The 72,089-nt window shown below is 37.6% G+C and overlaps 4 protein-coding genes across 8 annotated transcripts; 2 read left to right on the top strand and 2 right to left on the bottom strand.

Annotated features, from left to right (window-relative positions):
* Positions 1-17,989: 17,989 nt before the first annotated feature.
* On the top strand, positions 17,990-23,065 carry LOC104111001 (uncharacterized). 5 transcript variants are annotated; one of them, XM_018775885.3, is made up of 12 exons: positions 17,990-18,162; positions 19,145-19,292; positions 19,391-19,448; positions 19,809-19,930; positions 20,169-20,355; positions 20,442-20,620; positions 20,696-20,756; positions 20,875-20,944; positions 21,023-21,113; positions 21,211-21,564; positions 21,636-21,827; positions 22,401-23,065. In XM_018775885.3, exons 2-12 carry the CDS (start codon positions 19,197-19,199, stop codon positions 22,821-22,823), a joined length of 1,833 nt encoding a protein of 610 aa, XP_018631401.1. In that variant the 5' UTR covers positions 17,990-18,162; positions 19,145-19,196; the 3' UTR covers positions 22,824-23,065. The 5 variants fall into 5 exon arrangements, with proteins under 5 accessions (XP_018631401.1, XP_018631404.1, XP_018631403.1 ...); XM_018775888.3 differs by lacking the exon at positions 22,401-23,065 and adding an exon at positions 21,983-22,133 and having other exon boundaries at positions 21,636-21,869; XM_018775887.3 differs by lacking the exon at positions 17,990-18,162 and adding an exon at positions 18,529-18,546.
* A 316-nt stretch (positions 23,066-23,381) lies between these two features.
* Positions 23,382-28,892, bottom strand: LOC104111002 (AP-2 complex subunit sigma). The gene is made up of 6 exons (XM_009620593.4): positions 28,677-28,892; positions 28,394-28,492; positions 28,233-28,283; positions 24,958-25,131; positions 24,045-24,104; positions 23,382-23,700 (listed from the first exon to the last, which is right to left on the bottom strand). The coding sequence occupies exons 1-6, from the start codon at positions 28,677-28,679 to the stop codon at positions 23,659-23,661; spliced, it is 429 nt and encodes a 142-aa protein (XP_009618888.1). The 5' UTR covers positions 28,680-28,892; the 3' UTR covers positions 23,382-23,658.
* Positions 28,893-34,495: 5,603 nt separating this feature from the next.
* Positions 34,496-39,239, bottom strand: LOC104117042 (hexokinase-2, chloroplastic). The gene is made up of 9 exons (XM_009628019.4): positions 38,801-39,239; positions 38,070-38,220; positions 37,799-37,981; positions 36,891-36,965; positions 36,634-36,789; positions 36,418-36,513; positions 36,181-36,314; positions 35,772-35,853; positions 34,496-35,235 (listed from the first exon to the last, which is right to left on the bottom strand). Exons 1-9 carry the CDS (start codon positions 39,082-39,084, stop codon positions 34,897-34,899), a joined length of 1,500 nt encoding a protein of 499 aa, XP_009626314.1. The 5' UTR covers positions 39,085-39,239; the 3' UTR covers positions 34,496-34,896.
* A 2,103-nt stretch (positions 39,240-41,342) lies between these two features.
* Positions 41,343-42,822, top strand: LOC104117041 (WEB family protein At1g75720). Its single transcript, XM_070200259.1, has 2 exons — positions 41,343-41,572; positions 42,225-42,822. The coding sequence occupies exons 1-2, from the start codon at positions 41,417-41,419 to the stop codon at positions 42,690-42,692; spliced, it is 624 nt and encodes a 207-aa protein (XP_070056360.1). The 5' UTR covers positions 41,343-41,416; the 3' UTR covers positions 42,693-42,822.
* Positions 42,823-72,089: the final 29,267 nt, after the last annotated feature.

Raw genomic sequence — 72,089 nt, 5'->3', positions numbered from 1 at the left:
CTATTTATTTTTATTTTTCTGGTCGCGTAACTGTTTACTTTGTATAGTAACTACAGTCGCTATTAAAAGTCAACTAGTTGTGTCATTGTTCATTGACAACCTATTTAAAATCTATTTTTTGAAGTCTTTTGTCGTGTACTTCTTTACTTTTTTTTGTAGCAACTTTAATCGCCGTTAATGTGTATTTTCATTGGTGACTCTCAGAAGTTATCACAAAAATATTTAGTTTCACTAAAACCCTAAGGTTGCCACTAGAAACATAAAGGCGACTTTCTGAGTTCTTGTTGCGACTTTTTGGTTTACACTTACCGTTACTGTTTATTCAGTGAATATAATCATATGAGACAAGGGAGAATAGACAAATGAAATATAAGGAATTTTACAACTTTTTATATGAACTCCAAGCTATATATGCCCACCTAATAATGCAGATATTGCTTACATAGCTTTATTAACTTTAAGTGCCTCAAAATTGCATGAATAAATACTGAATTTTCGATCATTGATTCCTTTTTTTTTATCTTTGGGTTCAATACTTCAATTGTGCATTTGAATATGAATGATAAACACCATATATTGGACCACCAACGAGCTGGCAGCTTATTCAATAATATTTTAAATAGTAATAATTTTATTCGAGAAGAAGATTTATGCACGTTTCAACAAAACTTTCGCTTAATATCTCTTGTAACATTAACACTCCAAGCTTATGTGGTTATGGATCCAAAGTTGTCCATTCAATTTATTATTTTACCACAATTTTAATTCTTTCTTTTTAATTCGATTATTTTATTTTCTAAAGCTACAGGGTCGATAACTTTTTTGGTTTTATCGAACTAAGTTATCCAAATTAAGGTCTTAGTTCATCAATAATATTATTATACCATTATGCCACCATTTAGATTATTGCCAACACGACATTAGAAAGGAACAAGAAAATGTGGTCTTTTGCTCTTAATTTTACAGCTATTGCTTTCTATGATGTATGTGGAATTCTAAAATGTAGCTCTATAGCATTTGGGCCAAAGTTATAGAATCATTATGACATAGCCTTGAAGCGCTCAACGGAATTACCTTTTTAACTTTATATAATCATTTTAGAGCTTTGGATTGATATGTTTTTAGATTAGAAATTACATATATTCTTCAGGTTTTACTCTATTTTTCATTGGTCATCAACAACCACCTCATAGGTCGGAAAAAACTCTAGTCTTCTTCCCTACACATGCATGTTTTCTTTTTATAGTTAATCATCGAAAAAATTATATTTTAGGTTACAAGTATATTATTTTTATTATGGTAATCTCCAAACTCTAGCAAAAAGAAAGCAAGGGAAGGAGTGTGAAGAAAGATCATTTTTCACTTAAAAGAAGGAGAGAAAATACAACCATTACAAGCTCATTTATTTTATTATATATTTTATTTTAAATATGCATATTTCATACATCAAGACTTTGGTGACAACAACAACGTTGAGATGTGTCACATCCTCCATTTGAAAAACCTTGGCCTTTGCATTCAAAGTTGCAGTCCTCCGCTGTGAAGTCAGCTGTGCATGCCTTAAAGCAAAATGGCCTACCTGAATCATTTATATGACCTGTCACCCAAAAAAATTAGTTTAAATTTTTATAAAAGAAAAAGGGAAAATATTAACAAACAAAAGTAAAAAAAAAAAAAAAGTTTATTAAAGGATCTTATGTATTTACCAAGAGAATTTGATGCAGTTGAAAATGAGACAAGTAGGAGAAGGAAAACAACTAAGAACTTAGGGAACTCCATTTGCAGCTTATTCTGTGTTGATATATATGATTAGAGTTTAGACTTGGCACAAAATAGAGAAAAAAAATATACACTATTTATAAGGGGTAAATTTACAAAAGGAAGGGAATTTAGCCATTTTTAGATTGAGAGCAATCTTGAGAAAAAAGGTTAGTAATTTATTAGGAAAAAAACTGTTAGAATCTTTTCTATTTACAAAAGGTAGGATATTTAAGCATTTTGAGATTACTACCATCTTGAGGAAAGGTTAGTCATTTATTAGGTAAAAAGCTGCTAGAATCATTTTTGTACATGAGGAATGAGGAATGGCATTTAAGAATTTTAATTGACTAGGAAATAATTTAACCAATTTTGTAATATCCCAACCTTTTATTTTGATTTTTTGAGTGCTTAACCGTGTTTTGAACATGTCGTGAAGTTGCTATAAGCCATATACTATAGTTCGTAATGCAGTAGACTGAAACGTCGAGTTTTTTATTTATTATCTCATCTCGTGTTCCCACGTTAAATCAATTTTCACCCAAGTTGGACCCGTTTCAAATTGATTGAAGTTCAAGTTCCTTACTAAACATAATTCCAATGCAAATTCAAGTGCCATGAGTTCAGCACCTTCATTTGAACAATGTCTGAAAATAGCACGAGCTAGCCAGTTTTTGGACTGGTAATTGAAAAATAGCCAGCGTTTGTAAAGTCATTAAAAAAAGGCCACTATTTTGCTGAAACTCAAAAAGTTCCAGCATAATATGCGGGATTATAGAGTTTCTGCATATAAAATTCAGCATATTATGTTGGAACTCCAGCACACAGAAAGTTCCAGTATAATATGTTGGATTATGGAATTCATGCATATCAACTTCTCGCATATTATGTTGGAACTTCAACACATTATGAAAATTCCAACACATTATGTTGGAAGCTCATATGTAAAAAAATTCTAGCTCGAGCATATTATGCTGGAATATTTCTGGATTTTTAAGGTGTTTTTGTTCAAATTTTAACTTTACATGAAAAAGTGGCTAAATTTTGATTACTTTTGAAGCTGTGGCTATTTTTCAATTACCAGTTGTAAATCTCGCTATTTTTTATTTTTTAAAACCATTTTGAGGTGTATTCCAGGCCATCTTTTTATGGGCTCCAAATACATACGACCCAAAAGCTTGGGCTCATGATGAGATTTTCAGATATTTTACGGATAGATCTTTAATTTATAATTTTATAGATTTCTGCATAATCTAACTATTTTATATTTTGAGTAATAATGTAGTTTTATGGATCATGGAGTAGTGTATTCTTCAAATGGATAAGTTTCATTAAGTCTTAATTTTATATCAAATATAATTAGTATTGCAATGTTATGTCTAATTTCATAAATTCAAATAAGATCAGACGACAAAAGTAATCAATATGATTGGTTTGTCAAGTATACATTAGAAAAAAAATTGAAAAATACCAGTATTAGAGGTATGACAGCTAAATAATTTCAAATAAAATGAGACGACATAAATACTTAGAAAGCATGAATTTGTTTATCAAATTTAGGCTTAAGAAAAGAAGGGGCAAAACGACTAATAGAAATATTAATATTTAATAATTGAATAAATAAGCTAATAAAAGTAACTTAAAAGCATAGATGACTTTAGGAATAGGAATAAGTTTAGAAGTTATAAATTTTGTCTAAAGAAAAATTATGAGAGTTTAATGATTTGTGAGTGTTAAGGATTTCAAATCCTACAATTAAGATGCACTCTTTAACTGCAACTTCAATTTCGAATTCTCTCCGATTCCAGATCAAATTTTAACCTCGATTCAACTATAAATATCCATTTGCAAACTATTAAATAATGACCTTTTTAGGCAAATTTTTATTTAAGCAAAACAAAATGATTTATGTTATGTTATAATATATGTTTTCTATAACAACACTTCACTATAGCAGCAAAAAAATATCGAAACAAACGAGGTTGTTATAGAGAGGTTTGGCTGTATTAGAGTCTAGGTTAACGTGCATTTTGGCATCATAATCCCCATCGCCACTTTTACTTGTTAAAAACAGCTGACTTATAGCCCGTTTGCAGAGGCGAATCCACGTGGAGGGGCATGGGGCACGTGAACCCATGCTCCCCTCCCTCTAGCTATGTATCACAGTGGTATTTTTCGGATAAATTACTTAATTTGCCATGTGGGAACCCATGGTCAAAAGAATATTTGGTGTAGTGGTAGATTTGTGCACCATTGGCCCCTAGGTCTAGTGTTCGAATCCCAGTTCCCTATCTTTCATCCTGTTTTTGGGTTGTTCAATCATTGAGTTTCAAAAACTCTAAAAAATGAAATTTAAATTAATTTGAATATTTTCAATTTCAAGTTCCCTCTTTTTTCATTTACCACTCTCTTTTTGATTAGTTATTTAATTTTACTATATCGAGCTTAGTATTTGTAACTATAAATAACGATGTTATCATTTATTGATATTTGTCTATGGAATGATAAGTTTTTGTAATAACAATATTGATTGTTCTTTTCTTGTCAAGTTGTTGTCAGCTCATGGTAAAATTTTAGAAAATCAAATCAAACGGTGGTCGGGTAGTGGTGCACCCATCCTCCTGAAATCCTGGATCCGCCTCTGCCCGTTTGGCCAAGCTGGAAAAATCATATTATTTTGAGAAGTATTTTTTTTCCAAAGTACTTTTGGTGAGAAGTAGTTTGTATTTGGCTGATTAATTTAAAAAGTACTTCTAAGCAGCAATTAGTGTTTGACCAAGTTTTTAAAAAAGTGCTTTTAAATATATTTTTCTCAAAAGTGCTTCTCGGAAGAAGCTATTTTTTTCTGTTTCTCCAAAACTGCTTCTGCTTCTCCTCAAAAGCATTTTTCCCCTCCTAGAAGCTTGGCCAAACACTTCAAATAAAGATTTTTTTTTAAAAAAGCACTTTTGAACTAGGAGAAGCTTGGCCAAAGAGGCTATTAGAGTCGATTTCATGGTGCGGTCTAACAAATTATCCATACCATCCTACTTCTTTAAAAAAAATAGTATAAACTAGGGAACTCACAATCGTGATAGGGTGTGTTTCAGGTAAACCTTACTTTAATCAATAGCTCGCAAACTATAGTAAAAAAAGTAAATTAATTAAGCAAGTTCCGTGCGACGAGCTCGACAAAAACATCTAGGTGTCCGAAGGGACCTCAGGAAGAGTTATCGTTTTTATTTGGTAGTTGTTTACCTGGAAAATTCGTTCGTGGTTACAGATGAATCAAATTGATCCCAAAAGATAATGAAAAAATCAATTTGGATCCAAGATACTTAGCTTAAAATGTAGATAAAATGATAGATTTGGAGAGCCCGGGAACAGGGTTTCCGGGCACAATGATAATAAGACCAACAAGCGAGAGAGAGAAAAATGGTATCAAAATATTGTATAGGATATCTCCAATGTAATCCAGAAAAACCGTTCTCTTACAATGATCATTGAGCCTATTATTTATAGCTTAGTGGGAGTAATGGTCGGACCCACTACTAATGACAACTATTGGAGTGTGATAATAAAAGCCTAACGGTAAACATAAATGCCCAACTTTCTTTAATGAGTCGTTACTCTTTAATGTTGTGGAATATTCTTCATTAAATGCCACCGGGCGCAGCATGCTTAATGCATTTATGAGCTTGTCTTTCTCGGTGATACATGAGGTAGTTGTGTCCGGTTTTCCGTCTCCCGATTTTGATTCCATGTGTCCCCTTTTTGGTGGCCACGTACCGTAACGTATTTTACCCAATACAGACAGTCCCATTGCTTTCCGGTAACATAACTTTGTGTTGTCGGAAAGTTGGTGAGAATCATCTTTTGATGGGAATTACTATAATTCCTTTTGAAGGTTACTGATGGTTGATTAGACGCATCTCTCTGCATTTAATACTTTGAACACACATGCTCCAATGATTTAGCACGCCATTTGCCGGTTATCGAGGAAATTAGAGCTAAGTATTTTAGCTGCCCAAAATTTTACCTATACGTATCAACTCCCTTTCCCTTTGGGTTTCACCAGTTGGTTGAACTTCCAACCTACATCCCTGTTCTACATCTCTTCTCTAATTGTTTCCAAACACAAAACGTTTTCTTCCCCTCTTCCAATGGCTTCTTCATCTAAACGTTCTGGTTCTTCGAAGAGTAAGAAAAAAAATGAAGATTCTGCTCCTCCAACAATAAGTTCCATAATCCCTAAAAGGCTCAGTACTTTGAAGAATTTGGAGGAAAAATTTCCCACTAATAACCCCAGTACATAGGCGGTTAGCAGGTACCCGTCTTCCATTCGTCCTTCCAGTATCCATACTGTGAAGGAAGACTGCTGCTGCCCAAATTTGGACATCATCATTCCCGACCTATCGGAGCGAGTGACCCTTCCCAGATAGGGTTTCACATATTTTTACACATACCCTTTTACCTTGGGTACGTTTTCTTTGAGTGAGGAACTTGATTTCGTGATAGCGGAATTTTGTCTTCGCTACCAGGTATGTTTGGCAAAGGTAAGCCCCTCTGTATGGAGGACGGTTGCCTGCCTTCGGCGCTTGTGCTTTGAAACCAGAGAAGAGCTAACATTGGCTCACATAATGAATCTGTACTCCCCCAAGATCTTCCGCGGGGGGATGATAAATCTTTGCAAGCGTGGTCACCATGCTTTGATATCCAGCATGGATGATGACAATGACCGAGGGTGGATGGAATGGTTTATTGCAGTTGCCTCTGGTGACATTATTCCAATAACGGCCTCATCCTTTCTGGTTGCTTGGAACCGTTCCCGTAAGTTTCTTTCAATACGTTCTCCCCTCCTAAATATTTTTATGCCTGTATTGATTTTTCAACTTTTGTATGTTATAGCGACTCGATGGGTCCCACCGGTGGTAGAAGGCTTGGACCGGTGGGTTTAAAAGATCTTGGACATCACCACGCCCGAAATTCGCTTGTGGAAAGAACTACCCATCAAATACGGGTGGAAGGCCAAAAATCATAGTAACTATAATTTGCTTTGCTTTAGTTTTTGTATATGTGGAATTTGGCTGAATCTCCTGACTTGTTTGTAAAATTAGGTCTACCCCCGAGCTCAATCGAGATCCCCAAAAAGGATGTTTTGGCCGACCCTACTGATGCGGCGAGGCTGCTCCATGAGGTGCTTGCTCGAATGGGTGCCTCCGGGTCTACTCCTGGCATAAATATTTCTTCACGGAGTTCCCGTCAGAGAACAAGCAACCAAAAAGAAGGTGTTCCTCTGCGGCCGGGTAGAAGAATAAGAGGGCAAAGGTTTATGCCCCCGAATCATCCTAGGTGGCGACATTGGTTGGTCCTCCCTCCAGGCTAGTCATAGACACTGTAGTGATTGATGATGAAGAAGCTAGTGATAAGGGAGCTTCTCTTCATAGAAGACAACGATCCTTATCCTCTCAATAGGATGCTCAACTTGTTGATGCAGTCACATCCGTCGAGGATGATGTCTCGGCACTTTGGGGAGAGTTTGATTTGGTGTAAAATGCCAATTCCCATTCTCGGGCCCCAATCGTTGTGCCCGGTACTATGAGGCAGAGTACCAGGTCCTTGCGTCCTCGGTTGGTGAGCACCCAACAACCAGTGATGCCTTCGATGCAGTTGTTTCCCCGTTCTTCTCCTTTACCAGCTTTATCATCACCTTTTTTGCCACCAGCAGCTGCTACATATTTTCCATCTTCATCCTCACTTACCCCCAACAACATCATATCCAACGTCCTCACATGTCCGTGCTGAAGGCGTTCCTCTTCCCTAGTCTCCTGTTCATGGGAATTTGGGACAAAATTATGCTGCCCCTTCTGAAGATTCTCAGAGGAGGAGGAATGTTACCCTCTCAGTCTCTACCGGGTGCAACTTTCTTTCCCACCGGTGTATCTTGCGAATTACCTGAAGCCCTGGCTTCAGAGAAGGATTGGAAAAAGATTCAGACACTCTCGAGAGAGTGTTTGTTGAATAATGCCATGCATAATGCCGCAACAGTATGTTTCTGTCTTTCTCTGCTATTTTTCAGCTTATGAATGAGTGCATTTTAAATTTTACCTCTTCTTATCTTGCAGGCCAATTTTCTTGCTTCCAAGGGCCTACAGAGGTTAATCCGTGAGAAGGAGGAACTTTCTTCTGAACGGGATCAGCTTTTGGCGGAACGGGATCAGACTGTTCTTTGCCTCTCGAAACTGGAAACCAGGGCCACTGAGGCCATTGTTTTGGAAGCCCGCTTGCAGCAAAGTGTGCAGGAAGTAGATATCCTTAGCCAGGAAATTAGGCCGTTGAGGACTAGCTTTGATGAAGTCAAAGCTAAATGGGCTGAGGTTCAGGATGCCATTCTTGTTGCCAATGATCGAGAGGTTGCTACTGCTAAAAGGGTAACTAATTTAGAATTAGCCTTCAATTCTAAGGCCGAAGAGCTTGCTGTCGCGTGGGTGAGACATGCCCGGTTGGAGGAGAGGTATAAGAAAACTATCGAGCACAACAAGCTCTATAGTTCAACTGTCCGTGATCTCGATGTTAGTCTCCAATCTGCTAGGTCTATCCGGGACAATCTTTCTGCCGAGATCACTTAACTTAAAGAAGAACTCAGGCACCGAGAGGCTTCCCTCGTCGTTGAAAAAACTTGTGCCATATACAGCATGAGGAGAAAAACCTAGAAGCAGCCAAAGATGGTATTATTGATATTGATGCCGAAATTGCTAAGGCACGCGAGCTTGAGTTGGCTGCAAAAAATAGACTCCCAGCGCGGTCTGATGTTCCAGGATCTTCTGATTCTGGTTCCGAGATTTCAGACACTGAAGAGGAATCGGAAGGCGATGATGCCGAAGACCAAGCTGGGGAAGATGTTGAGCCATCGGTTGAAATGTCCATTGCTCCCGGGAATATGGATACTTCTCTTCCTCCTGGTTCCGATGATGCTGTAGCTTAGCTTTTTCTTTCCCTGTTTTGTATTTCCTTTGGCACATTCCTGTAAATAAAGACAGATTTTTGCTCAAATGTTTGATTGAGTCTTATTTTTGCTTGAATATCGTACATATTTTCCTGTATGCTTCTATACAACAATAACAACATACCCAATATTATCCCACACCGCGGGGTCTGGAGAGGGTAGTGTGTACGCAGACCTTACCCCTACCTTGTGAGGATAGAGAGGTTGTTTCCAATAGACCCTCAGCTCTGAAAAGTATAAGAACCATATTAATGAAAATATAGGCGAGAATGGACAGTACCAAAAAGCCATATAAAAGCAGGATAAAACAACAAGATAGTAAGGTGGTCAACAATGAAAGAAAATAACAGAAACCTACTACCAACAGAAACTGAGACTGCGTACCCATACTATTGTTATGAACACTCTAGACTACCTACTCTACTACCCTTATCCTCGACCTCCATACCTTCCTATCAAGGGTCATGTCCTCGGTCAGCTGAAGCTGCGCCATGTCTTGCCTAATCACCTCTCCCCACCTCTTCTTTGGCCTACCTCTACCTCTTTGTAGGCCCTCCAATGTCAACCTTTCACACCTCCTCACCGGGGCGTCTGTGCTCCTCTTTCTCACATGAACAAACCACTTATGCCGAGCTTCCCGCATCTTGTCCTCAATAGGGGACATACCCACCTTGTCGCGAATAACCTCATTTCTGATCATATCTAACCTGGTGTGCCCGCATATCTATCTCAACATCCTCATCTCTGATACCTTCATCTTTTGGACATGAGCGATCTTGACTGGCCAACACTCAGCCCCATACAACATCGTTGGTCTGACCACCACTTTATAGAACTTACCCTTAAGTTTTGGTAGCACCTTCTTGTCACACAAAATACCGGAAGCGAGTCTACATTTCATCCATCCCGCCCCAATACGATGTGTGAAATCTTCATCAATATCCCCACCCCCTGAATAATAGACCCAAAGTACTTAAAACTCCCTCTCCTAGAGATGACCTGCGAGTCCAGCCTCACCTCTCCTTCCCCTCCTTGAGTATCGCCACTGAACTTACACTCCAAGTATTCTGTCTTGGTCCTGCTCAACTTGAAACCTTTAGATTCCAAGGTCTGCCGTCATACTTCTAATTGCACATTTATACCGTCTCGCATCTCGTCAATCAATAAAATAGGGTATGCTCATGTATGCTTCTGTCTCCGAGAATTATCCCTTTTACATGAGGGTTTCACTAAGTATTTTCACGAGTTTGGTTTCTGCGTCTTTTTTTATATGCTGCTTCGGGTGTATTTTTTCCCGATAGCATTTTTGGTTCCGGGCATATATTCTTCCGGAGCCAACCCTTTAATGGAAGGGTATTTTTTTTATAAGAGAGGGACCTCTTATATTTACGGTGCTCTTGAAGAGGACGTCTCATGTTCAATACGGTACTAACATTTGAAGTACTTGTTTAACTTTTAAATGACAAAATTAGCTCATTGTTCAGACAAGAAATAAGATAAAAGCAAAAGGATTTCATTTCATTCCTTCTGTTTTCATAGTTTACATAAGCATTTTGCTATGTAGAAAAGAAGTTTCCATGACTTGTGACTATCTTGTGCGACTTGTTTCTACGGGACTGGTTGCGCAGTCCCCGGTCCTGATGATGCGTGACATTCAGTGTTGCTTTGCTAGATTTTAGTTCCCGGTTGACGTGGCATTTAGTGTTGCCTTGCCGGATTTTCGTTCCCAGTTGACGTGGCATTCAGTGTTGCCTTGTCGGATTTTTGTTCCCGGTTGACGTGGCATTCGGTGTTGCCTTGCCGGATTTTTATTCCCGGTTGACATGGCATTCAGTGTTTCCTTGCCGAATTTCCATTCCCGGTTGACGTGGCATTCAGTGTTGTCATGTAATCATATCATTATTTCATATCATTTTCCCTCCCTCCAGTGTTCTAATGCGAAGAATGCGAATTGGAACACTAGAAGTCTTGTATCTTCAAAGGTTCCACCGATGAATTGCTACGTAGTCCCTTGCTCGTTAACATATTTTGCTTTCCATTAGGAAATTATTCCATTGAGCGAAATAATACCTAACAATCTTCTAATGGTTTGTACTTGTGAATGGTTGGGTAACCTCTGTTTGGTAGCAAACTTATCTTCCCGGTGGGAATCTGCAATTGAATAAAATATTATCTGACCATCCCCGAGTGGAGACTTGTTTGTTTGCCTTGTCATCTAGGTCTTATTACTGTTGTTTTTGTAGTATGCTTGCGGTCGCTGCCTCGTTAAAAACCTTATCTGAAAAAACCTAATTGGGATAAAAAAAAATAGAACGAAGGGTAAAAGAGTGCAGCACATACTTTTCGTTTGACTGTTGTTTGTCAGCAGTAATATTTTTTAAGATGAGTCGCGTTCCAGTTGCTGGGCAAACTGTCTCCGTTGCGGTTTCCAACTCGTATGACCCTTTACCAGTGATAGCTGAAACCCAGTAAGGGCCTTCCCATGTAGAGGCTAATTTGCCGGCGTTGAGTTCTCGGGTGTTCTGAGTCACCTTCCTCAAGACCAAGTCTCCCACTTTGAAATAATGAAGGTTGGTTCTTTGATTGTAATACCGCTCCATTCTCTGCTTTTGGGCTGCCATTCTAATATGCGCCAAGTCCCTGCGTCCCTCGAGCAGTTCTAAGTTGATTAGCATTGCTTCGTTGTTTGACTCTTCATCTACCTGTAAATACCTTAAGGTTGGATCCCCTACTTCCACCGGTATCAAAGCTTCTGCTCCATACACTAGGGAAAAAGGGGTTTCTCCTGTGCTTGACTTGGCCGTTGTTCGGTAGTCTCATAGCACTCCCGGTAACTCTTCGGGCCATCGGCCTTTTGCTGCTTCTAGCCTTTTCTTTAGATTTTGCGCAATTGTTTTGTTTGTTGACTCCACTTGTCCATTTGCGCTTGGATGGTAAGGTGAAGAGGTAATCCTTTTTATATTCAAATCTTCAAGGAATTTTGTAACTTTTGCACCAATAAATTGTGTCCCGTTGTCGCATGCAATCTCCTTCGGTATTCCGAACCTGCAAATTATATTCTCCCACAGGAAGTCAACTACTTCGTGCTCTTCGATCCTTTGATAAGGACCTGCTTCCACCCATTTGAAAAAATAGTCAGTTAAAATTAAAAGAAACCTTACCTTTCCAGGAGCCGGTGGTAGCGAGACGACGATGTCCATCACCCATTTCATGAATGGCCATGGGGACAGAATTGAATGCAGTAGTTTCGCTGGTTGATCTACTAGTGGTGCTTGGCGTTGGCACTTATCACATTTTCGCACAAAGTCCTGGGCATCTTGTTCCATACGGGGACAATAATACCCCGTCCGGACTAATTTCAGCACCAAAGAATCTGCGCCCGAGTGGTTGCCGCATATTCCTTCATGGATTTCTCTCATTACGTAGTTGGCTTGTGATGCTCCTAAGCATCGGGCCAGCAGGCCTTGGAATGATTTTCTATACAATTGGCCTTTGTCGAAGCTGTATCGCGCGGTTTTGGTGCGCATCATTTTTTATGCTTTGGGGTCTTTGGGCAGTTTCTCGTGCTCGAGATAATCAATTATCTCGTTTCTCCAGTCCCAGACTAGATTGGCCGAATTCACCTCATAATATCCATTCGTGTCCAAGGCTGAGTTCATCAGTTGAACTACCGCCCCCGATTCTGGTCCTTGAATTTTTGTCGATGAGCCCAGATTTGCTAATGCATCTGCTTCCGCGTTTTCTTCCCTCGGGATGTGGGTTATTGACCACTCTCGGAATCGTGATAACAAGGCCTTAACCTTTACCACGTATTGTTGCATTCGCTCATCTTTGGTGTCAAAAATTTTGTAGACCTGATTTATCACCAGCTGCGAGTCACATTTGATGTTGATGGCTTCGGAGTCGAGCACCCGGACCAATTCGAGCCCTACAATCAAAGCTTTGTATTCTGCTTCATTGTTAGTTAAATTAACCGTCCTGAAGGCTTGCCTTAAGGTTTCCCCCGAAGGTGTGACTAGGACTATTTCGAGCTCGGACCCTTTCACATTTGAAGCTCCGTATGTGAATAAGGTCCAAACTCCCGATGCCGGTTCTGACACCATTATTGCCTCTTTGGCAGCCAGAGGCAATAGTCCCGGGCTGAAATCGGCCACGAAGTCAGCCGGGACTTGTGATTTAATCGTTGCCCTTGGCTTATATTCTATGTCGAACTCGCTCATTTGAACGACCCATTTGGCCAATCTACTCGAGAGCTCGGGTTTATGGATTATATTCCTGAAAGGAAAAGCAGTCACCACCTTTATCCGGTGGCATTAGAAGTAGGGCCTCAGCTTTCGGGTGGCTACCACGAGAGCTAAGGCCAACTTTTCCAGATGTGGCTAGCGTGTTTCTGCTCGAGTTAAAATTTTACTAACGTAATATGTGGGGAATTGTGTATATTTTTCCACCTGGACTAAAACTGTGCTTACCGCAACTTCTGAGACCGCCAGGTAGACCAACAATGTTTCTCCTTCTTTAGGTTTCGAGAGCAACGGAGGGCTTGACAAGTATTTCTTCAATTCTTTCAAGGCTTGTTGACACTCTGGCGTCCACTCGAAGTTGTTTTTCTTTTTGAGCAGTGCGAAGAAACGATGACACTTTTTCGATGACTGGGAAATGAACCTGCTCAAAGCCGTTAATCTGCCTGTGAGTCTCTATACTTCATTTACGTTGAATAATTGATCCGGGATGTCCTCAATGGCCTTAATTTTGTCGGGATTTACCTCAATTTCTCTTTGTGAGACCAGGAATCCTAAGAATTTACCTGATCCGACCTCGAGTAAGCTACATATTATGCTTTCTCAGTGTGTCAAACGTTTCTTGCAGATACCTCAGGTGGTTACCTGCATACAGAGACTTAACGAGCATATCGTCTATATATACCTCCATAGTTTTTCCTATTTATTTTTCGAATATCTTATTTATGAGCCGTTGGTAAGTGGCTCCGGTATTTTTTAATCCGAAGGGCATTACATTTTAACAATACGTACCAAAATTTGTTATAAACAAAGTCTTTTCCCGGTCTTCCGGGTTTATCTTGATTTGATTGTACCTGGAATAGGCATCGAGAAAACTCATTAACTCGTTCCCGGCCGTAGCGTCGATCATTTGATCGATATTTGGCAATGGGAACAAGTCCTTTGGGCATGCCTTATGAAGATCTTTATAATCTACGCACATGCAAAATTTATTATTCTTCTTAGGAACTACTAACACATTAGCTAGCCAGCCCGGATATCTTACCTCTCGGATTGAACCAATCTTAAGTAGACGGGTTACCTCTTCTCTGACGAATTTATTCCTTGCTTATGCAATAAGGCACTTCTTTTTCCTTACCGGAGGTATGCTCGGGTCCAAGCTTAAATTGTGCATGGCTATCTCTGTTGGGATTCCTGTCATATCCTCGTGCGACCATGCAAAACAATCTGCGTTAATTTTAAGAAATTTAATAAAATCTGACCTGAGCTCTGGGTGTAGTCCTGTTCCCAAATGGAATTTCCTTTCTGAGAATTTTTTAAACAGTGTAACCTGCTCTAGTTCTTCTACCTTGGATTTCATCGCGTCCGTTTCTTCTGGTACTTAGAAGTACCTTTGGACTTGATATTGCTCCGACTTCTTTATCTCCGGGGAAACTCCCTCTGGTTCGGGGGCGGAAGCCGGTTCCGATAACTGCTATGTCGCAGGTTCCTTTCCTTTGCTATGGGAGATCGATATCATGTTCATCTTTCTTGCGGCCGGTTGATCACCTCTCACCTGTTTGATCCCCTCGGGTGTGGAAAATTTCAGCAATTGGTGGTACGTCGAAGGCACAGCTTTCATCTCGTATAGACACAGCCTTCCCAAGATGATATTATAGCCCATGTCTCCATCTATTACTTCAAAGAGAGCCGTCTTTGATATGCCCTCGGCCTCCGTGAGCAGTAAAATTTCCCCTGGGGTTGTCATGCTTGCGAGGTTGAATCCAGCAAGGAGCTTTGTCACCAGGATGATGCTCCCGGTGAGTTTAGCTTGATCCAGAACTCTCCATTGTATGATATTAGCGGAACTTCCTGGATCCACTTAAATACGTTTAATTTTAAACTTTAACACATTTAAAGAGATTACCAGTGCGTCATTGTGCGGCAGTAGTAGTCCATCCATATCTTCATCCGTGAACGGGATATCATCTTCCCGGAGCCTCTTGTTATGGGTTATTGAGATTTTTGTCTTCTTTGCGGATGAGAAGGTGATCCCATTGATCTCATCCCCTCTGAAGATCATGTTGATCGTTTGGCGTGGAGGTTCCTTTCCTGATTTTGAGGTTTGCGCATCGCCCATGTCCCGGCCATAGTTGTTTTTGGCTTGGTCACTCAATAATTCTATGAGGTGACCATTCTTTAACAGCGTTGTCACTTCTTTCTGGAAGTGCCGGCAGCCCCCAGTCCGAAGCCATTAGTGTCGTGGTATTCACACCATAAATTTGAGTTCCTCTAGTCGGGATCGGACCTCATAGGTCTCGGGAATCGTGCTCTTTGATATCTCTCATAGCCGACACTAACTCCACCACGCTGACGTTGAAGTTATACTCTGATAACTTTGGATAAGAAGAATCTCGTGGTCCCGAGATTTCACTATCCTGCATCGATCTGTTGTTCCGCCCCCGATCAATCCTCCTATCAATGGTAAACTTTTCCGATGTCCGGAAGCTCCTGTCACGACCTTCTGTCTGCTCTTAGGGCGAAAACCGGCCCGTTGAGGTCTGCCTATCTGAGTCAATACCATCTTTTATTTTTTTCCCATTCTTCTCCGGTCCTTTGGTCGATGACGCAAAGACAACATGATCGTCTTCGATCCTTATTTTCGACTCGTACCGGTTGTGGACATCCGCCCAAGTCGTTGCTTGAAACTCAAGCAAGCTTTCCTTCAGCTTTCGGAAAGCATCTGAATTCCTCGGGTTTAAACCCTTAGTGAACGCTTCAGCTGCCCATTCATCCGGGACTGCCGATAATAACATCCTTTCCTTCTGGAACCGGCTAACGAATCTTCGTAATAACTCAGATTCTCCCTGCGCGATCCTGAATATGTCGGCCTTTTGGGCTTATACCTTTCTGGCACCGGCATGGGCCTTGATGAACGAATCCGCGAGCATTTCGAAGGAATCTATGGAATGCTCGGAAAATAATGAGTACCATGTCAAGGCTCCCCTCGTGAGAGTCTCACCAAATTTCTTCAATAACACGGACTCGATTTCCTGAGGAGCCAGATCATTTCCTTTTACCGTCATTTTGTAGGTGGTGATGTGCTCTTGTGGATCTGAGGTCCCGTCGTATTTTGGTACTTCAGGCATTCTGAATCGCTTTGGGATTAATTCCGGGGCCGCAATCGGTATGTACGGTAATTAGATATACTTCTTCAAACTCGGGCCTTTTAATACTGGAGGTACTCCCGAGATTTGGTCCATGCGGGCATTTACTTCATTTATGAACCGCAAGAGTTCCTTCTTGAACGGATCTTTATCGCTGTTGAGGCTAGATCTACTCCCCCCAGCCCCGTCGGAGCCAACTTCGCCTCTGGGAGTGTTGTTGTCGATTCTCTGCGTTGTTTGGTTCGTAGGAACAACGGGAGGAACTAGATCTCGCCTGTTTGCATTATTTGAAGCGCCTGATAGCGCCTATTTTAACTCCGTCATAACCTGATCCTACCGCGTGAGGTGGTCTAGAATGATTACATGTTGCTATTGCATGATCCTTACCGCGTCTGCTACGTGCCCCTGGTCAGCATCATCTAGAGTCGCCTCCAGTACTTGTCTGGGGTACCGCCCGTCATACACCGGTGTGGCATCTTCTCCCTCATTACGAGTGTCGCTGATTGAGTCCTCAAAATGGGGGTATTCCCCTTGAACCTCAGGATTGCTAGTGTTATTAATGGTATTAATTGCCATTCTTTGTGATTTTGCTAAGACAAGAACGATCAAAGCTTGTGAGTGAAAAAGGTAAGGATCAACTTAACCACACGACTGTCTAGGCCCCACGGTGGGCGCCAAACTATTTACCTGAAAAATAGTACAGTTGAATTTGTTTATGGTTTCTAGACAGATGAATCAATTTGATCCCAGAAGATAATGAATTAATCATTTTGGATCCAAGATACTTAGCTCAAAATGTAGATAAAATGATAGATTTGGAGAGCCCGGGAACAGAGTTTTCGGACACAATGATAATAAGACCAACAAGCGAGAGAGAGAAACATGGTATCAAAATGCTGTATAGGATATCTCCAATGTAATCCAGAAAAAATCGGTCACTTACAATGATCGTTGAGCCCATTATTTATAGCTCAGTGGGCATAATGGTCGGGGCCACCACTAATGACAATTATTGGAGTGTGATAATGGAAGCCTAATAGTAAACATAAATGCCCAACTTTCTTTAATGAGCTGTTACTCTTTAATGCTGTGGAATATTCATCATTAAATACCACCGGACGTAGCATGCTTAATGCGTTTATGAACTTGCCTTTCTCGGTGATACACGAGGTAGTTGTGTCCGTTTTTCCGTCTCCCGATTTTGATTCCACGTGTCCCTTTTTGGTGGCGGCATACCGTAATGTATTCAACCCAATACAGTAGCTTGTCCCCTATTTAAGACTAACATATATTCTTTAATAACTTATTTAAACAGAAGCTAAGCATAATAAGATGAAATATATCTTGCAATCAATGTTATTAAATTATTTTAACAGGTACCAAATTTAAAATAAAAAGTACCGGAAGGAGTAATTTTCAATGGCTCCTTCCTTCCACTTCTTGCAACTGGAGGGATACTCTGGTCATTCAAACTCCGAATGAAAGGCTAAATTAGTCATTTCATTTGTCTCTTTCAACTGATTTGATCTCAACTTCACGCATCATTCATGAATCCCTCCCATTTCACCCAGCGCCAGAGAATCAAATCATTACCATACGTGGACCCCACCCAAAGCACTAAAATCGTAAAATCGCCGTAGTAATTAATAACTCGCCGATCTTTCCTCTTTCCGGCTCGGCTTGTCAAAATACACGCTGGCAACTTATGTAAGAAACACTTTGGCCACGTAGATGACACGTGGGATTATCGGCCTTTTGATCCAACGGCGGGGAAAATCACGTTGCTCTAGTCCGTAGATAATGCGATGACGTAATAATTAATATATTCCTTATAAAACGCAGAAAAAGAGAAAACAGAACTCAGTGTGTGTGTGTGTGTGACTGACCGTTTTGTGAAATCTTCTGAGAATCGGGTAATCAGAAGCGAAAGCTTCGGTTTTTCCGTTTGTTAAGCAGAAATATTCTCAGCTCTAAAATCGTTACTATGAATTGCAACAGATTATAAGCTGGATTTTTCATCATTCTCTGGAAATGAGTAAGTAATTGCAATGTGTTCTGGTTTCCTTATTTTCTGCATTTTTTTAATTTTGTTATGTCGATCTGAAAGAGTGAGATTCTTATTTTCTGAGATAGTACGAAGAAAATGTACCTACAATCCAAATAAAAAAGCAGAAATGTTAATTTCAGTACAAATTGTTGATTTGTGATAGTTATGGATATTAATTTATTAAATGTATTGAGATTGGTTATAAGTACGCTTTTTCTATTTTTATTTGATGTGAGTACTTTGCGTGTGCTTTGTTTTTCTCTCTCTTTCTTTCTTTTTCTGGTGTTTGATGAGTGAGTGAGTACAACTGCGACAGAACCCGATTCGTTTTGTACATAATAAAAGGAAAGGACCCAATTCACTTTTCTTCTGGTAAAAATCTTTTTTAGTACCATTTTTCTGTTGTTTACTGTAACTTTTTACCTCTTCTTCTTCTTCAGCTCCTTCTTCTAAATTGTTAGTTACTGTAAAACCCAAAAACCTCTGATTTGTAGGTTCTGGTTATTTTAGATTTACTACAAAAAGCTCTGTAATTTGGAGGTTTTCTTCTGTTTAAATTATTGTAACAGACGCGAGGCTATTTGGTGGAAGCAAATTGGTAATGCTAAAGCTGTGAAGTGTAAATTTGATGAATATGAAAATTTTAATTTTAACGCAATTGCTTTTTAGTCTTTCAGTATTAAAAGATCAACGGTTACTAAACAACAAAAACCATCAATGTATGTATTGTCTGTTTCTGTAAATATTCTTTTATTCTTATTTCATTCATCTGTATTTTTTGGTGTTTGCAAGGTTGAGTAACGCGTGTCGTATTGCATTCCACCTTTTTCCTTCTTTTTTTTTTTTTTTTAATCTCTTCTTTTTCGTTATCTGTTAGTAGTTCTTTATCCTTCTTTTTCTCTTGAGTTTTCTTATAAGTTCTGTTTTCTCTCAATTGGCTCTGATAATATTACTGGGTTTTGCTTTGAAGGTTTAGATTGTAATGAAGAAAATGTCATAAATTGAAGAAAACAAAGGTGAAAATGAACAACACTGACATGAGTTGTTTAAGGTCCGAAGCTGATGATGAGATTCATTCTAATGGTGCTGTTAGGAAGCGGTTTAGATTTCCCAAAAAGGTGGGAAATTTTAGCTCAATTAGTATATCAATCTATAATTGGAAATATTGTAAATAATATTTAGTCTTATTTAATTGTAAAATCTTTTGAATTTGCAGTTTTTTGATGAGTGTAATGGAGTAGATCATGCTTCTGTTCCTAGGAAACTACGTTCAGGTATTTTTTTTTTTTTTTAGTGATTTCAATTTGGAAATTAATCACTTGCTTATGTTTGTTTACTGGAATAGTTCTGTGTTAATTGGAGTCAGTGCTTGGTAATTAGTACATTTGTTGCTTTCTTTTTTTAATTATAGTAATTTCCGTTTCACTTTTTCTTTCTTTTTAAGCATGAGAACTTAATAGGTATTCAATCTGCAATTGGGTGATTGCACATGCTAAGTTTCTTATTTTACTCTCGTGTAAAGTTAAAAAGTATTTCTTGTTTAAGTAACACTGTGGACTTTGAATTAATCATAAAGTTTTATATAAGGATCAAACAATTTTAACTCTGTTAAGAGAATTTATTTCTGTTTGTAGCTATCAAGAAGAGAAGTTGCCAGTCCATCACTCCGCCTTTGCCAGTTTCCAAAAAGCTGAATTACATGTTAGATGGAGTTGAAACACTAAGGAAAGATGTCAACAAGTCCAAGCTTAATTTGGTTAGAGACTCGTAAATTTTGCAGCTTTTTTCGTTTACTATAGATCTCTTTGCCTCTATGGTTCCTTCATCAAACAATTGAATAATGTGCAATTCAATGAAAAAAAAAAAAAAAAAAAACATACCCAGTGTAGTCCCACAAGTGTGGTCTAGGGAGGGCAGAGTGTACGCAGACCTTAACCCTACCTTTAATATGCAATTCAATGGAAATTTTAAATTGATAAAAATTCTTAATGCAGACTCGGTGTTTAAAGGAGCTTGAAGGGCCAATCACCAAAGATGAAGAAGAAGTGGCTGAAACCTTAAATGCTTTGGCTGGTATGATCCCAGACACTGGTACCTCGAGCTTAAGCAAAATAAATAGTCAACTGTCAGAAGTGAAATCAGCGTTAAAAGAAGCTGAGGCTTCTGTGATTGCAAATGAAGGTCTGCTTGTTTATTCTTTGTTTATGTGTTAGTATCTTCCATAATTGGTCATTTGTTAAACAAAGTACATTTCATGAATGGTGTAGTGGTAGGGGAAGAGCAGGAGATAATGACAACTAGCTCCCAATTCAATGATGAAGTTTCTAAGCAGTTTCCAGAAGTGGCTGTTTCAGCTGGAGAAGCTGCCAAATTAAAATCATCTGAGGATGCTTCCCAGTGTGATACATCCATCAGCACAGAGCAACTTGAAATTTCATTGCAACCAGTAGGTTTCTTTTGGACATTTTTATGTATGGTTAATACGTGACATAGATGTTGATCTTACATTTCTTCTATTTAGGTTGTTGCCTGTGGATTTCAAGCCAACCAACTGAACACGCTCAAGGAGAAGAGGAATAATGGTATACCCTGCAAGTTACCAATTTTCTAATGAATATTTGTACATATATCAGAGACAGTGCCATCCAAATTATCGTATTAATATCTACACATAACAGAAATGTCGTTTTTCTTTATCAGGTTCATTGTTGTGGCCAGGCTTGTCTGCAGGAGGGTCGCCTTGTTTGGACAAATTTGGTTTTTTACAACAGTAATTTCCCATTTCTTACCACACTCTTTCTTTTGCCTACAAATATTATTTGGCCTCTCATGCACTGAGTAATGATAGGTATCCAATTGCCAAATTTCCTGCGTGGTTTGGAAGCACTGGCTCTGATGCTCAAGCTCAAAATGCAGAGTCTTCTCTCCCAGCCGTGAAGGTGTTGTAGCTTTTTGATATGGTTTTCAGTTACTCTTATGTACTTTATTTACGTTCTGAACAATTATGAGGATCACTGATTTGATTTGATTCTGCAGGATTCTCAAGTTCCACTTGATTTGAAAAAATCATTTAAGAGGTGTGCTGCTCATGTTTATATAAGTCAGCTGATTAAAGTCTTACAGACTGCTGCAAGAGAAGACACCATCTCCTCGCATCCTTCTCAGTTGTCATCCCACGATGGATCAACGCAAGGGACTCTCCTAATTCAGAACTGCCTAACTGGAAAGGTGAATGATATGCATGGCATTGTTTCTACTGGCAGCATTGCCTGCTCTACTACTGAGAAGAATCAAACTGAAGTTAGAAATGCAATCCTTTTGCACCAAAGACTCCTTCAAGAGCAGCAACAAGCTTCTACAACATCTGGGGTCAATTTTTTAGTAAAGCAGGTTAGTTATATTCAGTAATGTATGATATTCTTCATTGATATGCAATAACAATCAACTTTCTGTAATGGCAGAACTTAGATTTCCTGTCATTGTCAGCTAGAAGTTACGTGATGAAAGGTGCTAACGGTGCTAATATTGCTGGTCATAACCTTGAAGCGCCCCTAACCTCACAGGACCATCCAGCCATGCATTTCTTGCTGCCCCAGAATGGTTATTCATCTACATCTTTCCGTTTCCATCCTGCAACAACATCAGCTCAGCAGGTGACTTCTAGTTTTTTTTTGTTTTATTATAAAGAGCAGGTGGCTTCTAATTAAAATTACTTTGCTGCATTTAAGCATAACTAGTTTGCCAGAGCTTCAGTTTCTTGAATTAGACCATTCTTAAGGTACTTGCACATTGTTTGGGTTGATCTCAGCTTGTGAAATGTGCTTCCACTTAACCGCTTTTGCAATCCACAAGTAAATAGAATGCTTAGGTATCTTTATGTATCAGTACTCGGACAGTACATACTTAAATCTGGACCCTTTGGTTGCCTTGATTATGTAAAACAACACAATGCCAGTGGGTGGATCTGCCACAGCCATGAACGGACTATAAACAGTAGTTTATGCAAAGACACCCGCCCAGGCAAATACATATCTATGTGTTTATATACCAATACATACAAAAGCTTATGTTAGAGAACAATATCGGTATAATTGTGTGATCAGCTGCATTTTACTGGTCAGCATCTTTTAAAAAAGGATTTGGGAATAAGTCAGTTTATGTGGTGACACTACTAATTAATACATTGCTTAGAAGATTAAGGCGATTCTTTTATGGCTAAGTTGCAGGTTCTGCTGCCTCCATATCTTGGAGGTGCATCAACTCGTCCTTCACTTGAAACTGCTATGTCCTTGCCAAGACAAACATCGCAGCAGAATGAACTACACAACGCTCATTTCACTGCTCAATACAAGTTTGCAGTCTCTACCTCACAAATGCGAGACTGGCAAAATGCAGGGCGACAAATGCCTATCTTTGGACCTTCTCAAGCTCAATTTACAGCTTCTTCCTCCTCCATGGAAGCACTTTCTTCCAAGCATGCTCCAGTTTTTCTGAATGAGCAGGAGCTTATGTCCATTTCTTTGTCACGAGCTACTTCAAGGAACAGAGGACCATATTACCTTTTCCCTTCTGGCTACGAGGGAAATGGACATGGACTCTACCCCAATAAGGTGCCTTCAATGCAGCTGCTGTGCAATGGTCATCTTTAAGATTGAGAGCCAGGGGACAATATTACCAATATCAAGATTATATTAGGCCTCCTGCAAATCATAATTGATTTATTCTTTTCTTTGCTTATGGACAAGACTAAGTGTTCATTCTGTTTAATGAATATATTAAAAGGAGGATCAACAAGAAGGGAGAATTATAGTAAATTTAGTGTTCCTTGTTGGATGCTGTGTCCTAGTATAATATCACATATTAAAGGTTGCATATTATGTTTCACTTTCAATTAATTATTGTGGAACTTCTTGGAAGAGGTTTTCTTCTTCGTTTTTCGCCCAGAAGGATTCAATGGAAAGAAAATTCATGTGTCAGAAGTAACTTGGAACAGACTATTTAACTACTCACATACGAAGGGGAATAAAAAGAAATAGGATGAAATAATTTCATGCTGCTTTAAATTTCTTTCAACAAGCTACTCGTTCTAAAAAGACTGCTCTTTGGTTCTCTGCTCCTTCATACTTTCAAGGAAAATAACTTAGTTTCTCGCATTGAAATTTATAATTCAAGGTCATTCTATTGCAGTTCGCCAGAAAAAGGGCAACTGATCATAAAAGCCAACTTCAAGATATGTATATTTAAACTTGGCGAAGTTCAGTACACAATAAAGAATGAATCAGCAACATTGCCTGTGAAGTTCTTTTGCAACAGAAAATCACCTTTGATTGTATGAATGAATAAGTTTGGAGATAAATGAGGCACAACCGTGTCATTCAGGTATTAACAAGGTACAGAGTTTCTAATGCAATGAAATACAGCCAGACAGAAGAAGGGTCCAAACTACAACGGAAAAGCGTCTATCTTGAGCAAGCACGAAAATCTTCACTCCTGCTTTTCCAATTCCCCCATTCTCTCTATAATCGCCTGCCATATAAAATAAAAGGGTTGTTCAGCGCAAAGTCATTCAGAATTTGGCAGAGTCAAAGCAGGATCAAATATGCATAAGATCTGACATTTCAGGCATAAGAGATAAACAAACTAATACAGATATATAATAACCCTGCCTCTGCTGGAAATTTCGTACCACTGTGAAATATGCTTGTGACAAATGTGAGGCCAACAAATTAACAAGTAAATTAGCATATACATATGCACATATATACATATACATACACGCACACATTTGTATGTATGAATATGGATGTACATCAAAAGAGCAAAAACAAAAAATTTGGCCAAACGAAGTGATTAGAGTAGCATTTTCTTACCCTCTTACTTGTTTCTTGGAGCTCCCCAGCAAGAATAAACTCATCTAATATCAGATATACCTGTAGAGGGAAGAAAATCGATTATAAATGATAAATTTAGTTAGTATGGTGGGCATCAACTCTACTTAAGGAGAAGTATATTTCTCCATCAACATTTGTCTAGAGATGAAAGGATATAGAGTGCCTGTTGATACCAGCTGCATGCTAATACCTAGCAAATTGGTATTTTCAGTGCACCTGACGAGGCATGATAGTATTACAAGTTTTTGCCGGCATTCATTTGTAAATTGAAATGATTAACCATCCACCCAGGAAACCTAAAATCCCACCTACTTTAATCCCCCTGTTGCCAAGTTCGAAATCATTAAGGATTGAGAAACATTACTGGCCTCAACTCCTTTGCAAGTTAAATTCAGATTATTTTTTTCAACTACTAAAAGTAGCTGGAATGATTAAGAGAAGACCAGATTACTTTTCAGACGCTTTATGATTTTCTGAAAGGAATGCTCAACTCTTAATGGTAAAATACCACAACTAGTAAGAGGGAACACTTCATGCTTTCATACAGGACATGGTGCTGATAATTGTTGCAGACGGCAATGTCAGATGAGAAAAACAAATCCACTTATTTTACTTTCCAGATGGGCCGAAGAACAGGCCTTGGAAACAATTTGTTATGGTACCCATCAGTTTTTACCTTGTAACAATCTTAACTAACAACCATGTTAAATCCTGCAGTGAACATTTGCTCACGGAATAATCAACTTCAATTCCTCTATCTTTATTCCATAGCTTTCCATCTCTGCCTAAAACCATGTTCAAACACTGAAGGCAGCCTTATGGAGTTGATAAAAGGTGATATTTTGTGTAACAAAGTAAATTAGTGGTTAAGTCTCATAGTAAAATGTCTAACCTTGTGGAAATTGAAAACCAAATCTAGTTCGCAGACATTGCTGAAAAAATGATCCAAAATCTCCACAAACAAGTGGATGGACTCCAGATAAGCCAACTCGTTGTCTGTGATATCAACACAGAGTGAGAAAAATAATCCTGCATATCTTCTGTATATTACCTTGTGGGTACGGAACTGCAAAGAGGAAAGATCACAGACCGGTGATATTTATTAGTGAATTATCAAAAAATATATAACTTTATGAAAACTAAAAAGAAGTAGAGACGGAAAAATAAATCTTGGATGCTGCATCAAGATGACAAATATGTCCACCTTTTTTAATGATGTTAGTATCCTGAAGACCAATGTCTGTCTAAAAGACACCATGACTCAGCCATTATGTAAATCTCATGAGCAACCTAATATTAAAGAAAGTTGAGCAAGTCCCTCATTCAAATAAACTCCTCTCTGGATTCACTTCGTTCATCAATTTTGTTGAGGTTTCAGCACAAAAGGTAATGATTTCCTTTTCTTTTTTTAATTGCATTCAGTTGTATTCTATCTTATACTACACACATGTTCAAGCTTCAAACTTGCTTTCTCTCCCTTCCCTTGCTTGAACTCCCCCTTAAAGTTACTGTCATAAATCACTCATTTAAGAAGAAAAAATTCTGCTTTCTTATTTCTTGCTTTGTCCTTTTTGACAGAAAGGTGATGTTTGGTTCGGAATAGTGGAGAAATTTAACATTGTTAATACAATAAAAAGTTTGGTTTTATTTTCCTTTCCACATAAAACTTAGCATTATTTTATAGACAGTCTCATTCCAATTTTCCTTGTCCGCAGAACTAATACCCGCACAAGTTATGCAAGAATCTATGTATTATTTTGTTATTGTTGTTGTGCTACTTGTACCTTTTGGCGAATGTAATTATTTTTAATCTTGTCTAATCTTATATGACTGCATATCTTTCTTAGCATCTGCATCTCCACGATACTCATCTTGTGGAGGTGTTGGACTTTAGCAATTAGCAGCCCAAGATTCACTCTCATATAACATTATTGGTCTTATAACCATTGTTTTTCTTTCAATGTCTTATAACTATTGAACTTACCTTTCACTTTGATAGGCATCTTCTGATCACATAACACCCCGATACACTTCTCCATTAAAACCATCCGATTTTGATTCTATGCGTTATATCTTCCATTCTCCTAGAATGACACGCCTAGATATCTAAAATGTTTGCATTTAGGCACCACAATCCCATCCAATCTCACATCAACTTCACTCTTCTTATGCAGACTAAACTTGCAATGCATATAGTCAGTCTTACTTCTACATATCACAAATTCTTGTCTTACTTCTACTTTATCTTAAAATTCTTGTCTTACTTCTACATATTTTAAAATTCTTACACTCTAGAGTGCTTCTCCATAGTTCAAGTTTTTGGTTGACACTCTAGTTGGCTTCGTCAATTAATGTACAGTATCGTTAGCAAATAGTATATACCATGAGATCTCATCTTGTATTGTCTTATTTAGCTCATCCATAACTAGGGAAAACAAGTACTGGCTCAATGCCAATCCCTAGTGTCAACCTATAGTTATGGGAAACTCCTTTGTATCTCCTACTACTGTTCTCACGCTAGTGACGGCTCTTTCAAACATGTCCTTTAATGGCATCTATATATTTAACATGAATTATTTTCTTCTCCAATACCCACCAAAAGACCTTTCTTGGAATATGCTTTATCCAGGTCAATAAATACCATGTGTTGATCATTCTTCCTCTCGCAATAGATTTTCATTAATCTTACTCTCTACATTACTAATCTCAACATTCGTAATGTAAGGATTGTAATGTATGTATTATTTCTTATTGGGTGTTTGGCTTGTTGCATTAAAAATTATTACTATATTGTATATTTTAAAATGTGTTTTTATTAAAAAAAATAAAGTATTGGTTACAACATTAAGGGTTTTCTTAGCCATTTAATAGTTTCCATGTAGTGTTAATCCTCAGAGTCTTATTCCACACTCTATCCTGCATAAAATAATACATGAATTCCCACATAACTTATGCGGATATCAGTTATTCAGAAAAGAAAAGGTGGAACCAATGATTTATAAAATAATGTTAAGTTTTATGTGGAAAGGAAAAGTGAAACCGACATTGTATTAACAATGTCAAATTTTATGTGGAGATTATTTTCTCCATTACTCCAACCAAATCATTTAAGGGAATTAAATAGTTGGTTACGCTTCATGAAACATCTGATGATTACTTAAGAAAATTAAAAGCAACGTATCTTCTGTTTTCTTTTGCAGGTTAAAAATGTAATGCATAAATCCAAATGCCGGATTGTTCAAGGAATTAGGTCCGAGAATAGAGCACCAATACTGAAGCCATATGTACTGCACAAAAATAGTGGATGCTAAATGGTTCTTCAATCTTCATAAATCCTCTTATCGCACAGACACACACAAGCCAAAGCGAAAAGGAGATCCTCTTCTTTCTTGACTCTTCCCTCCTCTCTCTCCCTCCCCTTCCTCCTTTTGACCCTCCCACTCTCTGCCAACATCTATACTTTTAAGGCCAAGAGATTGAACAAAGAATCAACCATGCAGGTATGGAAGAAATGGCCACAAAATGAATTTCAACTCAGCCATAACATAAGTTTCTATTGCTAGGAATTATCTGCTGTGCGATAAACTATGAATACTCCCAAATCCTTCAAACATTTCATGGAATTTCTACCTTCGACCTACTTGTAGAAGTGAACACTGAAGATTAATCTGAACTGGGCAATATTGATTCTCCATATGTTAGAACTAGTAGTTAGACACAATGGCAAATGAAATAATAGGACAAAGACAAATATGATAAGCCCTCTTAATATGACTTCATCGAAAATGTGAAGTGCCATACCATAATGTACCGATGGGGAAAACCAAAATAATCATTCACCAAGAGACATCTTTCACGCACACTATAAGGTAGTCTAAAATAAATATTTTAAGAAAATTAAAGACTAGCAAAAAGATTTCATCTTTTGCTTAGCACAATTGCAACACAGTAGCTTATTCTGGTGTTCTGTAAACGAAATGAAAACAAACTAAAATACAGTCACCTAGTAGCTTTTTCTATTCAAGCTGATCAAGTTAAACTTAATTCCACAGAAGCATGATAGGAAAAGGCTTAATAATATAGAATGCCTTAAAAGTATAAAAAATGTAGCTTTTGTATACTGATGGCTAAGAAATATCTGAAATAAAAGATTTTCGAAGTTATTACCTCAACAAAATTGGTAAATTTGGGATCTCTATTCACCACCAACCGATGAACCTACGGCCAAATTGATTAAATAAATAAAACCCATTATATGAAATTAAAAGCTTTACATTATCAAAGTTGAAATAAGAAAAACAACAGAAGCAAAAGAGAAAGAATAATACCTCGTACTCAACCTTGTGCTTCTCGGATTCCTCGAGAGGGATGTAATACTTGGCCAGACGAGTCTTTCCTTGTCTGTTTTGAAGCAAAATGAAACGGATCTACCAATTTTTGAAATGACCCAATTGAAAAGAAAGGATCAAAAATTAGTATGCCAGAAGAGAAATGAAAATAAATTTGAAAAAAGCAAATTCTTGAAATGGAAAGAGAAGCATTTCCCCAATAGATTGTAGTTTCAGTTACTGAATATTTTTCATTTAGATCAAAGGGAAGAAGAAAAGTTACCATTTTTACAGAGGATCTGTATGCAAAAGAGAGTTTTAGCGAGCTGATGAAACACTTGGAAAAGTTGCACCAGATTTCTTTGATTCTCAATTAATTCGTAGAAACTAGTAATTTGAGTCCAGGGTCAAAATAGAGGGGCAAGACCAGCATATGGCAACTTTTTCCAATGAGGGGAATTTTTTTGTTTTTTGGTAAGTAGGACTTTGGACAAAAAAACAGAAATAGAAGTGCAAAAAATAGTTGTAAATAAAGCTTTGTTAATTTTCGGCCAAAAATAAAAAGGCACGTGGTTGTAGTAATATACAAATTAAGGGTGTTAAAAAAATTTATGTATTCTCTAAGATACTAGTATATTTTTATTAGTATACTAGTATAAATGGTACAACACTATATATTGCCTAATGAAATTTTGCTTTTATTGGAAAAACTTTAAAATTGTTATAAAATAAAAGCAACTTAGTAAAACATGAACAAGATATGTTGTTATGAAATAAAAGCAATTTAGTAAAACATGAACAAGAAATGGAGATAGAAAGAAGAAAGAGATTTTCTTCTTCAATTGTGTGTATTTTTCTATCTATTACAAGGCCTTTATATAGGCATGAAAAGTGAAGAAAAATATGTCATTGAATATGTCATTAAGCATTTGAGAAGATCATGGAGGAAGAGTAGACATACACCATAATTTGATTTTTCTTATAACACTCCCCCTTGGATGTCCATAGATAATGTGCCTCGTTAAAATCTTATTAGGAAAAAAATCCTATGGAAAAAAAATCCTAGTGAAGGAAAAAGAGTACACATGTTTAGAAATACGCCTTTTGGTTGCCTCGTTAAAAACCTTGCAAGAAACACCTAGTGGGACAAAACCTTGTAAGGGAAAAAGAGTACAACGCGTATTAACTCCCACTAATGAGAGCATCAATTCACATCCTTGAGCCTTCGCATCCCAATCTTGTACACTAGTTTCTTGAAGGTTGTCGTCGGTAGAGATTTGGTGAACAAATCAACCATATTATTACTTGAACGGATCTGTTGCACATTGATATCACCATTCTTTTGAAGATCATGTGTGAAAAATAACTTTGGTGAAATGTGCTTTTGTCTTATCCCCTTTTATGAATCCTCCCTTCAACTGGGCTATGCATGCTACATTATCTTTATACAAAATTGTGGGTAGTTTGTCACACTTCAAATCATATTTGTCTCGAATAAGGTGTATTATAGACTTCAACCATATACATGCTCGACTTGCTTCATGAATAGCAATTATCTCAGCATGATTAAATGAAATAGGCACGATTGATTGTTTAGTCGATCGCCAAGATATGACAGTGCCTCCATATGTAAACACATAGCCTGTTTGAGATCGAATCATTTATGGGTCATATAAATACCCAGCATCAGCATAACCAACAAGATCAGGACTGCAATCATTGTCATAAAATAATCCCATATCGGTAGTCCTTTTTAGATACCGCAATATGTGTTTGATTCCATTCCAATGTCTCCTTGTATGAGCAGAGCTATATCTTGTTAAGACATTAACTGAAAAAGTTATGTCAGACCTTGTAATGTTAGAAAGATACATTAGTGCACCAATTGCACTAAGATATGGTACGTCGGGACCAAAAAGCTCTTCATTATTTTCATGAGGTCGGAATGGATGTGCTTTATCCATATAAAATCACTTTAAAATCATTTTAGTGTATGCTGATTGATGGACAAAAATTCAATCTTTCATATACTCAATTTGTACACCAAGACAAAAATTTGTCTTTCCAAGATCTTTCATTTTAAATTCTTTCTTTAAATAGTCTACTACTTTAGGAAGCTCTATTACTTTAGGAAGGTCCCTAGGAGTTCCAATGATATTTAAATCATCAACATAAATGGTGATTATAACAAAATTTAGATCCAGATCTTTTTATAAAGACACAAAGACAAATTGAATCATTCTTGTACCCTTCTTTTAACAGGTACTCACTCATGCGATTATACCACATGCGCCCTGATTGTTTCAATCAGTATAAGGATTTTTGAAGCTTTATTTAATAAATTCCTTGGAAACCTTCATATGCTTCAGAACAATTTAAATCCTTCAATGATTTTCATTATACGCATATCACGTTTTTCCTGTATTGCCATATTAAAACCTGAAATGGCGACATCCACCACAGGAGAACATGTCTCTATATAATCAATGCCAGGATATTTACAAATCTTCTTGTGACACAAGTCATTTTTATGTCTATTGACTTGACCTTTTTTTCGTACAAGAACACATTTATACCTCCACTGAATTTATACTTTCAGATGTTGGGACTATCCGTCCAACTTCATATTTTTCATGTGAAATCAATTTTCATTGCGTATTTTTCATTTGGCCAATCATTTATCTGTCCAAATTTCATGACAGATTTGAGCTCAAGATCCTCGTCAATATTAATAATATTGAGAGCTACATTATATTAACAATATCGTCGACTATCATTTTATATCGGTTCTACTATTACCCAATAAAGACATAACTTATTGAGATCTCTTTATCTTATTATTTCAAGGTACCTGGGCCTCTCTCATGAGATCTTATGAAGTGTTATGTCGTGGTGCTCTTTCTAGAGCACTTGCCTCTTTATTATGACCATCTTGAATATTTGCTCCTCTCCTTCTTTAAGGAGTTTTATCTTTGGAACCGATTAGTCTATTATACTTTATGTATGCCATGAACTCTATTCATTATAAACTTTATTTTATTTGGAGCATTAGCAGCTGAATATGATATTTAGTTTTGGGTCAGCAAATACGCCTGGCAATATTTTGCAAATGAATTATCACTTGAACTTCAAGTTCACTTTTTCTCATACGAGGATCTCGATTTACTCATAATAATTCATTACATGCATTACTTTTTCAACTGCTCATTTCTCTCCCCCTATTGTTGGGATCACCAACACATATCCCTAGCCTTATTTGGGGATCCATCTTTATACATTGTGGTGGAACAATTAAATCATATAGCACATTCATATTTCTAGATGAAAATTATTTGGTTCCTGACCCTGAACCGATTGTGATAGGGAGAACTTATCATAACTTGAGTAGATGCGTACAAGTGCTGTTGTATATTAAATAATACATCACATACCAAATTTTATTTTGACAATTTTGTTCTCATGGCCAATGGTTTAGATATAATTGGAGGTATACAATTTCTGCTAAACTAACTTGGATTTAAACCAGTATTATCAAGATAAATTATCATAATTTATATTCTGGAACTATGCTCTAATAATTTGAGCAATCAATCTTGCAAAAGCCAAACTACACATGTGACCATAGAATAGATGCATCTATTAAAATCATATAATAGTAAACGGTCCACATGGAAGGTGACTAGGACCATATATTTATCACCTTTTATTCGTTCCAGAAATCAAGGGATTCAATCCCAACCTTAACTGGTATATCATAAGAATAAGCAGCACAAGAGAATTCTTGAAGAATCTTATATTTCTTCAATATATGCCAATGTAATTCTCAATTAATTTTTTCGCATCATAATTGAACCGAGATGGTCAACCGGTCATGCCAACTAATATTTATTTCAGTAAACCTCTAGTTTACTTGTGGCTTGTGATTGCATCATCATGCTTATACTTGTGTAGTACAAATAGAAGAAAAGTCAGGTAACCTTTCATATTTACCCGGTATGATTATAGTAATATAAAGATATTCAATCTTCTTTTTATTTATAGTCTCAATATGCCAACCACTTTGACTAATATATTTGTAAATCAAAATATTTCTTTTGAGACTTACTACAATATTAATGTCATGAATAATTTTATTCATCCGGGTAGTAATAAATTAGTTCTTTCAGAGCTCTTAACTGCTTTTGTACTACAAGATATTTTGTCACACCATCCATATAATGAATGTCTCCTTCACAAAGAGAATCATATCATAATAATTGTCATGTTCAAAATCATCACAAGCAAAACAATTTCTTTCTTTAATTTTGCTTTTAATAACTTTCATAAGGCATGACAAAATATTTTTGGCGTATCACATGCATGCGACCAATGATATATTCATGTAACTACACAATAATATACATTATCTTTCTTTGTCTCAAACCTCCCTTAGAGGTGAGTTGTAGTATTTATCCAACTATGCACAAGTACATTATTATGCATAATCTTTATCATATATATTTTTTTATATTCACTTTCAGGAATGAGCATGCAAACTCAATGTTTATCACAAGTCATATTCTCTTCAAAGAATTTCTCCCTTTTTATAATTATCATAGTGATAACTATTATTATTTTGGCTTTTCGCACGCCCACATTCATTGGTCAACCACTTGTCTTTATTTAGACTTATCATGCACTGCTATCACATTCACTTCAAGAATAGAGCAAATCAAGTGGGACAAGCTTCATGCTTTTTCATGAAAATTATATTATTTTTTCTCTAGTTATTATTATTATTATCAATATGGTGCATTAGGACTCAAACCCAATGTCTTACCCATATAAAGGCATGCTAGGCCATAATGCGTTGGAACTTGAATCCAACGTCTTTTCATCAACATAGTGCGTTGGGACTTGAACCCATCGTCTTACCCTCAATCTTTGGCATAATAGGCCAAAATTCACTAGGACTCGCACTCGAGCTTTTAAAATATTATTACTTCATAATTATAGGCATAAGTAAATTAACTTTCAAGAAGACATATATAACTATTTCAATCTTGAAACAATTCCTCTGCAACAAAAATGCTAGTTAGGATATATGCCAGTTTTGCTTTCAATGAAATACATCATGTTATGGTAAAAATATTATTACTAAATTACCTTAATAATTATCTATCATAATATGTAAAAGGTCAGAACATATATATACGTTGGAATATTATCTTTGTCCTATAAGAGATGTAGCAAATAAAGACATACCTTTCCAGTTCTTTATTTCACTGGATACAATTGAAAAAAATATTTTTACTAAACACTGCACATAAAGTTAATGTAAAGATATGAATGGGTTTAGATGGGTGTAAAACTTATCTTTGTATTATCATCCAAGACATTTTTAATTGTACTTGATCTCATTGTCTGCTTATAATTTACATAGTCTTAACGTAGAAGATCATGAAATGAGCAATTCGTGCTGATAAAGTGTTATAAAATAAAAATAACTTAGTAAAACATGAACAAGACATGTTATGAAATAAAAACAATTTAGTAAAATATGAACAAGAAATGGAGATAGAGAAGAAAGAGATTTTCTTCTTCAATTGTGTGTATTTTTCTATCTATTACAAGGCCTTTATATAGACATGAAAAGTGAAGAAAAATATGTCACTGAATATGTCATTAAGCATATGAGAAGATCATGAAAGAAGAGTAGACATTACCGTAATTTGATTTTTCTTATAACAAGAATCATGATTTTATTTTTCAGTGTGAGTGTCATTGACTCTCTAGTTTTGCTTTGCTACCAAAAGGGGCAAAAGAAATGTCTTAAGCTTTAAAAAAAAAAAAAACTATTCACTTTAATCCTTGGAAGCTGTACTGCATTTCTCATTCTAGATTTTAGATATGCTAACGTCATAAAATTAATGAGCTTTCAAGATCTTGTTATTTATAATATTTTGATTGTATTATAAAGAATAAGAACTCAATGTCTACCAAACTGTAGTTGTACAACCAATCTAAGAAACTAAACTCAGAAAATTCTCAAATACAACAGAAATATGCTTATTTAACAATTTATAAGCAAACAAGATATTCTATATTTACTGATACATCTGCTTTTAGCACATAAATACTTCACTGCTGCATTATGGTAATACAAAAATGGCATAAAATACAACAAGCCACTTCTTAAGGATCGTTTGGTTGGGAAACAGATTATCCCATAATTAATTATCTTAGGATTAGTTATCCCACCATCTCATAGGGATAAAAATAACACTACAATCCCGGAATAACTAATCCCGGGATTAGTTATACCGCGATTTTATCCCAACCAAACGTGGGATAAACTTATCTCAAATTTAATCCCGGATGTAATTATCTCTTATCCCTCGTACCAAACGAGCCCTTAAAGAATGAGAAATCCAATGATCAATCCTTCTTAATACATTCTAAATTGCAAAAACAAAATTACAAATGCTCTACCAGCATTTTTAGACATGAAAATTACCATTTTCCTAATAATCATGTTCATACTTTGAGTTTGCAGCAGCTAATAATGCAGCTCCAATTCCAGATCCATCTTTTGAATGCTCTATCACTACATTTTTAGAAATTTCTGATCCAAGAAGTTCTGTGACAGCTTCTTGGAGGTATTCTCTGTACTGAGGATAGTGCTCATATAAACCTCCATCCATTGCTACAACTGTTCTCTTACCGAAGATTACGCCTTTTGAATCCTCTTCCATTTTCTGGAGAATCCCAACAATTCCTGCACCAGCTAGACGCCCCCCTCGATTTGCAATAGTATCGCAAATGTCTACGACTGTTTTCCTTGCACTTAGATCAGATTTTACCTGAAATCCAATAGTTAGAAGTAAATTGTGAACATCAAAAGGTTCATAAACTTTTTTCATAGTACAACGTTTGCGTACTCTGTAAGATGTGGAAAGGCGGTTTCTTAGATCAACTGAAGAAAGGAAAGTTTCTTGTAGAGAACTTCTAGCGGTAGAGAAACTAAATTTTGTATAATATTGGACTGAGACGTGCTTATGAGTGACGTGGACAATGTGAATCTGTATTAGCCGACCTCAACTTACTTGGGATTGATGTGCGTTGCTTATGTTGTTATTTAGGTGTATATCTAGATGTCAAACAAGCAGGATATTCAAGCACCAAGTCCCTTCCCCTTGCCGACAAGAAATACACAACATTGACACTTATTAACGACATGAAAAGAGAAGCTAAACCTATCCTTTTGAATGTTGCTTTTTGAATGAACCTACATCTTCAAATATAGTTTCTCCATGGATCAATTATTGGACAACAATTATCCAATCGGAAAATAAACAAATAGCAAGGTAAGTTAAAGGACTAGAGCTAAAGAATATACCCCAGCTATATCATAGAGGACAGACTCAACAGCTTCAAGATCTCTGGATGTATCCTGCTGCATTGCACATATATCCGGTGTCCTATATGATGCAGATTAGACCGAGTGAGAATAAACAGGAAATGATCAAACCAATTAATACAGGATATACAGCATAATAACAGGTATCAGTGATACTTAGCAAGTATGTATATACAATAAACTTAGCATCTCTTCACTATATGAACTTTAAAACCATCAAAATCAACAGAAAGTTTTGCAGATTCTCGATGTGTAGATATAACCGTATAATGTAGAGCGGTTTCAACTTGTTCATGGAATAACGAGAATAGTTGTCAAATTCTGACATTTACAACTAATACACACCTAACCTTTGTTCGTCAACTGCGGGTAGAACAAATGTAATTACCTCAGCACAAATGGAGTGACTAACTTTTCTGGAACATAGCCACCGCCAAATAAGCCGCCAACCTTGGCCATTTTGACCAGCACCCGTCTTACAATTTCTCCAAGGTACATACCAGAGATTGTTTTCTCAAAAATCTTCATCAAGAGATATGACAGTAGATAAGATCATGAATAAATAGTGGGATTCCAAGCATATGAGGCAAAGAGATTTTCCATGTTTTGAGTCAATAAAACTTGCCTGCTCACCAGGGTTAATGCTCTCGGCATCCATTTCTCTATCAAACTCAGTTAAAGGAAGGCCATTTGAAAATGCTCCCCATTCAGTATTCACAATCTAAAAGATAATCAATGAATCAGATATTATCTCAAACTCAAAGGTCGTTAAAACAGCAAGCTGTTCATGAAAATAACTTGACAACAGAATATTTTGGACTATACTTAGGACTATACTTACTGTTACTGGAGAGTTGGACATCCTTTGTGGCAGTTTAGGAATAGCATCCACACGTTCTACGTAGCAAGCATTGGTTCCAGTCCCAAGAATGACAGCAACCATGACATCATTGTCCCAGTATCTCGCTCCAGCAAGTGTTGCTACAGTGTCATTGACCTAACTTGACAATGGACAGAAATCATAAACAAATAGAACAGAGGACACACCAGGATATTCTCCGTCAATTCTCAGTTCGCGTAAAGTAGAGTAGAACCTACCAGGGCCGAGACTTGCATTCCCAATCCCTGCCTTTCCATGGCTTCATTTAAACAAGCAACCACATCTTTTCCTGCCTGTTCCATGTTATGCAGGAATCAAAAAGTAATTCGCAAGTGCAATGAGAATGATAAGGATAAGTGAGACTAAGTTAAACGTCAATGCTAAGGAACTCATTGCTAGTAGGTCTAATCTACAATATACTGGGAATCCAGTATTTTCCGAATTGATCTCTTTAGTCTTTTAACTTACTAATCAGTCATCACACTGTAAGAAGTACTTTGCGAAGATTGTGATATATGGAAAACCTCGAACCGAGGGTCTTTCGGAAACATCCTCTCTGCCCTCCAGGGTAGGGGTAAGGTCTGCATACACATTACCCTCCCCAGACCCCACTTGTGGGATCCCACTGGGTTGTTGTTGTTGTTTGTTTTGTGATATATGGAAAACAATGAACTCTTCAATGTATGAAACACTCTTTGACAAGAAAGCAGAGTGACTTTAAAGTCACGAATGCTCAATTTATTGAGGATGGAACTATAGAAATTTACGAAATAGATGATTCCAGTGCTTAATTCAAAGACTGCAAAAATATTGTTTGAAAGTCCTATTAGGGTGAGGGAAATTGACCATCTTTAAGGCAGCATTGGTAGAAAAGTTTTCATATTAAGCTCGCCGGATTTCCAACAGTAAGCTTAGGGGTTAACGTGCTGACATTCGTTGCCTTATTTTCATAATCGCCATCTTAAAATTCGTAACTCCTCAGTTGGTGGCGACCATTTGAAATGAATATTTACTCATGCCATACCCGGCAAGTAGACATAAAATATCTGTAACTGTAGGCCAAATTAGTATGATGTCTATAATCTGCCACTGCTTCACGCGAATGAGAGAATCAAGAAATACTAACAGTTCCAGAGACTGCAAAACCCTTTGTCCACTTGATTAGGATGCCAGATTTAACTGAAGTCTGCTTCACTGGGAAAGAAAATGTGAATCCTATTTCTCTAGTCCTTCCTTGTTGCATCTCAAACTTACCAACTTCACTTTGTGAAAATTTTCCTAGCTCAGAAGCTATGAAATCGAACAACTCCTGAAATAAACCTATGTAAATGTGAATACAAGAAGAAAGAAAATATAACACTGGTCAAGCTGCATTGTAACAAGAAAAACTAACCAACCTCAGAGGTTGCAAACATCAATTCTTGAGGTATAGAGACTTGCTCAAACTCAGTGGCGATTACGCGCTCTTCTTTACCACCTAACTGCACTCTTAACACTCGGAAATTTGTACCACCAAGGTCCAATGCATAGAACAAACCTTTCTCATTCCTTGAGAAATCATAAAATTTGGCATTATATAAACTAGCCTAACAATCAAACAAGTGAAGCAATGTAAACTAGGACAAAGCTTAATTCTTTAAATCTTTACTTTTCTAAGAATTTGCCTTCAAATTAAATTAGTGAAAATACTGGAAAATAATTATAGCAGGAAATAGATAAAACATAATACTGGCAAAGTTAAATACTATAGTTGACAACAAAAAGAAGGGTAAATTTCATTGTATGATATCTACTATACAGTCAAGTCATTAACTATTTTTGGTCACATTAAACCATTTTAGCAATGAAATTACGTGCAACCATTCTTTTGTCACCTTAAAGTAACTGAACTTTAACTTTACAGTAAAGTCACTAAACTGTACTCACACAAATATCAGTCAAGCTAATTTTAGGATAAAGTTGACAGAAGATAATTTTGTAACTATATGGATCAAATTTAGTTACTTTAATGTGAAAAAAAATAGTACAATTAGTGGTTTTAAAGTTCAGTGATCATATGCTAAATAAACTAAAGAACACAAGAGAACTTCAATAACTCAAAAACAAACAAGAAAAATTAGTATTGTACCCAGTTGGTAAAGTGTCAATATAACTAAGGATCATCTTCAGATCACTGCCACCATCGACGGCAAGTCCAGCCCGCATATCAACGGCCATGGCATCAGCCACGTGGCGCAAAACAGGAAGTGGAGTTGCACAGTCTTTCTGCAACTTAGTCAATATTGGTGCTACCGCTAAACTAACACCAGATCGGACGGCAGCGATAATGACACGTGGCTTGGAGATCTTTTTGTAAGGTGATCGTGAAATATGGAAGGATCGGCCGGCCGGCCAGCTAACGGTGACCGACATAATTAACAGTGAGATCAAAAGGAACGTGTGACGGAGAAAAAAAGAAGAGACAATAAATGGTGATGCTGAAACAGAGAGTTTATTCAGTTGTGAATCTTTAACACTATATAAATCTTCTTTTTTATGTCGTAATGATGGTAAGCGAACAGTTAGATTTGAATAAATTAATGATGAAATATATGTAAGGATTTAAACGATGAATATTACTATACTACTGTTGTACGCCGTTATTGTTGCGTTGGAAGGTATGGTTAGCTAACTACCGACTGTTCCTTACTTTCATATTCATAGTTGCTGTAATAATGTAGCAATTCACAATAAAATCTTTTTTCTTCCCCTTTCTTCGTCAACTTAGTGGAGTAATTCTTTTATTATTTCTTTCCATTTTTTGGAAAATTTCACTTTCTCGGTGTTTACACTCAAAATTGAATAACAATTAAAATTTTAAGTGATTTTATAGATACGCGGATTAACTTGATACAAAACGATAAATTAAGTTGCTATTGAGTAAATAAAGATAACATAAATTCAAACCAGATAAGTTGGATAATTTCAGCCTTGATAGAATAATTGCCCTCGAGCCGGACTCACCACAGCAAGTGTCGATAAACAAAAGAACAAGAGCTTGGAGACAGAGAAAATAATAATGTATTGCTTTTGAGTGCGTGTTACAATGTGTCGAATGAATTGTTAGACCCTTTTTACATAACAGAGGAGTCATATTTTAAGTACAACTCTATAAAAGGTAAAAAATCTTTTAATTCTCTAATTGTTGGTTCCTTATCGATACGTGCCGAGATTCCCGCCGTGACATTCGGCTGGTCACGAATATTTTCAGCCTTGTTGGTTATGCTAGATCGTCTGACAATATTCTTCGAAGTTGTTCGAGGCTAGTATCGATTCCGGGATTGCGGTCTCGATATCCTCGAAGGCAGACATCATGCCCCCGGTTCTAACCCGGTGGGACTTAGGCTCGATTTCGGTCCCTCATTGACATATCTCGAGCCAGGCTTATCTTGTCGAAGGTTAGAATGCACCACGATCTCGATTTTACCCGTATACCCTCGGTATTGAGTTATTCTCTTTTATTATTTCTTTTTATTTCTCAAATTCGATTTGAATTGTGAAGTCTGCTGGCTAAAGTATATAAAATAAACTATAAATTAAAAATTAATAATAATTTAAAATATTTTTAAAAAATATAGTTAAAAAAAATTTCTTTAACTCTCTAAATAACAATAGTGTCACATAAATTGTGAGGGAAAAATAGAGAATGTTGGATTTAATTGAATATTAAAGATACATTTTATAATTTAATCTGAAAGGGTAGGGATCAGTATTATATTTGGCTGATACAATTTTTGGAAAACAAAGAAAGTAGTTGGACGATTATCTTAATATATACATTAAGGTTAATAGATTTTCCTCATATAAATAAGGTTAAAGCTAACTTAAACAACCTTTTGTTTGGTTAATATTTAATTTCTGTTTGACTCTTACGTTTTTTTTCCGTAGGAGTAAATTTTGGGGATTGTGGTTGTGGTTGTAAAGCTACAGAACTGGCGGAGAAGACGATGTTGACGCAAGAGAATAGAGAAGTAGCTGTTCTTAGATTTTCACATTTTTTGTTTGCTTTTGGTTTGTGTCGGAGATTCAAATGTTCTTCTCATGACTTGTTTGACTTGCTGCACTGTATCTTCTCAGCATTAATTTTGGATAAATACAATTCTAATAGTAATTTGAATTATTGATATTATGTAATTAGGTGGGTTGGGCTCAAAAAAGCTAAAATGTCCTATTCCTATGTCAAATCAAAGCAAAATATTTTGCGCATACGATCTAAAGATCCTTTTGTTCAAACTAAAAATCTTATGACAAAATATTAGATCGCGATCTAAAATTCTGTAAGTTATAACAAACGTAAGGTTGGATAATATATAAGTAAAGATTAGATCCGAGTCTAACGTTATTTGAAGAATAATTTCTCAAGGACTATATTTGCACAACTTTTAAGAATATGGACAAAATCTAAATGATGGACTAAAAAAAAGGACATTTGCGTAAATCACCAAATCAAAGTAGGCCTACCAAATTGAAACCAGAGAATATAGCCCATAAAATCAGCCCAATTTGCTATAGCTTCTACTTGAATCAATTCTATATTTTACCAAAAGAAAGAGCTAGATCCAAGACAGAATAATTCTAGTGAAGTGGATTCGAAGAAACGAAGCTCCACTTCTCCATCTTCTTTGGTTCCTCTTTTATAGTTAGTCCCTCCTTCAGCAAAACATAACATAACATTACTCGTCATATAACAGTGTTGAAACTGATAATGGAAAATACGAAAGTATTAGAAGGCGGAATAACGATGTTTGGGAAGGCGGAGATCGATACGAGAGCTCCATTTAGTTCAGTAAAAGAAGCTGTCATGTTGTTTGGAGAAAGACTTCTTGCTGGAGAGCTCTACTCTGCTAACAAGCTTAAACAGGTCCATTTCCCTTCTATACTTTATGTCATAGCTAGCAAATTTTAATTACATGTTATTTCACTATAGCAGAAATTACATCTTTACTTGAAAAACATTTATATGCTAAGTGGATCGAAAGTTGCTCTAGTGGTGAGCACTCCCCATTTCCAACCAAGAGTTTGTGATTTCGAGTCACCCCAAGGAGCAAGGTGGGGAGTTCTTGGAGGGAGGGAGCCGATGGTCTATCAGAAACAGTCTTTCTACCCCAGGGTAGGGGTAATGTCTGTGTACACACTATCCTCCATGGACCTCACTAGTGAGATTATACTGTTATATTGTTGTTGTTCTGAATATTGTTGCAATGAAGTATTATCTGTTTGTTTTTAATTTCTGTTCACTGACAATACCATATAGGAGTAATATTCTAATATCATCACGTTAAGTTATCTGCAACACTAAGTATTGTTAAGCAGGGCAGCCGAACTCCCTTCGTCCGAAAATTAGATGTTGAATTCACTTATATCAGACGTTGAATTCACTTCACTTCTTCGTGTGTTTACTTTTAATTTTAATTCCCTTGATGAAAATTCTTATATGATAACGTGGAAAATAAGTGTAAATAACTTGCTATAGCATACTAACACTTTCAGTGTATATAACTCGCCCATAATAGAAGAAGGATGGATCATCAAGTGAGGACGACAGTGACTCGTATGATATTGGAACAGTAACTACAGAGCTACAAGAGACAAAGCAAAGACTAGAAAAAGCACGAGAGGAAAGATTTGTAATGGTTACTTGTCTCTCTTCTTTAGAAGAAGAACTTGAACGCACAAGAAAAGAGCTTGAGAATCTAAAATTCGAGCAACAATCCAAAGAACAAGTTATGGTATCAGAAATTGAAGACCTCAAGTTTATAGAGAATTCACAAATTATGGCAAATGAAAACGTTGAGTTTCAAAAGAAAAGATATGTGACATTTGTAAATCCTCCGACTTTAAACGGAATTGTAATTCCATTACAAAGACATCCTTCTCTCAAGAAGAAGAAGAAGAAGAAAATCCCTCTTATTCCTCTTATAGGAGGAATTTTTTCTAGGATGAAAGGGAGTAATTCTGATATTCAATCAGCACGAGTTTAAAACGAACAAACTAATATGCAAATCACGAGGAGTAAGGCAATTCAAAACTATATATAGCCGATAAATTTTCAATAATTTTGTTTAAAATCACAGTGTGAATTTTTTTTTTTTTTTTTTGGAAAATTCCCAGGGAAATCTGCGGGCACGATTCTTCGGGTACGCACTGAATAACCTTCTCACTGTGCAATATAATAACTTGTAAACCACGCAGTGTGAGTTTTATAGATGTGTTTCTTTGTGTAAATTTTTCAATAAGGTTGTATTATTACTTGAATGATATGTAGTTCCTTTCGCTTCTTGTACTAATTTGGATTTTACAAATTTGTATTACAGTCAGATTTTTCTATAACAACATCATCATATAACAACCATTTAATATAAAAGTCAAGTTTTTTCGTGAATCAATTTTTTATGTTATATTTTACCTCTCTATAATACATTTTCACGTATAACAACAACATTCAGTACACTCTTTGTAAAACTACCCCTATCTAACAACCATGTAGAATTTTTAGGATAAACAATAATAAGTCTAAAGATATTAATTTGACCAAGTATTTTAAAACTTTAATACACCAGTTATAATAAAAATATACATTAGTATATACTTCCATAATTAAATATTTTATTTAAGTCCATTAAGATATATGCTTGTATATTCTTATTCTATTACACAAAACGATCTTTCGTGCATAATATTTAAAGATCCGTATATACAATCTTTTCTATTGTACAAAGTTTTCATCTTGCATAATGTTTAAGATTTAATGATCTGCACATATCCTTTTTAGACTTTTTTCATCAATATTTAAAGAATTTAGTTTTCTAGTAGCTTAGCTTTAAAATGTGTGCGTTAGAGTTTAAATCTTTGTACATTTAGTTATGAATTTATTAATAATATAGTAATTTTTAATACATAATTAGTAAATATACATATATTTTGAGATTTTAACTTAAAATTATCTTTTTATCTTTTATATGTAACATTAAAAAGGGAAAACGTTATTTTTTTTGGATAATTTTTTTCTATAACAGCCAAACAATATTTAAACGATAAATGTTATTATATGTATATAATAGCCGTTTACTATAAAAGCAAAAAAATATCGAAACAAACGATGTTGTTATAGAGAGACTTGATTGTATCTTCAAATTAAGATTTAGAAAAGCAAATTTGTTATAATTAAACTTGAAGATATTCCACATATACAACTACGCATAAATTTACAACATCAGATCATTCGAACGCTAAAAATTCAAAAGCCAACACAAGCACCAAGCAAGGTTGCATATAGTAATACCTTTCGAAGATAAACAAAATTACACAATAACGTCGGATTTTCTACCACTGAAAATTCCCTGATCTTGTGAAGACTTATTGAAAAACTCTATACAATCAGCAATAGCTTCGTTATAATGAGAAGATGATGAATAATAGGAACTACACGAAGTCTTGGGCGGGTCGGGCCTATCACATGACCTCCGCCTTTGTCCTGAGCCCGGCCCGGAGGCCATCGTTCCCTGAGCTCCTCGATTCGGCCTCCTCCGGCCGGACGTTGGAATCGGAAAAACAAACCGCATAACAATCTTTCGGAAGCGATCAAAAAGCTTCATAGCTGAGAAATTGATCAATTTATTAGAAGACTGAAAATTTTCTGAGGATATTTCAGCACTACTACCTCTTACTTGTATAACAAAACACTCTCTTTGGAAAGAAGGCTTGTTAGTGTACATTATTGTTCTTTCTCTTTTGATATTGGAATTTTCAGAACACAAAGCCTTTGTAATTTGTTCAAGTCTGGCTATAAGAAGAGATATATGTATTCATGACAAGGAAAAAGATGATGTCTCAAATCTTTAACCATGTGACCAAATCATAAGTATGGGCTTTTGCTGTCCTTTCCAACTACATTTGTTTATTCAGATTGTTTCATTAACTTCCAAGTAATAATCATGTCTCGTACCATGATATTCACTTAGAAACTGAATTCAAAGATTTGTTTAAAATAATCATGTTATAATTTCCATGTCTCTAACTTTTTGAAGCAACTTTCAGTATATATTTGCATGTTTTAGCGTGTGTTACAACAAGTTATAGATGCATGCATCAAAAATTTAATCCAATTACGTGAAGAGAGATATCAACTGACTTATGGTCATTTATGCAATTTGTAAGTCCGATGGTTTCACTAAAACAAAAACTCATGATATGTTCCAGATTAATGTTATAATAACGAAATAGTAAATAATGTTCAAACAGAGTTTATCCGAAAAGGCATAACTACTGAGTGTTATTTTTCTTGATTAATTAACTTTTATGCACTAGGTAATTACGTACGAAAAAGCTAAGGTGATGAATTATCTACGATGTAACTTCAGAATAGAAAAGTTATGATGGCTTGCTAATCACATTTATATTTAAATGATTAAATTAGTAGTAGACAGCAAGTTCACTAAGACATGATTGACTGGCCTAGTTTCTAATTAAAAGCAAAGTAAGTTTGAAAAGTACGACATCAATGAGTATTATGAATAATAACCTGCCTTTTTCCTAAGATAATATTCTCTGGGAATCACTCCCAAATGAGTACTCCATGTGCTAGGGCCTATTTCATACGTCAGAAAATGTATATTGCTTCTTGTTCAAATTGTATAAGATAGTTAATTTGTTTAAGATTACCTTCAATTATTTGGTTTTGCATTGGATGTTGAATTATAGTATTTAAAGAGTTCATGTTAATAATTTTTATTAGGAGTAAGTCATGCAAAAGCAGGGTAGGCGTTCGGGCAGTTCGGATTGCATATGAAAATTTCGGTTTGGATTTTCGATTTTCCGATTGAAGAAATGACAATCCAAATCCAATCAAAATAAGTTCGGATTGGATCGGATTTTTAAAGTTCGGTTTCAGATTAATCGGTTTGGATATTTTGGATTTTCGATTTTGAGCTTATAAGTTGAGATATTTTTTCTTTTTATAAAAATGAATATTCAAATGAAGTACTCATGTTAAATTGCCTGAAAAGTTCCTCATTCTCACCGCGATCATTCAAATGAAGTATTCAAGTAATGAAATTACTATAAAAAAAAATATAATAGAGACATTAATACGGCCGATAAGAAGTAGAAATAGTAAAATCATGTCCAAATAGAAAGTATTCTCACAGTAATATAGTAATTAATATTGAATATATGAGATAATATCTAATGGGTAGGGTATTGAACTTATTATTATTGACATATGGATAATGAACTAAATATAAAGTATAAGAATTTCGAATTTTCGGATATCCAAAAATTCGAAGTATCAAATCCAATATCCAATCCGAAATTCAAAAATTTTAAAATTAAATCCAAAATTCAAACCATAATCCGAAAACTCAAACCAAAAATCCAAAAAAATCGGATTTCGGGTTTGCCCAAACTCTGCCCATCCCTATGCAAAAGTACAAAACATACGTCGATGTAAAGAGTATGAGAACGTCAGAAAAGTAAAAGTAGTTGGGGCTAAGTTTATTTTTTCTTTTTAGGTTTTCCATTCGGTATTTTGTGTTTGCATTTGAGTCCGACCGAAATTCGTGCCAAAAAATCTTACATTGAAATGATAAAACGCTTTATGACAAAGGCGACTTCATACCCATAGCTCAAACTCAGGTTAGTACTGAATTTCACGAAAATGTCAAATAGTCATAAGATTTAGCAAAACGATTACTAGTAAATTTGTAATATTTGTCCATGTATGAAACTCTTTATAAGAAAACAAGAATGAGAAAAGAGAAGACTAACTTTGATTGGACTGAGCATAGAGGAAAGTGGGGAATGTGGGGCAAGTCCAATGTAATAGGAATCCTAAACACAGCCCATGAACATAATTTGATTAGTCTTCTCTTGGACTAGGCTAAGACAACTTGGACTAGGCTTGGACTTGAATACATTGGTGGGCTCCGGCTCAAGATATTCAGGGTGAAATTTAAGGGAAATTTTTGTAACTACAATTTCTATTAGAGTATATTACATCATCTACAACTATTATTTGATTCACGTTTTATACAATATTTTACATAATTAATTATTATTCAGTTTAAAAAATCTCTTCTCATTATTTAACGAGAATCCCAAAATTGTAGCAAATTTAATGAGATCCTCACCATTTCCTAAATTTAAGCCTAACTGAATTGATTACAACCAATTATTTCATAAATAATCTAAAAATTCCTAAAATTTAGCCTAACCAAATTAACTACAACACAAATACAATGAATTATCTTTTAAAAGATGCCTTTTGGCTTTCATTAAAAATAAGTCAAAGATTACACCATATGTAATTGTAACGACCCGACTGGTCGTTTTGAGAGTGATAGCCCAGATCCCCTATTTACTGTTCCTCCCATATATTTCTCTGCTTATGTGACTTGTCGGGAGGCTTCGTTTTGGTTTTTGGAGTATTTTGGGACACTTAGTCCCTAAAACGGGAGCTTAAGTCTTAGAATTTTGACCGTAGTCGGAACTGTGTGAAGACGACTCCGGAATAGAACTTTGTCGGTTCCGTTAGCTACGTTGGATGATTTTGGACTTAGGAGCGTGTCCGGATTATATTTTGGAGGTCTGCAGCTCATTTAGACTTGAAATGGCGAAAGTCGAATTTTTGGAGATTTCGACCGGTAGTGAATTTTTTGATATAGGGGTCGTATTCCGATTCTGGAAGTTGGAGTAGGTCCGTAATATTGAATATGACTTATGTGCAAAATTTGAGGTCAATCGGATGTGGTTTGATAGGTTTAGGCATCGGTTGTAGAAGTTCAAAACTTTAAAGTTCATTAGGCTTGAATCGAGGTGTAATTCGTATTTTTAGCGTTGTTTGATGTAATTTAAAGGCTCGACTAAGTTTGTATGGTGTTATAGGACTTGTTGGTATGTTTGGATGAGGTACCGAGGGCCTCGGGGTGATTTCGGGTGGTTAGCGACTTGATTGGAGTTAGGAATTTACAGCTGAAGCGCTGCTGCTACTGGTGTAACTGCACCTGCGGAGTGGGAACCGCAAGTGCGAGCCCACAGAAGCGAAGGAGGAGCCACAAATGCGGCCAAGAAGGAGCTGGGCAGGAATCGCAGTTGCGAAGATTTTCCCGCACCTGCGAGTGTCGCAGATGCTGGCAGCAGGTGCGAGGGGGAGCCACATGTGCGATGCATTTCCGCACCTGCGATAGTCGCAGATGCGGTCGCATAGCCGCAGAAGCGGAGCCTGGGATTCTAAGTGAAATTCGCACGTGCGATGGTATTTTCACGGGTTCGGTATCGCAGATGCGACAGAGAGTCCGTAAGCACAAGATTTCTGGACATAACACTTAAATGAAAGTGTTCGCCATTTTTGCTCATTTTCAATATTTTGAGCTCGGGTTTGTCGATTTCTTGAGGGCATTTTTGAGGGGTTTCTTGAGGTAAGTCCCTTGTGCTTATTTTTGATTAATAATCTTGCTTCCTCAGTTATTTTTCCACCTAGTTAGTGTGTATTTATGGTGAAATTTAGGAGTTTGAGACTAGGGATTTGGAAAGATTGATTTGTGGATTTGAAGGACCATTTGGTGTCAGATTTTAGTAAATTTGATATGGTTAGACTCGTGAGTGAATGTGTATTCTGGGAGATCCCCCTGTCTTGCATATTTACTTTGGGACTACGAAACGGTATTGCGGAAGACCCTCTTGCACATTTACGTTTGGGACTACGGGACGGTATCTCGGGAGATCCCCTGTTGTATTCTTGTGTACTAAGCTGTTATCTTCTATGAATTCTTTCTTGTTAAATTTCAGTCTTTATTTTACTGCGATATTGCCTTGCCTTATTATTATTTATACGAGTAGGGTCCTGACCTGACCTCGTCACTACTCGACCGAGGTTAGGCTTGGCACTTACTGGGTACCGATTGTGGCATACCCATGCTACACTCTGTATATATTTTTGGTGTGTATATCCAGGTGCTCCTTATTAGCCGTACTATCAGTGAGCCGAGACAGCTTTGGAGACTTCAAGGTATATCTGCTGCGTCCGCAGACCTCGGAGTAACCTTCTACTCTTCCCACTTGTCCATTATCTTCTGTACCTTTCTTTTGTTACACTCTGATGTATAAAGACACTAGGTTTTCCTTCTGTAGTTTGTGATTCACGATGTTCCGGGTTTTGGGATTGCTGTGTATTTTTGAATAGTTGGTTATTGTACATGCCAAGCGGCATGGTTCCCAATTATGTTATTATTGCTACTGTTAGTTGTTAAATTTATGTTTTTATTTTCATTATTCCGCAAATGTTAAGCTTACCTAGTCGTAGAGACTAGGTGCTGTCAGGACGTCATATGGAGGGGAAATTGGGTCGTGACAAGTTGGTATCAGAACTCTAGGTTTATAGGTGTCGTGAGTCACAAACCGGTTTATTAGAGTCTCGCGGATCGGTACGGAGACATCTGTACTTATTTTTGGGAGGCTATGGAACTGTTAGAAAAATTTCACTACTTTGATTCCTTGTCGTGTGAAAATTGTTGACTTCAAAAATTCTAAACTTCTGTATTCTATTCTCTCAAAGATATTGAGGACACGTACAGGCAAATCTGATGACCAGGCACCCGCGCCCCCTGCTAGAGCCGCGAGAGGCCGAAGATGAGGTAGAGGCTGAGGACGCCCACGTGGTGTAGCCAGAGCACCCGTACGAGCTGCTACAGAGGAGCCTCCAGTAGCTCCAGCTGGAGGGCAGACACCTGAGGTACCTGTTTCTGCACCAGCCTTCTAGGAGACTCTAGCCCGGTTTCTGAGCATGTTCAGCACCTTAGCTCAGGCTGGATTGATTCCACTTGCTCCTGCCACATCTCAGGTCGGGGGAGGAGCACAGACTCTCGTCGCCAGTACTCTAGAGCAGCGAGTTCAGGTCGACCAGGTTCCAGAGATTGTACCAATACAGTCGGTAGCTCCAGCTCAGCCCGAGGTTAGGGCAGCAGCTTCATAGGTGGAGCAGCTCAGACTTGAGAGGTACAAGAAGTACCACCCACCTACCTTCAGCGGATTGGCTACGGATGATGCTCAGGGTTTTCTGGAGGAGTGTCATCGTATTCTCCGTACTATGGGCGTAGCGGAGATGAGTTGGGTTTCTTTTACCACCTTCCAGCTTAGAGGAGCAACTTATCAGTGGTGGCGTACTTATGATCTAAGTAGTCCAAATGAGGCATCTTCACTTACATGGACTCTCGGATATGTTTTTGAGAGAGTATGTCCCTCAGAGCCTCAGGGATGCATGGCGCGCGGAGTTTGAGCAGTTGTGCCAGGGTTCTATGAATGTGTCAGAGTATGCAGTCTGTTTCAGTGATTTGGCCTGACATGCACCGACCTTGGTTGCCACAGTTCGAGAGAGGGTTCGACGGTTTATTGAGGGACTCCACCCCAGCATCCAGATTAGTATGGCCAGGGAGTTGGAGATGGATATTTCTTATCAGTAGGTTGTGAGTATTGCAAGGAGATTGGAGGGCATGCTTTCCTGGGATAGAGAGGAGAGAGAGGCCAAGAGGTCTCGACAGACTAGTTATTATTCCAGTGCTCGTGCCCCAGCAGCTCGCCACAGTAGGGGTTATGTGAGTCGCCCTGTTCATTCAGCTCTTCCAGCCGCCAGTAGTGTTCCAGCCCCTTCTAGGCCCCAAGAGCCTTATTATGCGCCACCAATATCTAGTGTGCCTCCTGCACGGGGTGTTCCTAGCAGCCAGTCCAGCAGATCTGGCCTGAGCCAGCCATAACAGCCACGCCCTCCCAGAGCTTGTTTTGAGTGTGGCGATACTCGCCATATGGTGAGGGATTGCCCCAGATTTAGGAGAGGTGCACCTCCACAGACTTCTCAGGCACAACGTGCTCCACCGGGTCCTCAGGCTATGATTACAGCACCAACTACCACCCCACCTGCTCAACCAGCTCGAGGTGGAGGTCAGGGAGGTAGAGGTCGCCCTAGAGGGGGAGGCCAGGCCAGATATAATGCCCTTCCCGCTCGTGCAGAGGCAGTTGCTTCTCATTCTGTTATTTTAGGTATTGTTCCGGTCTGTCATAGAGATGCGTAGGTATTATTTGACCCAGGCTCTACATATTCCTATGTGTCCTCTTATTTTGCCCCGTATTTGGGCGTATCACGGGATTCTTTGAGTCCCCTTGTTTATGTATCTACTCCTGTGGGATATTCTCTTGTTGTGGACCGCGTGTATCGGTCGTGTTTGATTGCTCTTAGTGGTTTTGAGACTAGAGCCAATTTATTATTGCTCAGCATGGTGGACTTTGATATTATTTTGGTCATGGACTAGTTATCGCCCCATTATACTATTCTTGATTGTCATGCTAAGACCGTGATGCTGGCTATGCTAGGTTTACCACGATTATAGTGGAGGGGTACCTTAGAGTATACTCCCAGCAGAGTTATTTTATTTCTTAAAGCTCAACGAATGGTTGAGAAAGGGTCTGAAGCGTATCTAGATTATGTGAGAGATGTCAGTATTGATACCCCTACAGTTGAGTCAGTTCCAGTAGTGAGGAACTTTCCAAATGTGTTCCCAACTGATCTTCTGGGCATGCCTCCCGATAGAGATATTGATTTTGGCATTGATTTGTTGCCGGGCGCTCAGCCCATCTCTATTCCTCCATATCGTATGGGTACTCCTGAATTGAAGGAGTTGAAGGAGCAGTTGCAGGAGTTGCTTGATAAGGACTTCATTCGGCCCGGTGTATCACCTTAGGGTGCTCATGTCTTGTTTGTGAAGAAGAAGGATGGTTCTATGCGGATGTGTATTGATTACCACCAGTTGAACAAAGTCACAGTGAAGAACATGTATCCATTGATTTGTATTGATGACTTATTTGATCAGTTACAAGGTGCCAGAGTGTTTTCCAAGATTGACTTACGTTCAAGATATCATCAGTTGAAGATTCGGGAGCCAGATATCCCGAAGACTGCTTTCAGGACCAGATATGGTCACTATGAGTTTCTTGTTATGACTTTTGGACTTACTAATGCCCCATCAACTTTTATGCACTTGATGCAAAGTGTGTTTCGGCCTTATCTTGGCTCATTCATCATTGTTTTTATTGACGACATTCTGGTGTACTCCCGGAGTCGGGAGGATCATGAGCAATACTTGAGGACTGCGCTTTAGACCTTGAGAGAAAAGAAGTTATATGCAAAGTTTTCAAAGTGTGAGTTTTGGCTAGACTCAGTGGCATTCTTGGGTCATATAGTATCGAGTGAGGGGATCCAGGTGGATCCGAAGAAGATTGAAGCAGTGCAGAGTTGGTCCAGACCATCCTCAGCTACAGAGATCTGGAGTTTTCTTGGTTTGGCGGGGTATTACCGTCGTTTTGTAGAGGATTTCTCATCTATTGCAGCACCTATGACTAGGCTGACCCAGAAAGGTGCTCCGTTCAGGTGGACAGAGGAATGTGAGGAGAGCTTTCAGAAGCTCAAGACAACTTTGACTACAACCCCAGTATTGGTACTACAGGTTCGGGGTCTTATATTGTATATTGTGATGCATCGCGGATTGGTCTCAGCGCGGTGTTGATGCAGGACGGTAGGGTGATTGCCTACGCATCCAGACAGCTGAAGGGGCATAAAAAGAACTATCCTATCCACGACCTTGAGTTAGAAGCTATTGTTCATGCCTTGAAGATTTGGCGGCATTATTTGTATGGTGTTCCTTGTGAGATTTACACCGATCACCGGAGTTTGCAACATCTGTTCAAGCAGAAGGATCTTAATTTGCGTCAGAGGAGGTGGTTGGAGCTGCTTAAGGATTATGATATCACCATTTTGTACCACCCTGGGAAGGCCAAAATGGTGGCCGATGCTTTGAGTCGCCGGGCAGAGAGTTTGGGGGGCTTAACATATCTACCAGCAGCAGAGAGGCCCATGCCGTTGGATGTTCAGGCCTTAGCCAGCCAGTTTGTGAGATTGGATATTTCTGAGCCGAGTCGAGTATTGGCTTGTGTGGTCTCTCGGTCTTCTCTTTATGATCGTATCAGGGAGCCTCAGTATGATGTCCCCCATCTGCTTGTCCTTAATGACACGGTCCAACACGGTGATTCTAGGGAGGTCACTATTGGAGATGATGGTGCATTGAGGATGCAGGGCAGGCTATGTGTGCCCAATGTTGATGGTTTGCGTGAGTTGATTCTTCAGGAGTCTCACAGTTTGCGGTACTCTATTCATCCGGGTGCTGCAAAGATGTATCAGGACTTGAGACAACATTACTAGCATAGGAGTATGAAGAAGGACATAGTAAGAGTATGTGGCCCGATGTCTAAATTGCTAGCAGGTGAAATACGAGCATCATCGGTCAGGAGGGTTGCTTCAGAAATTAGAGATTCCGGAGTGAAAATGGGAGTGGATCACTATGTATTTCGTTGTTGGACTCCCACGGACTCAGCGAAGGTTTGGTGAAGTTTGGGTGATTGTGGATAGGCTGACCAAGTCGGCTCATTTCATTCCTGTAATGACTACCTATTCTTCCGAGCAGCTAGCTCGAATCTACATCCGTGAGATCGTCAGGCTTCATGGTGTACCAGTATCTATTATCTCTGACTGGGGTACGCAATTTACATCACTATTCTGGAGAGTCGTACAATAGGAGTTGGGGTACTAGAATGGAGCTGAGCACAACATTTCACCTTCATACGGATGGGCAGTCTGAGCGCATTGTTCAGATACTGGAGTATATGCCCTGTGCTTGTGTGATAGATTTTGGGGGTGCTTGGGACCAGCTTTTGCCACTTGCGGAGTTTGCTTACAATAACAGTTATCACTACAACATTCAGATGGCACCATATGAGGCTCTGTATGGTAGGCAATGTCGGTCCCCAGTGGGTTGGTTCGAATCGGGCGAGGCCAGATTATTGGGTACGAACTTGGTTCAGGATGCCTTGGAGAAGGCTAAGGTGATTCAGGATAGACTTTGCACAGCCTGGTCCAGACAGAAGAGTTATGCAGATCGGATGGTTCGCAATGTTGCATTCATGGCTGGAGAGCGGGTCTTGCTTCGGGTTTTGCCTATGAAGGGCGTTATGAGGTTCGGAAAGAGAGGCAAGCTGAGCCTAAGTTTTATTGGTCCTTTTGAGGTGTTGTGGCGAGTTGGGGAAGCTGCTTACGAGCTTGCCTTACCTCCCAGCTTAGCAGGAGTTCATCCGGTATTTCATGTCTCGATGCTCCGGAAGTATCACGGTGATTCGTCTCATGTGTTGGATTTCAGCTCAGTACAATTGGACAAGGATCTATCTTATGTTGAGGAGCTAGTGGCTATTTTAGATAGACATGTCAGAAAGTTAAGGTCAAAGAATATTGCTTCTGTGAAGGTTAAGTGGAGGGGACATCCGATCGAGGAGGCGACTTGGGAGACCGAGCAGGATATGCGCAACTGTTATCCTCATCTTTTTACCACTTCAGGTACGTCTCTATACTCGTTTGGGGACGAATGATTGTTTTAAGAGGGGGAGGATGTAACGACCTGGCCGGTCATTTTGAGAGTAATAGCCCAGATCCCCTATTTACTGTTTCCCCCATATCTTTCTCTGCTTATGTGACTTGTCGGGAGGCTTCATTTTGGTTTTTGGAGTGTTTTGGGACACTTAGTCCCTAAAATAAGAGCTTACGTCTTAGAATTTTGAACATAGTCAGAACTGTATGAAGATGACTCCAGAATGGACCTTCGTCAGTTCCGTTAGCTCCGTTGGGTGATTTTATACTTAGGGGCGTGTCCGAATTGTGTTTTGGAGGTCTGTAGCTAGTTTAGGCTTGAAATGGAGAAAGTTAATTTTTTGGAGATTTCAACCGGCAGTGAAATTTTTGATATCGGGGTCGGATTCCGATTCTGGAAGATGGAGTAGGTCCGTAATGTTGAATATGACTTATGTACAAAATTTGAGGTCAATCGAACGTGGTTTGATAGGTTTATGCATCGGTTGTGGAAGTTCGAAACTTTAAAGTTCATTAGGCTTGAATCGAGGTGTAATTCATATTTTTTGTTTGATGTGATTTAAAGGCTCGACTAAGTTCGTATGGTGTTATAGGACTTGTTGGTACATTTGGTTAAGGTCCCGAGGGCCTCGGGCTGATTTCGGGTGGTTAGCGGCGTGATTGGAGTTAGGAATTTGCGGCTGAAGTGCTGCTGCTACTGGTGTAACCACACATGCGGAGTGGGAACCACAGGTGCGAGCCCGCAGAAGCGAAGGAGGAGCCGCAGATGCGGCCAAGAAGGAGCTGGGCAGGAACCGCAGGTGCGAAGATTTTCCCGCACCTGCGAGAGTCACAGATACGGGCAGCTGGGCGCAGGTGCGAGGGGGAGCCGCATGTGCGATGCATTTCCGCACTTGCGATAGTAGCAGATGCGGTCGCATAGCCGCAGGAGTGGAGCCTGGGATTCTAAGTAGAATCCGCACCTATGATGGTATTTCCGTATGTGCGGCATCGCAGATGCGACAGAGAGTACGCAGGTGCGAGATTTCTGGACACAACACTTAAATGCAAGGGTTCGCGATTTTTGCTCATTTTCAACATTTTGAGCTCGGGTTTGGAGATTTTTTGAGAGCATTTTTGAGGGGTTTCTTGAGGTAAGTCCCTTGTGCTTATTTTTGATCAATAATCTTACTTTTTTATTTATTTTTCCACCTAGTTAGTGTGTATTTAAGGTGAAATTTGGGTGTTTGAGACTAGGGATTTGGAAAGTTTGATTTGTGGATTTTAAGGACCATTTGGTGTCAGATTTTAGTAAATTTGATATGGTTAGACTCGTGAGTGAATGGGTGTTCATATGTTTTTTTTATTTTTATCCGATTCCGAGACGTGAGCCCGAGTCGACCTTTTAGGGCGAATTTCGAAATTTTTGTTAAAGTATTGATTTCATTAATTAGATGAGTCTATTATGGTTATATTTATGATATGTAATTGCTTTTGGCTAGATTTGGGTTATTCGGAGCCGAATATTTGTGAGAAAGGCATTGTGACCGATTGGTTGAGCTTGGTTCGAGGTAAGTGGTTTGCCTAACCTTATGTGGAGGAAATTCCCTTAGGATTTGGTACTGTTTTGATTTGTGAGCGCCGTGTACATGAGATGACGAGTACGTACACGGGCTAATTGTTGTAAAAATCGGATTTCTACTAAGTAATAACCTATTTTTCCTTCTTATTTGAATCTTATCAACATGTGTAGTATCCCGTTAGACCGAAATAGCATGCCTACTTACTTTAATTATTTATCTGATCTCCGTGCAGCATATTTACTAGATTTTCCTGTTTTTCCTTCACTTGTACTTAGTCTAATTTGTAAGATTTCGTGTTGTAATTGTCGAGTTCTATTGTTTTAGCTGCATATTTACTTTGGGACTACGGAACGGTATTCCGTGAGACCCCCTGTCTTGTATATTTACTTTGGGACTACGGAACGGTATTTCGGGAGATCACCCTGTCTTGCATATTTATTTTGGGACTACGAAATGGTATTCCGAGAGATCCCCCTGAACATTTATGTTTGGGACTACGAGACGGTATCTCGGGAGATCCCCTGTTGTATTTCTGTGTACTGAGCTGTTATCTTCTATGAATTCTTTCTTGTTAAATTTCAGCCTTTATTTTACTACGATATTTTATTCTTGCCTTGCCTTATTATTAATTATACCAGTAGGGTCCTAATCTGATCTTGTCACTACTCGACCAAGGTTAGGATTGGCGCTTACTGGGTACTGATTGTGATGTACTCATGCTACACTTTGCACATGTTTTTCGTGTGCAGATCCATGTGCTCCTTATCAGCCGCACTATCAGAGAGCCGAGATAGCTTTGGAGACTTCAAAGTATATCTGCCGCGTCTGCAGACCTTAGAGTCCCCTTCTACTCTTCCCCCTTGTCCATTATCTTTTGTACCTTTCTTTTGTTAGACTCTGATATATAGAGACACTAGATTTTCCTTCTGTAGTTTGTGATTTATGATGTTCCGGGTTTTGGGATTGCTGTATATTTCTGAATAGTTGGTTATTGTACATGCCAAACGCCATGGTTCCCAATTATGTTTTTATTGCTACCGTTAGTTGTTAAATTTATGTTTTCATTTTCAATTCCGTAAATGTTAGGCTTACCTAGTCGTAGAGATTAGGTGCTGTCACGACGTCATACGGAGGGGTAATTGGGTCGTGACAGTAATCTATGTTCATCGAGTAATGATATATGTTTTTGCATTATTGCATTTAATTGATAAATATTGTATACTATATATAGTGGATATTGAAATATATTGTATAAGGTATATATTAAAATGAATTAATAAATAATAGAATATTATTTATTAAATAAAATATTTATATATATATATATATATATATATATATATATATATATATATATATAAATAAAACAATATACTTTCTACCTAAAATATGCAATATGCTTAAATAAATTATATATTATACATAATATAAATATATTATATACTATATACTATAAATATACGATATATAGACCTGTTAAATCCAATATTCTTTATATTTTATATAGATAATAGAGCTCTTAAATATATTCTGTAAATACGTATATTTGTGTATGAATAATGTATTCATATATTATATGCATATTATGGTACTTAATATATAGTCCTCGTAAATGTAATTTTCTTTATATATATGTATATTATAATAAATATATAGGAATATTGCATTAATATTCAGATTTTCTTGATATATTGTAAGCATATAAAAATAATCTACATATATTATATCAAATTCATACATAAATTTTTTGGTATTTTGGCTTTAATCCTTGACACCACATGATTCAACATTATCACTTTCAAATAAAAATATTGAACCACGGTAACAGCTTTTATCTATTTAACAATTTGATTGAATTAACTAGAAAACAAAAGGAAAAAAAAAAGATGAAGAAAAAGAACACCATGTGTGTGAAAGACAAAAGATCATTTTTTCTTCACAGATTCATCTCTGCCGTACTTTTTTCCATAAATTCTTTTATCTTCTTTTTATCAAGATGCACCTTGTTGATAATTAGAATGAGGGTGATGGTTGACATGCGATGTTGGTGCACCAGAACTATGGGATATTGACAAAAAATTAGTCATTTCGATGATGATTCTGAAATTTCTTCAATCCGGTCATTGTCTCTACCATAATTGTTCATGATTTTCTGAGCAATGTGTTTTTTATGCATTTTGACCTACACATAATATATGGGATAAAGAAAAGGGGGATAGACACTTGTGATATACTGAAATATCTTTTACTGGAGAAATTGTGGTGGGGGTGGGGAATTGATAGTGATAGATACCTTAGGTGGGAGAGAATCAAAAAGAGATATCTTTTAAGTGGGAGAGAATATCAAGTGAGAGATTTTATGATATGAAAAGTTGTACATAATTTAATAAAAAAGGTAAGATTTTAAAATAATTTGTATTAAAAGTAATTTTGTAAAAGCAGTTATAGGGAATATAAATAAATCTTTAAAGAGTTGTATTCTATGTAAATTTTACCAGTGGTAATTGAAAAATAGTCACAGTTTCAAAAGTAATCGAAATTTAGTCACTTTTCATGTAAAGGTAAATCTGAACGAAAACATTGTTCAAAATTCGAAAAATATTCCAGTATAATATACTGGAGTTCGAATTTTTTACATGTGAACTTCCAGCAAAATATACTGGTCCAGCGTAATATGCTAAAAATTTATACACAACTGCTCTAATCTCCAATATATTATGCTGAAACTTTCCGTGTACTGGAGTTTATTATGCTGGAAGTTCATATACAGGTGCACCAATTTCCAGTATATTATGCTGAAATTTTTTGTATTGTAGCAAAATAATAATTATTTTTTAATGACTTTGCAAACGCTGTTATTCAAATAATGCTTTTCAAAATTTGGCTGATTTACGTAAGTCCCTTTTTAGGCCACTGTTTAGATTGTCACTATTATAAAAGATTGTGCAAATATAACCTTTTAAAAATTACCCCTTCCATATAATATTAGACTGGGGTCTAATATTGCTCATAAAATATTAGACTGTGACATAACGTTTGTGATAACTTATTAAATTTTTGGTGTTTTCTGGTCTAAACGATCTATCAGTTTGAAGAGAAATAAAAAATTCATTTACTAAACGGTTGGAGAAAAAAGGCAAAATTTTCACACGAGATTCAACCCCTTTAACAGAATCTTTGTATCAACCAACGAATATGCCAAACTCAGCGTTCTATATATTGGCCGATTCTAATATGCTATTCAACTTACTTTTTAGATTGGCAACGCATATATGCAATATAATTACTTATTACCTACAGCTGGGTTCTTCTATGAACTAATTGTTAAATATTTTTTACATCACATAAGAACTCAAATAATTTTAAACAAAATAATAGCTCTGTGAATGCCAGCTCAGTTATCAAAAGAAGTACTACTATGACTATTTAACGATAAATAATAGACTGCCAAAATGCCCGATACCTATACAATAATGAATGCGAAACCGAGTTTTCAAAATATTAGGAGGGAGATGTGCTAAGTCACCCAAGTTTCCTGTTCAAACTACATAATTTAATACAAATATACCCACTATTTTTAAATTAAGTAGATGCTGTTATAAAACAATAAAAGAAGAAGAAGAATATTACAGAGAAAAGTAGGGAGGGAAAATTCTTATTGATTTTGGGAAGAATTACAATGGAATAGAACCCCTCTATTTATAGGGTAAAAGTGACTTAGCCACCAAGTAACAATCCTAAAATCTCTCTAAAATATAGACATTCACCATAAATAAAATACTATTTATAACAGTCCCCCTTGAATGTCTATTCAATAGATAATGTGTCTCGTTAAAACCTTAACTAAAATAAAACCCAGAGGAAAAAAATTCTAGTGAAGGAAAAAAAGTACACATATATCTAACAATACGTCTTTTGGTTGCCTCGTTAAAAACCTTGCAAGGAAAACCCAGTGGGATAAAACCTTATAAGGGAAAAAGAGTACAACGTGTATTAACTCTCCCTGATGAGAGCATCAATTCACATCCTTGAGCCTTCGCATTCCAATCTTGTGCACCATCTTCAAAATATCCTTGGTAGAGATTTGATAAACAAACCAATCATATTAACTTGAATGAACATCATTCTTGATAGATATGTAATATCTTCATATAATGTCGTGGAATAACTTTTTCAATATCTCCATAGAGGCAAAAGTTTTTGCTATCACATTATCATGCTTGTAGTTATAGCAATATACATTTATGCACAAATTGCACTTAGCATATGGTACTTCAGGACCAAGAATTATATATGCTTTAAGCGATTTAAATCCTTCAAGGATTGTCATATAAGTTAAGTCATATAGTAGACTTTAATTAGATGCATACCAAATTTTTATGTCATTCTAGACATATAAGATATATAAAGGTGATTACATACACCATTGACTTTATACTTTCAAGTGTTTGAACTGCAGGTCCAAAACTACATATCTTTCATATGAAACCAATTCTACTTGAATTGTTTCTCTTCCATTTGGCTAATATTTTTGTGTCTGTATTCTACACACTTAAGATCCTCATCTATACTTAGCGCTATCATAGATGTCGTCGACGAACATTTTATATCGGTTCTAATATTTTTCATAAAGACATAACATATAGATCTCTTCATTCATATTTTTAGGTACCTAAATCTCTCATGAGATTTTATGAAATGTTATGTCATGTGATCTTCTAGATCACTTTCCTCCTTATTATGATCATGTTGATAATTTGCTCATCTTCTTTAGCAAGAAGTTTGTTTGAAACCGATTTGTCTATACGCTTTAAATGTACTATAGACTTTGTCCTTCTAGGACTTATTCTAATAGGAGCATTTTCAGTGAGAATATAGTTACTTTCTTTGTGTGATGACCCAACATGTCATTTTATATTTTAGAACTCGAATCTGAGCTCTTAAGCTTTACAAATCTCAATTTTCCCCTGTCACGACCCAAATTAACCCTCCGTAAGGTGTCGTGATGGCACCTAGTCTTTACGACTAGGTAAGCCTAATATTACGAAAAATATAAAGAAAAATATAACATTTTAAAGATAAACAGCATATTGTGAATAGCCAAGAGTAGTATCACTCGACATATACAAAATAATTTTCCAAGACCCGAAATATTACTAAGTCACAAGCTGCTATAATCTATGTAGCTCTATACAAAAGTCTGAAGATAATAAAGAAAGTCTCTAGGCGAGGGAGTAGAAGGGAACTCCGAGGATCTGCGGATGCAAGCAGAAGTACCTTGAAGTCTCCTAGAATCAGCAGCACGCACTAACCCCGAGGCTGATAGCTCGCACCTGGATCTGCACACGAAAATATGTGCAGGAAAGGGCATGAGTACACCATAATGGTACCCAATAAGTGCCAAGCCTAACCTCGATCGAGTAGTGACGAGGTCAGGTCAAGGCCCTACCGGAGTAAATATAATAAATTAAACAGTAAAATATATAACTAAAATTTACGGTAACACAATTAAAAAAATTCTCAAAAATTTAACAGTTAAGGGAGTCCTCGACTCAGAACAAGGTAAACACAGTGGGGAATCTTCCGGGATACTGTCCCGTAGTTCCAAATGAATATGCAGTACATGGGGGATCTCCCGGAATATGTCCGTAGTCCCAAAGTAAATATGCAGTACTGGGGGATCTCCCGGAATACGTCCGTAGTCCCAAAGTAAATATGCAGTACAAGGGGATCTCCCGGAATACGTCCGTAGTCCCAAAGTAAATATGCAGTGCTGGAGGATCTCCCGAAATACGTCCGTAGTCCCAAAGTAAATATGCAGTACAGGGAGATCTCCCGGAATACGTCCGTAGTCCCAAAGTAAATATGCAACGCAAGATGAAAGGGCAGGTATGGCATCGAGTTATACAGTTTATACTGAACACATACAAGGAAAGTAGGGACTTAACTAAGCACGTCACACAAAATGTCAAATAGGCAGTTAAAGCACGTAAGCATGCTTCTCTAGTCTAAGTTTAACAATTAAACGTATTAGTGCAATTTAATAAGAAAAATCAGTTTATGATTTAGAAGGGAAAAACAAGATTTTTGCAATAATAGCCTGTGCACGTACTCATCACCTCACGTACACGGTGCCCACACATCAATTAATATCAAACATCTTAAAGGAAAGTCCCCAACACAAGGTTAGGCAAGCCACTTACCTCGATCCGCTCAAATCACCTCAATAACACGTTCTTGCCACAAGTATCCGACTCCAAAATGGCCCGAATCTATTCAAATAAATTGTATAATGTAAATATAACTACAAGTAACTAATTTAGCTAATTAATTTGAAGCTAAAGCGTGAAATTAGGAAAAATGCCCAAAAAGTCTTCCCAGGCCCACGTGTCGGAATCGGGTAAAAATTATAAATTATGGACACCCATTCACTCACGAGTTCACTCGAACAAAAATCATCTAAATCCGACGTCAAATTCCCATTCAAATCTCAGATTTTCAATTGGGGAACCTTTTCCCCCCATTTCCAAACTTCTACCCTCAATTTCCTTAATTAGATGAGGAAAACAATAATAGATAAATGTATTATGATCAAAATAGAGTTAGAATTAGTTACCCAATAGTTCTCCTTCAAAATCCCTCGAGAAATCATCTCCCACCGAGCTCTAAATCGAATTTTGTGTTATGAAATTTCAAACCCTCGAAATCCTCTTTTCTGCCCAGCGATTTCCGCACCTGCGGACCTAGGACCGCACATGCGGTCACTCACCTGTGGACAACCCATCGCAGGTGCCAAGTCCACTTACTTGGGCTGGGTCCGCACCTGTGCGCATGAGTCCGCACCTGCGGATGCGCTTCTGCGCTCAATTTTCCGCTTCTGCGGAACCTTGGGTCCTTCACACCTCCGCATCTACGACTGCCCTTCCGCAGATGCGTCTCTGCTCCTGCGGCTCACTCGTCACATCTGCGACCACTGACTCCCTGGCCTAAAATGCACCTGCGATCCCCGCCTCGCTTCTGCGAGGCCGCACCTGCGGACTCCCCACCGCAGGTGCGAAAACAATAGAACCAGCAACTCCAAAAATTCCTCTAAGTCCAAGTACATTCCGTTAAGCATCTAAAACACACCCGAGACCCCCGGGGACCTCAACCAAACATACCAACCAATCTTAAAACACCATACGAACTTAGTCGAGCCTTCAAACCACATCGAACAACACCAAAATCATGAATTAAGCACGGATTCAAGCCTAATAATTTAAAATTTTCCAAATTCTACAAACGACGTCGGACCACATCAAATCTAGTCCGAATGATCTCAAATTTTACACACCGGTCACAAATGACATTACGAACCTACAGCCACCTTCGGAATTCCATTCCGAACTCGATATCAAAATTTTCACTATCGACCGAAATCGCCGAAAAACTAACTTTCGCCAATTCAAGCCTAAATCTACTACAGACCTCCAAAATACATTCCGGACGCGCTCCTAACCCCAAAATCACTCAACAAAGCTAACAGAGTCGACAAAATTCCATTGCAGATCCGTCTTCACACAGTTCCGACTACGGTCCAAATTCTAAGGCTTAAACTCACAACTAGGGACTAAGTTTCCCAAAACTCTCTGAATTCCATAACCAATCACTCCGGCAAGTCCCAAAAGCAGAAAAAAATATGGGGAAAACAGAAATTAGGGGTTCAGGGTTCTAATTCTCAAAACGATCGGCCAGGTCGTTACATACCCTCCTCAATTTGGGTGCGCAGTCCGAGCAGATTTTCAAAAAAGCGTTTACGTTGAAAACTAATGAAAATAAGAATTTTTGCCTTAAAAGTTTATTTTTGTTGACTTCGGTCAACATATTTGGTAAACGGGCCCGGATCCATGCTTTGACGGTCCTGGTAGGTCCGTATCAAATTATGGGACCTGGGCGTATGCCCGAAATTGAATTCGGAGGTCCCTAGCTTGAGTTATGAATTTTTGATGAAAGTTAAAAGTCTGGAAATTATTTGTTTTTAAGAATTAATTGATATTTGGCATTGTTAGTATCGGGTCTGTATTTTGGTTTCGGAGCCCGGTACAGGTTCATTATAATATTTAAGACTTATTTGTGAAATTTGGTGAGAAACGGAGTTGATTTGATAAGATTCGGACGTCTAATTGAGAAGATATGAATTTTAAAGTGTTCTTGAAAATTTTATTTGATTTGGTGCTGAAGTCGTAGTTCTAGGTGTTATTTTGGCGATTTGATTGCGCGAGCAAGTTCGTATGATATTTTTAGACTTGGGTGCATGTTTGGTTTGGAGCCCCGATGTAACGACCCGACTTGTCGTTTTAAGAATTTAAGCCCCGCCTGTCGGCATAAGGCCCTGAGCAGCTTCTTATTATATGTATTGACTTGCGTGCATGGTTGAATTCAGTTACCAGATGATTTGGAGTGACTTGGGACACTTGGTCCCCAAAACGGAAACTTAAGTCTTAGGATTTTTACCGTAGTCGGAACTATGTGAAGACGACTCCGGAATGGAATTTTGATGATATCAATAGCTCCGTATGGTGATTATGGACTTAGGAGCGTGTCCGAAAAATTATTTGGAGGTCCGTAGAGGAATTTGGTTTGAAATGGCGAAAGATGAATTTTTGAAAAGTTTGACCGGGGGTTGACTTTTTGATATCGGGGCCGAAATCCGATTTTGAAAATTGGAATAGCTTTGTTATGGCAATTATAACTTGTGTGCAAAATTTGAAGTCATTCCAGATTGATTTGATGTGTTTCGGCACAAGGTATAGAATTTGAAATTTTAAAGTTCATTAGGCTTAAATTGGGGTATGATTCGTGGATTTGATGTTGTTTGATGTGATTTGAGGCCTCGAGCAGGTTCGTGTTATGTATTGGGACTGGTTGGTACGATTGGACGGGGTCTCGAGGGCCTCGGGTTTGATTCGGGGTGGTTCCGGACCAAGTTTGGGTGTTTTGATGCTGCTAGTTGCTGGTTCTGGTGTTGTTCTTTGCGTTCACGAGGAGCCTCTCACGTTCGCAAAGAAGGATTTTGCGGCTAGGACTTTGTTCTTCGTGTTCGCGAAGAGGGTATCGCGTTCGCGAAGAAGAAAATTTTGCTGTTCATCGTCTGAATTTAGAGGCTCATATCTCGCAATCTATAAGGAATTTGGAGATGATCCAAAAATAAATGTTGTAGCCCTTTGTATCTAGTTTTCAGAAAGGTAAATAATTTGTCATTTGGTATTGTGTACAAAAGGTTATGGTGTATACACTATAGGCTGTCCGGGAAGAGTTTAGAAATCTCTGTTGCACAGGGCTAATTTTGGAAGATTATATCTCGTAATCTATAAGGAATTGGGAGATGAGTAACAAATGAAAGTTATAGCCCTTGGGGTATAATTTTTATAAAGTCAACCCATTTATCATTTGGAGTTTTTTACAAAAAGTTATGACTATTATACTAAAGGATGTCTGAGAAGAGTTTGAAAATGATTTTTGAAGAATTTGTTCATCGCGAACGCGAGGGGAGTCTCGCAAACGCGAAGAACAAATCCCTGGGCAGCAGAAAAAAGTCCAAATTCATGTCATTCTTCCATTTTTGGACCAAGGAAGCTCGGGTGAGGCGATTTTTCGAGAGGTTTTCAAGGAAAACATTGGGGTAAGAATTCCTAACTTGATTTTGGTTAAATTACATGAATCTATTGTTGTTTTTATCACTAAATTAGTGAATTGGGTTGAAAAATTTAGAAAACCCTCATGGTTTAAATTTATGATTTGGAGGTTGATTTGTTATTGGAATTCGATAAAATTGGTATGGTTGAACTCGTATCGAAATGGGTATTCGGATTTCATGAAAATTATGTCGGGTTCTGAGAGGCGGGTCCCGCGTTGACTTTTGTTGACGTTTTGGAATAAAATTTTAAGTCAACGTATTATTATCCAAAATTATTTCCGATGAATTTTAATGAAGTTATACAATTAATTTGGATAGATTTGAGCTGTTTGGAGGTCAATTCAAGCAAGAAGGCTATTTTGGAATATCGGCCTAACTTCATAAAGGTAAGTGTCTTGCTTAACCTCGAGTGAGGGAATTACCCCTTAGGCATCGAGTCTTATGTGTCATTTGTAAAATGTGAAAAGCCGTGCACGCGAGGTGACGAGTACGTACTCAGCTTATATGTGTAAATTTTATTGAGTTAAAGTCCTGAGCATATTGTGTGGTAAATTGTCTGGATGGAGCGATAAGGGTGGCTATAGGAGCGATAAGGGTGGCAATATGAGCGATAAGAGTGGCTTTTAGTATTGTCTGGGCGGAGCGATAAGGGTGGCTATAAGAGTGATAAGGGTGGCAATAGGAGCGATAAGGGTGGCTATTGTCAGGGACGATATGTGATGATGTGGGGTTGTGGTGTTGATAATTTTCATGTGATGTTGTGATTTTCTTGTGTTTACTTTTATACCTTGTGCAATTTGTCTTGTTGTTGGTAAATTGATAGCAATCTGATTTATATTGAAATTGAGAGCCTGTGGCTATTGCCAGGCGTATTATAAAATGAAATGTGGGCACGAGGTGCCGTGAGTAAATAATGAGGATATTTGGCACGTGAATTGTCCATGCGGTTGTGATATAAAATGTGGGCACGAGGTGCTGTGATGAAATGATAATGATAATTGGCACGTGAATTGTCCGTGCAATTGTGATATGAAATGAGGGCACGGGGTGCCGGGGAAATATGATGATTTAATTATGGGCACGAGGTGCCGTGAAAATATGAAAAAGGGCCGAGACCTATATTTTTATGATTAGGAAATGAGGTGTCACATGGTGACTTTTTAATTGAAAGAATTATATTCAAAATATTTATTTGGAAGGATTTTTACTTAGAAAGTATTATATGAAAGAATTGTATTTGAAAGATATTTATTTGAGGAAATTATATTTGAAAAGATTTATTGAAAGAATTATATTTGAAAAATAATTATTTGAGAAAATTATATTTGAAAGAGAGTTATCTGGAAGAATTATATGTGAAAGACATTTATTTGAATGACTTGATTTAATTAGGTGTAATTGTGTTTATTAATTATTGAGTGATATTAATGGTATTCTTGTTGTCTGTTGTGCATATCACTGGTTGTTTTATCCTGCCCTTACTATTATTTGTTTCCTATTATTTTGTATATTATATTGCACAGGTTATTAGACTAGTGAGTGTCTTGACTGTACCTCGTCTCTACTCCATTGAGGTTAGTCTTGATACTTACTGGGTACCGACTGTGGTGTACTCATACTACACTTCTGCACATTTTTGTGCAGAGTCAGGTATTGGAGACATCAGACTTGAGAAGAGTTAAAGCGGGATCGTAAGGATTCAAGGTAGAGCTGCTTGGTCGTCGCAGTCCCTTGGAGTCTTTTCATTTTATTGTACTGTTAATTTATAATCAAACAGTATTGTATATTCGGTCCTCGTGATCATTCCATGTATTCAGATAGAGTTCGTGACTCAGTACTGCCAGTCTTGGGAGGTTGTATATTGTAATTATTTCCGCTGTTAGTTTTGGTTACTTATTTAATTAAAAAAAATGGCTTCATAAGGTAATTGAAATCGGCTTACCTAGTCTTAAAGACTTGGTGCCATCACGATGCCTGTGGTGGAATTTTGGGTCGTGACACCCGAAGGCTCGGGTGAGTTTCGGATAGGCCACGAGACTAGGGCCAACAGTTCTCGCATTTGCGAGGTTGCCTTCGCAATTGCGAAGGGAGTCTCGGAAGGGCAGGTTCGCAAATGCGAACATTTACTCGCATTTGCGAGGTTCAGTGGTCGCAAATGCGACACTTTCCTCGCATTTGCGAAGGCAGCGGTATTGTGAAGGGCATCGCAATTGCGATTGTTCCTTCGCAATTGCGAGCTTCATATTTGCGAAGCTCAGGTCGCAATTGCGACTCCTGCAGCTGAGTAAAAGGGGCTTAGACGGGATTTTTCATTCATTCTTCATATTTCCAAAACCCTAAACCTTAAGAGGCGATTTTTCAAAGACCAAATTTTCCCCAAATCATAGGTCAGTAATTCCTAACTCTTTAATTTTAATCTTTTACATCTTATAACAAGATTTCAACCTAGAATCTAGAATTTTTATGGTGAAATTAGGATTTTTGGGTAGGACTTTGGAATTTCAAAATTTGGGGATTTAGACCTCGAATTGAGATCGGATTCCAAAACCAATTGTATATCCAGACTCGTCTCGGAATGGGTGTTCGGATTTCGTAGGTTTTTCTGAGATTTGAGACGTGGGTCCTACTGCCGAATATTTTAATGAATTTCTGATTTTATTCGAAAAATTAGTAAATTCATATGGAATTAATTCCTATGATTCGTATTGAGTATATTGAATATTTTGTGAATATAATTGAAGCTTTCGGAGACAAATTTAAAAGAAAAAGCTGTGGTTGAGTAATTGATTGGAATTTACATATCGAGGTAAGTGTCTTGGTTAACCTTGACTTGAGGGAATAGAACCCTTAAATTAATTGTTATTTGAATTGCATGTGAACGACGTATAGGCGAGGTGACGAGTGTCTATGCGTCGTCAAATTAATTATTTGCCCGCTTACTTGAAAAATCATAAATTATTTTAAGTCATGAATTAATAATTATAATAATTGTTTCCCTCCTATACTTTGTCAAATATTAATTCTTGAATTCCTGTATTAATTGTTACATGCTATTTGAATTATGTGCCTTAATTGTTATTTGACATTTAGCATATTAAATATTAAACTACATATTTTCTCTCTAATTTCTATAATAATTTGCTATTTGTCTTTGTTTGTTTGTAATTAAATCATAATTATTGTATACTTGTTGTCTTATAATTTTATATTAATTGTTATATTTATTGGGGAAATTCTTCTATAAGAATTGGTAAATGAATATGTTGGAGGAGCGGGTTGCACGCCGCAACAGAATTGATTATAATGAATATATTGGAGGATCGGGCTGCACGCCACAACTGAATTGATTATAATGAATATATTGGAGGATCAGATTGCACGCCGCAACAGACTTATTAAAAAGTCCATATTGGAGGATCGGGTTGCACGCCGCAACAGACTTATTAAAAGTACATATTGGAGGATCGGGATGCATGCCGCAACAGACTTATTTAAAAGTCGACATACATACATACATACATATATATATATATATATATATTGGTGGATCGGGTTGCACGTCGAAACAGACTTGATTAAAATGAATATATTAGAGGAGCGGGTTGCACGCCACAACAGAACTGAATGTGAATATATTGTGAGAGCAGGTTGCACGCTGCAACAGAATTGAATGTGAATATATTGTGAGAGCGGGTTGCATGCTGCAACAGAATTGATGGAAATGATAATTGGGTATGACTGCTGAGTTGGCTTCAATTATTATTAACAAGTTACCTGATTTATTTCTATTATTGTTGTTGTTACTAATATTGCGTACATGTAATGTAAGTGACCCGCCTTAGCCTCGTCACTACTTCGTCGAGGTTAGGCTCAGCACTTACCAGTACATGGGGTCGGTTGTACTGATACTACACTCTGCACTTCTTGTGCAGATCTCGGAGTTGGTCCCAGCGGTGTGCCATAGACTTGCTCGGATTTTAGCTACTCGGAGGAGACTTGAGGTATAACTGCACGGCGTGCACAGTTCTGAAGTCCCCATCTACTTTATTTTAGTTGTGTGTTTGTTTCCAAACAACTTTATTTTATTCAGACCTTTATTTGTATTTATTCTAGAAGCTCGTGCAATTGTGACACCTAATTCTGGGATGGTATTTAGACATCGTTGTCTTTATGGATTAATCACTATATTTCAGACCTTACTTCCGCGTTTATTTATTTATTATTAATAAATTTAAAGATTGTTTAAAAATTGGTTAATATCATTCTAACGTTGGCTTGCCTAGCAAGTGAAATATTAGGCGCCATCACGGTCCGAAGGTGGGAATTTCAGGTCGTGACAGTTGGTATCAGAGCACTAGGTTACATAGGTCTCACGAGTCATGAGCAAGCTTAGTAGAGTCTGAAGGATCGGTACGGAGACGTCTATACTTATCTCTCAGAGGCTATGGAGTTTAGGAACAATTTCACTTCTTTCATTCCTTATCGTGCGACATTGACTTATCTTGAAACATATATCTCATATTCCTTTGTATCTACTCGTGTATGATATTGCGCACTCGGTATCAGTTGTGCGTCGTCAGTTCAGGATACCGCAGATGGATTATGAGAGAGCCATAGATGCTCAACATTGCCTCAACGTGTGGTTTCGACTGAAGATGCGGACGTATTGAGAGATCAACCAGTGAATCATGTGAGGGGTGCAACGGACCTTGGCATCTGGTTGATTTATACGAGCTGTGAAGGTTATTATTGTAGATCATCGGACGTGGTGAACTATGACTTCGCGCCGAGTAGGGAAAAGTCCACTATCAATGGATGGATTGCAGGGTCATGTGTTATATCTGTTTTGGCCTGAAATGTATATATGTGGTACTAAAAGGTTCCAAAAAAAAGAAACATTTACACATGTTTAAGGCCTGAGATTTTGTAGAGAATAAGGCTGGGATTTGCGGTATGTCCGCCTACTTAATAATCCTATACTTCAGTACTAATGGAGTTAGAGAAACAACTTTAAATCTAAAGAATGTCTACTCAATGTGGACGTCATGGTTGCGGATTTTGGAGTGCTTCGGAGGAAGTACAGTGGTTGACGAGATTCTGGATTATGTGGTTCGTGCCAAGATTTGCCTGTATGGAGCTCAACTTTTGTGATCGTTGTGTATAAATAGGGGTAAGGGTTACCCCAAAGAAGATTCGAAGAGTATGTTAAGAAATGGGTCAGCTCAATAGTGTTGGGTCAGCATAACAAAAGAAGAAATTGGCCATGGGAGAGATAATTCTCCACAGGTGTCCGTGGCAAGCCTATAAAGAGGGCAGACCAGCCAATGCAACACCGCCCACTTGGCTCAGCTCCCAGAACGCTTTTGAAAGAGTTTGTTTCCCGGACTCTCCGTAATACGTGGCGCATAGGGTTTGAATGGTTGCGTCAAGTCACCATGACGGTGTCATAATATGCCATCGGGTTCCATAAGTTATCCCGTCATATTCCTACTTTGCTTCCTATAGCCATAGAGCGAGTTCACAGACTCATTAAATGACTCAATTATGATCGTAAAATTTTGTATGACTCGGAAGCTACAGGCTGATACTTCATTTCCACTAGTGGTAGAAATTGCCAAGATATTAGAACATGTTCGGGGTGAGGAAAAAAGGAAACTAAGGATGCCAAGACGTCTCGAGGTTCTGGGGGATTTAGTGGATTCTACTCTGCGAGTATAAATCATTATGGCGGGGGCTCGGGTAGTTGGCCAGCCCAGTTTGCACATCGGATTAATCGAGGTGCTCCAGTAAGTTCTTTTAATGCACCACTGACATGAGTTTCCTACAATGGTTATTCCAGTTATCTGGCACAGACTCAATATGAGAAGCCAAACCCGCAAAGGGGTTGTTATGAATATGGTGATACTAGGCACATCATGAGAAAATTATCCCAGACTCGAGAGAGATATATTTCATCAAAGCACTCAGGCTACGTGTCCCATTGCAGTTGCCACACCACCCACACGATCAGTTAGGGTTATAGGACAAGTGGGTAGAAGGCGTCTTAGAGGTGGAGACCCAGCCGTTGTTATATTTGTTTTATGGTATGGCTGAGGTCACTACATCAGATGGTGTCGTTACAGGTACGACTTCAATTTAATATAAAGGAATAATTTCCCTAACTTGATTCGGTTCTGAGTATCAAGATGAGTCCTCCTATTGTGCTCCACTTATGAGAAAGCTTCGTAATTCTATAATCTACTTATGTGTTTACTCCTGTTGGGAGATTCTATGGAGATAACTACGCCTATCATTCCATGTTGGTCACTAATAAGAGTTGTGAGGCTAAGTGTAGCTTTCTGTTACTCATTTCGGTGAGTTTTGATGTAATTTATGGATAATTAATTAAAAATTATGAATTATATGCCCTATCGGTGTGAGGTTCATTATATGTTGTGATTTTGTTTAACGAAAGTTATTTAAAAGGAGAAAATGGAAAGTTTCGATGGACAAGATGTGCATATTACTTGTGATTCAGAACTGAGGTCGAGGTCCTCGTATTTTAAAATAAATTGATATGTTTAAATCGGGCTATGAGCTACGGTGGAAGTTATATAAGGACGAGATCCTTGTGATAAAAATTCTTGTGTTTAAATTCTCTCTTGTGAAAATTAAATTTATACTATAGTACTAATAGGAAGTCATG

This window comes from Nicotiana tomentosiformis, chromosome 4 (assembly GCF_000390325.3).
Source record: "Nicotiana tomentosiformis chromosome 4, ASM39032v3, whole genome shotgun sequence".
NCBI lineage: Eukaryota > Viridiplantae > Streptophyta > Magnoliopsida > Solanales > Solanaceae > Nicotiana > Nicotiana tomentosiformis.
Note: the sequence above shows the minus strand (reverse complement) of the source record. Positions and strands in the feature narration are given on the sequence as shown.

Bases quoted from the DNA above. Each gene is read 5' to 3' on its own strand.
- LOC104111001 (XM_018775885.3), top strand. From the start codon at position 19,197: ATGAACAACACTGACATGAGTTGTTTAAGGTCCGAAGCTGATGATGAG. The intron at 20,945-21,022 runs GTAATTTCCCAT...GAGTAATGATAG, and splicing joins AAATTTGGTTTTTTACAACA to GTATCCAATTGCCAAATTTC. The intron at 21,114-21,210 runs GTGTTGTAGCTT...TTGATTCTGCAG, and splicing joins CTTCTCTCCCAGCCGTGAAG to GATTCTCAAGTTCCACTTGA.
- LOC104111002 (XM_009620593.4), bottom strand. The intron at 24,105-24,957 runs GTTAGACATTTT...TTCCCTCTACAG, and splicing joins TGGTTTTCAATTTCCACAAG to GTATATCTGATATTAGATGA. The intron at 23,701-24,044 runs GTAAGAAAATGC...TTTATATGGCAG, and splicing joins TCCAAGAAACAAGTAAGAGG to GCGATTATAGAGAGAATGGG.
- LOC104117042 (XM_009628019.4), bottom strand. From the start codon at position 39,084: ATGTCGGTCACCGTTAGCTGGCCGGCCGGCCGATCCTTCCATATTTCA. The intron at 37,982-38,069 runs GTTGGTTAGTTT...GGTTTATTTCAG, and splicing joins TGATGTTTGCAACCTCTGAG to GAGTTGTTCGATTTCATAGC. The intron at 35,236-35,771 runs GTATATTCTTTA...ATTGGATTTCAG, and splicing joins TCCTCTATGATATAGCTGGG to GTAAAATCTGATCTAAGTGC.
- LOC104117041 (XM_070200259.1), top strand. From the start codon at position 41,417: ATGGAAAATACGAAAGTATTAGAAGGCGGAATAACGATGTTTGGGAAG. The intron at 41,573-42,224 runs GTCCATTTCCCT...CGCCCATAATAG, and splicing joins CTGCTAACAAGCTTAAACAG to AAGAAGGATGGATCATCAAG.